The sequence below is a fragment of the Diadema antillarum genome, unplaced genomic scaffold (genome assembly GCF_040938485.1).
Source record: "Diadema antillarum isolate AM-2024a unplaced genomic scaffold, OU_Dant_1.0 seq00001085_RagTag, whole genome shotgun sequence".
Lineage (NCBI taxonomy): Eukaryota > Metazoa > Echinodermata > Echinoidea > Diadematoida > Diadematidae > Diadema > Diadema antillarum.
In genome coordinates, this window is record NW_027271905.1 from 228,346 (window position 1) to 282,148 (window position 53,803).

Below are 53,803 nucleotides of genomic sequence, written 5' to 3' on the forward strand. Positions count from 1 at the left end.
GTACAATTTTGTACCATGTAATGACAAACAGTGAAGGCAGTAACTCTTGAATGCAACATACAGGGCTAATCTTTTTATACAATGTACATCGGGCTTGTAACATGTTAAAACAACTGTGCATGCTGATCGACAATACATAGAAAATAGAAAAAAATCACAAACATCCATGCATCATGCAAATGTGGCACTCAAAGATGAAGTTAAGACCTGTGCACCTTAATGGTGCCATTTTTGGTCCAGTTGCTGCATGCGAGGAGGTTATGACAAAACCCCAGCACAGGCGAAAATAGTAATTGTGCCCTGCAAATGTGGTCACATTTCAAATGTGGTTTTTGAATATGTCAAGGTCAGACCAGTGCAGAGAAATGTTACAATAGCCATCCTTTTTAGATTAAAAGAAAAAAAAAAAGAAAAAAAGAAAAACTGACTAATACAAATAAGATGTACCGGTCATTTGCAAAGCTAATTCTGTGAGACTGTACACAATTCAGAGAAATTGTCAACCTAGAAAACTGACTTTTTCCACCCATTGAGGTGAATTTTTTAAAAGACTTTCTTTTTAAAACCAAATTGTTTTAGAGAACGTCAAGCCCACAAATAGTTATTTATGTATTTTGTCATTTTTAGAAGTCCTATTACCAGGCATGTCACAATTACAAGTGTGTTAATCTTTTCAGTTAATCTTAAGCAGAGATGTTGTGCAGGGAAGGAAAATACCACTTCACCTCCTATGAAGAGCTTAAATATATGGTTTTATTAAACAAGGAAAATGCCAGACAATTTATTCTAAAAAGATACATGTAACAAAACCCAAGTCAGTGTTAAAACTCCTGTATTAGCCAGCGTAAAGTATCATTGTATGGTTGAGAAACACAGCAGATACAACAGACAAATGTATATATGGCAAACTTAACTAATATTTTGCAATATTACAGAGAAGAATTTTTATAACCAGGTTACCAGTTAGATCTGGGGAAAGAAGCTGCATATTTAAGACCAACAGTTCGACAATTGAATACTGACATGAATGATTTTCAACTGAAAGCAAAATACACTTTCACGACCTGATATCTCTGTATTTCGGTTTTTACGTTTTTCTTTATTTTTTTTTTCCTGCGGGAATTCTCCCAACACAATATTAAAGGCATAATACAATGTTGTGAACTTAGAAAGGAAAGCGAAAAACTAAAGTAAGAATACAAGTTCATCATCAGGTGAGCTATTCCCGTCATTTTGTTCACCGACAATAACAGTCAACGTGGTGGCAGGTTCGTTATTGTATTTCTGGGAATACTTTCATGTGACGTCAGACCTAAAAGTGCTTGGATGTACCGATTCATCAACTCCAGTAAGAGTAAACAAGGGCACAAAATTCATCTGGGAAATATGTCAAAGACTGTCCCCGACATTTGAGTAGCGACAGACTTTGTGGAATGCTGGGCGGAGCTTTCTTTGTCAAGGAGAATAGTTCAACCTGTTTTTGCTGCTGTCACATCATCACTGATCAGAATCATACGAATCAAATCTGAAGTGACCGATGGTCCCATTGTTTTCAGCTAAGCCCACCTGTACTCGGGACATCCTGAAAGCCTGGTACAAAATGGTACGTGATTGAAAGTGATTGTGTGACAAAATGTTTCCATGTTTCTGCAACTCACAAGATGCAAAAGGTATCATTCTTTGTTTGTTTGTTTGTTTTTCTGGGGGGGGGGGGGGGGTCTTCCAGACCACAGTGTTTGATCTTTATTTGTGATTTTTTTTTCCATTCATGATTGCACCATTACCATAAGGTTGAATGACAGAGAAACGATTGTAAGCAACCCTTCCAACATTGTTCATCTCTCTCCCACGGAGCTGCTCTTGTTACATAGGACCATTGGTTTAGTGTCCCTTTTTAGACTGTTCCGCTCAAGTGGCTCCACCATTTGTACTCATGATTCGTCCCATTTGGTGTTGTCTTAGTCATGAATAAAAGGTAGGGTACCAGCCATGGCGAATCACAAGTTTACGATGTGCAGGGATTTATACGAAAAAAAAAAAAAAGGAGTCATTCATTGTATCAGTAATTATGGATGTCTTGTGACACCAAATTCATCTCACGCTGATTCTGTTTAGAATCGGTCTGATGCATAAGCCTTCCCTTCGGTGACCATCAATCAATCAATCAAAATGCATGACAAGCGATTTCTCAGTGTGGCAGTCGTAAGACGAGTTATCTGTCAGTGTATGCGTGGGTATATGGATTGTGTCAATCACATGTGGTTAGTAGTTGGTTATCATTACAAAGACCTGTAATTTAGCAAGGTTTGGGTATACGATTAAGACATGGCTTGGGTGCGGCACTCATGGTGTTAACTTGAATGAATGTTAGAACAGACCGTAGACTCATAGAACTTAACACTCACCTCTTTCATGTTTTTATGTTTATTTGTAGAGAAATATGCAGAATCTTCTGTCTTAAAGAAGTGATTTTTGTACAAATCTATGCTACTCAGATGACATCCATTCACACAGTGGGACATGTATGGCCATGGTATGTGAGTTGCAGTAAGGAATGTACACCGTGTACACATGAATTTAAGATATTGCTATGTAGACCTAGTGCGTACCTGTACATAGAAATTTCTTTGAAGAAGAAAATGAAATGATCTGAATTTGAACTGAACACAGATATTCTTTCACAATTGACATGGAAAGTAAATTATTGGCCCTCATAGAATTTCCCTGTATAGTCACCAAATTCTTCTGAGATTTATTCTTGACTATTGAATGTGTGTGTAGATATGAGTTGATATTGTACATATTGTATAATAGCACTTAACTGTATATTTACTTGTTCACTCATTACAAAAGTTGCTAGGGCCAATTTTTATGTACAGCAAAGGTTATGATTCCAATGCCTTACAAAAGAAAAAAGGAAAGTACAGTTATGTTCAGTTGCATGCAGAATTTGTGTTTTTGACAAAAGATATGTATCGTTATTGTAAGGACTCTGAAATGTTCGATTGTTACTGTTGTTTCCAACCAATAAATTGTTAGTAAATGCCAATGAAATGACCTGGTGCATGATATGTCATTTTTTGAAAGTTTGGCTGGAGAAAGAAAATGGAATAGAGGTGAACATTTAATTAAAAGTGATTCCAGTCTATTCCAATTAGAATGCAAAGAATCTAATAGAGAATTAGTTGTATATTGGATGGCAGTGAATGGTAAATCAGGGAATATTGCACGAGTTAGGGCCAATATCGCACGAATCGAAGATGACTGCAATATTGGTCCTAATGAGTGCAATATTCCCTTGTATTCCATGAATTAAAGTCATCCAATATTATTACTATCATCTATAATCTTTATCTAGAGAAGGCATAAACTATTTTACAAAGTTAACATACTTCTACCAGACTTTGAAGTTGGCTCTGCACTGAAAAAAAGGAGGAACTTGCATTTGAGTAGGTATGATGTTTGTGTGCTTGTGACTTGTGGCAAGAGTTCACACACTAGTACTAGCAAATGTTTGTGCAACAGACAAGACCAAATATGGTGTATTGTTGCCCGGCCCCTAACTATGGTAGCCTATTGGGAATATTGATACATACAGGTGTAAGCCTATGCGTTCCGTTCCTTACACTCTCATATTGCTCAGTGAAAATTGAGCAAATGAGAATACACATTTTTAATGCACGGCTATTCACACATCCTGTATAGACGATTCAATGCAAATACATGTACACACACACACAGACAAACAGAAAGAAAACTGGCTACAAGTGGTAATAACCGGAAGAAATATCTGACAAATGTGTCCCGAGACAGCCAATGACATTAATATGTTATATGAGCATCTCAAACTGTCATTCGCTACCTGACTGTAAGGACACTACTCTTTTTTTTCTTTTTTTTAAAGATCAGTTTGAGTGTGATTGCTCTTTTTCTGCAATAATGTATTTTATTATTTTTTTATTTAACTTTTTTTGTCCTGATGTTTTGTATCTCCCTTTTCTTTAATGATTTTAAGATGTTTGGAATGTGTGTGAGTATATCTAGCAGTGTGTGTAAGTGTAATAACCATACTGTTCTCGCCTTCAACTTCTGATTGTCATTTATCAGCAGAAACAGAAGCTTGTCTCAGATGATATGAATTTATTACTGTACTGCAGCAAAGACATATATGCTGACAAAATGCAAACACATGCATTAAATTCAGTAGTGTCCATATCAGATAATTCATCAAATACTGCTTAGAATATTCTAATGCAGGACTATGCTTTGAAATTACTGAGTATACAATTTGTAAGCTCAGACATGGTTACAAGATAACGCATAGCATTTTACCTCTGAAATGACACATGTAAATCTATCAATACACATGATTCTTTTTAGTATGCATTGATAAAAAGGATACATAGATGATATATACAAAAATATAATCTTTCAAATATATACTAAAATATATAGTTTCACTTTTATTATTTGTATGGAATGATTCATTACTAAAAAGACATACATTTTTGTAAGTACTCAAAAGATTTTGTTCAGTACCTAATAAATTTTTAAAAAATGAGTAAAAAGATAAATCATTTGAAATTGCAAAACCACCTGACAGGGACGTCTTGCCATTTGGCCTGTACATCCATTATGTTCAAACCAAAAAGTATGTCTTGAACCAGTATAGTCAACTCTCTTTCCTGTTCTCCCACCACAAGAACTTACATATCATTGACATAGACAATATTGTATACCTGCATTATGAGATAATTGCATAAATTTTAGTAGCACAGAGAAAGACGCTTCAACCTTTTAAACAACAAAAATACAAACTGCACCATTAAAATACTCAATGGTGGGCTAGAAAATAGCAAAATGTACATCAGTTTCAGCACAACAAAGACGTAACTGCTCATTCATATACAAAGCAATGTAAAATATAAGAGCGATAGAGCATCTCTAAGGAGGTACAGATATTGCAGACGTTGTAAAAGCTGCAAGCACTTGCAATTATTCCTATCTACACCTGTACAAGTACAAATTGTCGCTGGGGCGACAAGACCTCGTATCTACAAAATGTAAAATGTTCAGGAGAGCCAAAAAATATGGCAGCCAAAGCACTATACCGAATGGGACAGCCGTTCCTTTGACATGCCATGGTGGCTTCATTTTTGGGGTAACCCAGCTAGGATTTGGACAGGACACGATTATTTGACCATAAATGCAAAAAAGTCATTTTCACCAACACTGCAGATACAAGGTCTTGTCACCCCAACGACGATATGCAAGTAGTGTGTTCAATTTTTTTTCCAATATTTTTAAATACTTTTCACGTTATCTTTTAAGGCAGAAGAGGCAAGAAATGCATTATCTATTCATAATTACAATGGAAGGAGCATAGACTCGGCCCTAGGTCACTCTGCAAGAGCCGTGTCTGACAAAATCCTATTCACTGGATGTGCAACTGTCATCAAGTCTTAAGGTACACCGAAAGTCCCAATGATGTTACGTAGCAAGTGATCTTGGCTTTGTGTTTCATCTTGGTGTTTTTTGAACGTGGAAATGTTCAAATCACTAGTCTTACAATACTTCACCAAAACTGCCACACAGTCGATCCCCATTAGTGAAAGTGTGCTGACCTCCTGATGCAGTTTGTGCATTCCTGAACATTTCAGTTTTGAGTCCAATTTCTGATATTTTATTTTGATATTGATTTCAATAAAAATGCTGGCAAGAGTTCTGGTGAGACAGGGCACCTATATTGCATTTTGCCGTGTACGAAGACGAGATGGTAGTACTATAAGTCGTGACCTTTCAGACATAGAAAGACAACGTACAAGGCACTCGGTGAACTTCCAGTAGCACTGCCATATGGGACACTACATTTTAACGTACCATACAGTGTACTGTAAAAGTGGAAATTTTCGCGCATTTCGTGCACCCAGAAGCTAGCGCGAAAATAAAACCATGCGGATATTTTTGCATGCCATATGTTCCGGTAATATTAGTAAATGTCCTGATTCTGCAGAATTACAAACACCCGAAATTCACCTTGCCAAGCCGTGCACAAAAAATTACTCACACGAAAATATCCACTTTTAAAGTACTTTATCAAATGGCACAAATTCCTCTTAACCATATTATAAAACAAAATTATGCACCTGATCAGATCAGCTGTCAGCATAGATTACCAACCCTTGGTAATTCTGCTATGATGTAAGAAAAAAAAAAAAATATATATATATACTGTATATATAACTTGACTAAGCCCTTGCAAAATTTCCAACTATTCCAGAGTTACATCATGTTTATACCAGGTAATTTCAATCAATGCCCTCCTTGACAATTACTACTTGCTTTAATACTACCATGCACATAGTGAAGCATTGGCATTTCTATTTCTGTACATCACAGCATGGTACAGCATGTACCAGACTATATTCTGCTTCGCCATCAGTGTTATATCACTTCCCCTTGACTGGTTACTAAATGTAATTGTGCATGTAATATGTGTGCAAAAGAGACCAGGGCCCCCATTTCATAAAAGATGTTAGGATGGCAACTCTTGCTGGAATGGCAACTTCCAATACCAACAGCCAATCAGGAAGCTGGATTCTTGTCATTGTCATGACAATTGCCATTCCAGCAGGAGTTGCTATCATATCAACTTTTTATGAAACGGGGCCCAGAAGTACTGATATTTACATGCATATATATATATATGAAATATATACAAATATACCACGCTAGTCAAGACTCCAGTTCCTAGACTCAACATGTGAGTGTGGGTGCACTATCATTATCTTTTCCTCCTACAAAATGTACCTACATGTATTTGGAGCAGAAATCAAGCGGTGGCCACCTGTTACATATTCAGACTGTGTCCAGCACGACTATGTGTGCGGCAATGTTGAGGCAAAGGTACAATTGTTCCTGCATGGATAGAAGGCAAACTTTCTCCAACTGTGCTGGAACATATGTCCATGAGAAACCATTAAAAAATATAGAGAGAGATATATAATAATTACAAAACTTTGCTTTCCTGCAGCAACCATGCATTCTCTGCTGATTAAAAAGTGCATCCATGAAAAGGACTGTAGATCTAACAGCTAATCATATATAACTCCTGAAAATATAATCATGTTAGTCCATGATACATAATTCATATCCCTCCTGGTACTGCTTATTTGTAATCAGAGGAGATCTACATGTATTCCTCAACAAACAATTTTACCTCAATTTTGCAAGTCCACATAATTATCTAAAGAATGTACAATGTATGGGACTGTGCATAGCCAACTTTTCAAACTAAATTCAGTCTGTCACAAAAAATACAAAAATACAAAAATACAAAAATAAAAACTTTCAATACTGCAACCATAGTGAGGCTTTGATGTTGACGATTAAGGTTTTTCATGGTTCAAATTACTTTCAAACACAAATACCATAAAACATCTGTGTGTGTGTGCTGATGAAAATGTCCTGGACAGTTTTCTGGAGTATCAGACACATTTGAGACTGAAAAAAACAACACCACCAAATCATTTATATGGGGCCCTATACGTCACAAATTCTGATTGAAGCAGAATGCAATTAACAGGGCAGTAATCCTCATTTGTGGCTTTCATGGGTTACGTAGGAGTTTAGAAAATGTTAGCAGACATCCTAAAAGGCCCTGTGATGAGGCATGTGACATTAACTGCACTCACAACTACTGTTACTATGATCAACGGCTAGGCTATATGTTAAGAGCGGCCATCACAAGCAAAACACCGGAATCACTGCCGGAGACAAAAACAGACAAATTTCCCTAACGGTTACACCTGGTGGCAGTGCCTGAGGTCAGGTCAAGTCAAGTCAAGCCTTCTTTTATTTTTCCTCCTCCTTTTGTTCGTTTTTTTTTTTTTTATGTACGTAGTGGTAGGTAGTAGTATACGAAATCAGCTTGTCAGAACTCGGTTGTTCAAATCACCACCTACATTCATAGGCACTTATAGGGAGGCCACTGCACACATCTAATTCAGAAAGTTGTCGAGACAGTTTCTTTTCAATACGCAGGGCTTCAACTGAGCATTGAGGCATAAACACCTTCTTAAGACTGCTAATGAAGGTAGTTCACAGGAAGACAATAAGCAGACAGCTGGTCCCATCAGGGTGGGGCCTACAATCTCCCATGCCGGTGTCGAGACGAGAAGAAGCTATGACGACGAGGCGCCTGACGTGCCGGGGACATTGACGTAGGTGTCGCTCTGCTCGCGTTCGACTGGATTCTTGCTCTTGACCGTGAGTATTTCATCCAGTTTGTCCACCAAGAGAGTGAAGCTGGGTCGGTCCACTGGACTCACTGACCAGCAGGACATCATTACCTCGTACCTGGATGTTAGGAACCAAAGTCACAAAGAGTACCATGTGGTAAAAAAAATATATAAATTCTCTCAGCATCACCATTACACAAATGTATCTCACAGGTTGCAATGGCCAAGGCACATTTACAAACCACTGGTGGAGCAGTATGAATGGTATCTCATAGTTTGAAGAGAATGATAACTCGCATTGCAATATGCTTACAGCATTTGATATGGAGAGATATATCTTTATCTCACCCGGGTGGTTATCAACAAGATTCTATGGATACACTCAAGCATTAAGAAAGGTCCGAGCATTGGTGAATGAGTATTTTTATTACAGGTGAGTGGAAAGAAAAAAAAGATGAAACTAGAAAAGCGCTCTGAGAGCGCAGACCGCCACCAAGCAGCTACTTTCCAATGATGATCTTGCTCTTCCATAGAGATCAGTGATTTCCACCCATACGTATGCGTGCTGAAAAATCGTCCGATTTCCCAATATAGAAGCCTTTGTTACGTCATAAACCCTCAGCTGCGCGGCGCACCTTGCCCTAGCAGAAACTAGAGCACGCACTTTAGTGCACGTATGAAAACCTCAAAAATGCGCAGCTTGAACTCCCAAGTTCATTGACCCTTCCTGCCAAAATATCGAAAATCCTTCATAAAATCCATAAAAATTTCCAGATCACTACCAAAATTAAATCATCTGTTCCTTGTGTCATTCTCAACCTTTCCTGCAAGTTTCATCTAAATCCGTGCACAACTTTTTGAGTTATTTTGCACACGGACAAACAAACAAACTAATAACTAACTAACAAACAAACCAACGGTAATGAAAACATAACCTCCTCCCTTGGCGAAGGTAATTACTCACATATCACTTGTACATTTTTCTGCTTCAATGCAGATACATTGTATAAAAAATGCATCATAGATACTGTTTGTTTTTTTCTTTTGCAGGTTTTAGTGGGTCACTGCAGAGAATCAATGAAATGAAGGAGAAGTTATGCCTGTCTGCTTTGTGATGTGTCTACCAGTGCACTTTAGCTGTCCAGTACTCCACACTTTACTTACACGTGATCTGGACAGTGGTCAGGCTGGTATAATCGATTTCCAGAGTGCAGGAATTTTAGGATGTCAATGTTGTCCACAGTCGGATACGGGACAATTCCTCGGGTGAGTAGCTCCCACATCACCACACCAAATGACCACTGAGGACATTGAAAATATGAGAGTAGTTTCCTTGTGATTTTATCACTCTATGATCTATCTAAGACTGTACATGTATATCCCATACAAACTTCATAAAAGTTTATTAACCTGTTAAATATATGAACGGAGTGTTACATGTACAACACATACAGATGGCAATGGCAAATTCAGTTTCTCACAGGCAGTGGGGTAAACAGAAAAAAAAATAAAGGAAATTGTAATGTCATGTATTTTGGCTACCATACTTTCCCCATGTTTGCTACCAATATTATTCATACACACAGTTACTCAGTGCCATTATGTCTGCAATGAGATCACAAGCTATTTTTGTACTGAAGTCATGCTTATATATACCATAAAATGCATGCACAGTGCCATTAAGAATGCGCAGTACTCAAGCCAGCTTATTGACTTTTATGTTGTCACTTATTTTGGTCATGTTTGATATCACATAAAGTACCAAAGTGTGATGTCATAGCCATTCATCGCCATGGAAACTGCTTCTTAACAACCTCACCTGGCCTGAGTATTTATGCACGCACCTGGTTCCAACCCAACCTATAACAAAAAGACTGTGACATCATCACTTTGGTACTTGGTGAGAGAAAGTTAGCTACAAGACAGAGGGTCTCTCATATCTCACCACATCCGTCTTTGTGTTGTAGATGTTCCTCTCGAGACACTCCATAGCCATCCACCTGACTGGCAGCTTGGCCGAGCGGTCCTTGGCGCTGTAGTAGTCCCTCTCATAGATGTCCCTGGATAGGCCAAAGTCGGCCACCTTGACCACCAGGTCTTCGTCCAGCATGCAGTTGCGGGCGGCCAGGTCGCGGTGGACAAACTTGAGGCTGGAGAGGTACTGCATGCCCTCCGAGATCTGACGGCAGAACTCCAAGAGTTGCCTGGCAGTGAGCTCCTGAAGGAGAGTGCAAAGGTCAAAGGTGAAGGTTCATGTTCCTCATTTCTCTTTTAGCCTTTTGTCCATCCTTCCTGACTATCCTCTCACATCTGGTTATGGTGTACAGTGGAAAAACCACACTGTCATTTATACCATTTCCACTTCCCGTGAGGTTTTTCCTTCCTGCTCTTTTATCAGGGTCAAGATTGTAAGGTTTACAGTATCTGAGATCTTTCACTCCCTCTTATCTAGCAACCATTTGTACACCTTGGACAAGAACATAGTACATTTGTATATATTTTTTAAAGTCGTTTCATGGCACTGGTTAATGGCCAGGCTTTAAGCCAGGACAAGCATAATACTATTTATCTCATTTGCTGAGTCCTCGATTCTGATTGGTTGTTGAAATTGGGGGCATAATTTCAGCAACTGCCTTCAGTTGTTCAAAATAGAACTAAACTGCCCCATAGTACCCAAACTGTCACAGAGTACTAAACTGCCCCCTTTGGTCCTTGCGGTTGATATGTACATGTACTGTTCTTGCTTGGCTTCCGTAATGTGAGAGGTAGCCCTGGTCTGAAGTGATTGCGATGCAGCGCCTTTGGCAGAACAGATGACAGTTTGTTTACGATATATCAGTGGGTGAAGTGGCCAGTGCGATTGAGATCAATATTCAAAAATTTCATATGGACTGCTTCTACTCCATACTATGACCCTCGCGGCACAAGCTCCTCAGGTGATAGCATGCAGGTGAGATCTTAAGGGGCAATGATATTAACAATGCCCCGAAAGTAGTCCATATCTGAAAATGTAGAAATCATACTGCTATACATACTGGATCTCTATATTTATGTTTCTATTTCTACATTGTATCTATCTCTTTCTACATAAATGAAGCTGTAAAACTTCTGTGATTTTGAAACGAGGAAACCACCATAAGCATTGTTGATGGACTCACGTTGGAGGGGTCGCGCACGTAGGTGAGGATGTCACCATTCTGCATGAAGGGTAGGATGACGTAGGGCATGTTGGTGTCGCTGCTGATGCAGACGCCGATGAGGGCGAGGACGTTGCGGTGCTTGAAGTCCTTCATCATGATCCCTTCCCTCAGGAAGCAGGAGATCTCGTGGAGGCTACCTTGGTGCAGCGACTTGACCGCCACCTTGTTCTCCTTGCCGTCCTGGGTCAGCTTGCCCGCATAGACACACCCAAAGTGACCTGTGGTGAGAGAGAGATAATGATGTCATTGGTCAGAGGGGGCAAAGTTACCACCACCGTAATGTTTAATCTAACAGTGATAAATGAATTGTGATGTCATTCCCCCCAAAATTATACTTGAAATACATGACAAACATATCAATATAGATTTCACAAATATGATATCGATATCTATATCACAAATGTAATACCAATATCAATATCACAAATCAAAATATATTTTTTACCCATAGTGGCCTCTTAATTTTAAACACTGCTCTCTGAAGTGCCCTGCACTGCTGGACAGCCCTACTTCATCTTTATTTTTTTATTTTTTTTTAGCATTTCTGTAGGGACTCTTGTGTCAAGTTCTATAAAATCTTGAACCATTTTCCAGACATGAAATAGAGGGTATATATTTCAACAATCACTGTTTCAGTTCTGATCCTCCTGCTTCTTAAAAGATTTTTGAAGTATTATATATATATGCTTCAAACAGGAAAAAGAATGACCAAGCCAAGTCTTGTCAGTTGTCATCAAGGAAAATCTTATAAAAATGGAATCACCTACACCGTATGTAATGAAATTAATTTCTTCCATACACTTTCTATTTCTTTACTTCCCATATGTAGGTCCTGACCTTAAGATCTTCCAATAAATCGTAACACAACTGACATGTAATGACAAAAAGTCAAAGCCTGCAGAGGTAATGTTTGCAATTGAGATACCATTATTACCATTTTTTCTTATCTTTTAAAGACACTGTCAGAAGAAACAAAGCAAAAAAACAAAAAAAAATCTTACCTGACTGTAAACTTAGATTAAAAGTGGAAACAACTGTGACAAGAATTTATGTGAAAATTGCCAGTGCATATCTTAACAGATTTTCATGCAAACCCTTTATCAGAGGGGAAATGATACACACCAGAGCCTAGCACTTTGCCCAGTCCGATACTCTCCTCGTGGACAAGAACTTGGCTGATTTCGGCAGCCAGCTCGTTGTTGATTTGCTCCAGTAGAGGGCGCTGCATAATCGGCATTGCTCCGTCTATCGGTGAGCCTGGATTGGTGAGGTAGGCTGTTGAAAAGAAGACAAGAACTCCACTACATCATTCGGTTTGTCCAATCTCAAGACTAAAACATGATCTTTATTTCAACATAATATGCGATTGCACCCGCACATATACAATCATCTCCCGTTATAATGAAGGCCTCGGGACCAGCAGTTTTCTTACATCAAAATTTCATTATAATTGAACAAATAAACAATTAAAAAACATATAAGAGCGGATTAAGCAGCAGTCTGAATTTTTACTTTGTTGTAACCGGAATTTTGTTATAACCATGTTCATGATAATGGGAGTGCACTAGCTGTACGTATAAAAGCAGAGCCATCAAGTGTAATAACAGTGGAAGTTTATTTTACTAGTTTTAAGAGAATTACCGGGTAATATAAAGTATTAAAAAAATGAGTCATCACTCAGAAACAAGCAGGATTGCTCAAAACAATAGATGACAATTTTTCCCTTACTGTTTACCCTTGGACCCTGCGTTGCTAGGTGTACTTCCCCTGCTGTCTCCATGGCATTAAAGGCAGCATGAGTGTTGTCGATTGGCATGCTGGCCCGTCGCTTGGACTTGTACCGGCAGCGCACCACAACCACAATGATGATGAGCACCACGGCCACCAGGGCCACTATGGCAATGATGGTGCCCGCCACATGGGCCGGGGGCCCCGGTTTTTTGGGCACCTGCAACATGCCAACGTTGTATTCCTGCACACCTCCAATGGTGACCTGTGAGAAGAATAATTGTATGATACACAACTTAATTCCACCCAGCTACCCTCTTCAATAGCTTTTAATAGCTTCACCAATACTAATAGGGGCCCACATGAAAGCTACTGATTGGAATGCTGAAAATTTAGTCTCTTTCAAACATACTGGAAAGCTATCAAATCAGAATGATCAGTATATATAATGTGTAACGTTACCTGAAGCAGAATTATCTACCAAAAAAGACCACTTGGTGAGCTCGAAGTTTGTCAAATCAATGGTGTTGCCTGAACAGATTTACCACAAATAGGATCTGCCATGATAAACTTATCCACAGATTATTTAGACAGATACATGTATGTTGGGTATGACAGTACCGGTACCAAACATAAATCCAAGTAGTTCCATTAGACATGCAAAGTAATACGACACTTGTGTTACCAAGGAGAATTAACAAGGCCTTTATCATGGTAAGTATAAGCCTATAATCCAAGCGAAGGATGCAGCTATGGTCTTTACTGTTACGCTAAACATCTCATGCGGCGAAACTATTATCTTTGGTAAGTGATACGTCTGACGTGGCAAGGCTACGAACAGTGGATGCACACACCGATATCCTCTCATTGTTTTCTTATTATCAACTATGAATAATTGGTGGCAGTTTTTTATTTTCTTATTATCGACTATAAATCAGAGGCAGTTTTTCATTTTCTTATTATCAACTATGAATTGGTCAATCGGTTGAAATCTGTCTCAGGCCTTAAGAGGTTACTCTCAAGATAAAGCAAGTACTATCCTGGTGTCTGACTTATTCATAGTAGATAATAAGAAAAAAATGACTAAAGCAAGACCATTGGATATAGGCAGTGGATGCTTCCACTGTTCGTAGTCTCACCGCATCAGACGTTTAGCGTAACAGCAAAGACAATAGCTGCATCCTCTGCCTATATCATAGGCTAGGTAATGATTCTAAAGGCTAACTATGGGAGAAAGAAACAACAAACCTTGCATATTATATTACCTGGACTTCGTAGAAATTCGAGTCATCTGTGGATGCCTGCAGTTCAGCGGGAACGTCACATCTGATGTAGGTTGACTGAAGTTCTTGAATGGCACATTGCTGGTTACCTACAGTGACTAAGACCTGGTCCTTGTTGCTCACAAGATCCAGGTATTCTCCCTAGAAAGGGCATATTTGACCAACAATATAAAAAAAATGCAGTCAAAGTCTGTCCTAGGCCTTAGCGGTCACTCTCAGGATAAAGCATGTACTATCCTGGTGTCTGTGAGATGATGCCAATAAATATTCGCATGCAGGGCTTGACACCAGTGATGGCTCAGTGGCCCAGGGCCACTAAAAAATTGATAATGGGCCTCCCGGGCCATTTACCAAAATGGTTAAAACTTTCACAAAGGTTAACTTCTGGCGGCAAGATTGGGCAACTAAAGTTTAAGATAGACTTTTAAGTTTCCTACATTTTGGGCCACTGCTTTTTTTCAGGCCACCAACATGTCAAATTAAACAATTTCAATGGCCAAAATGGGCCACCAGATTAAACAGAGAATATAGTTCGGAGCCCTAAATTAGTTGTGGTTTATCTCTAAAGATTCAAAGGACTCTTTAACAAATGCTCTTGTTTTAAGTGCTGTGATAGATTACACATTAATTGTTTAAATGATGTGCAATAATGAACATGAAAGTTAACAGTAAATGTCACATCCACAACCCAGTTTGCAACATTTTAAAGCTTTTGATATGAGGATAATTATGTCATGGTGCAGTAACATTTCCTTCAAACTATGGACATCATATGTCAAGGCTGAAATGTATTAGAATCTTAAGAGAGAGTTTGATCGTATATTAGCACACTATCAAAATGTTGTATGTTTATCACACTGACAAAATTTGCATTAATATTTCATTTCTTTGTTGTATGTCTCACTGACAAATATGAAACATATCACTTTCCATAAGGCCAAGGTGAGTATGCTAATCATATTCATGTAAAAACTCTTATCTCAAAGCAGGAGTTATCCAAAGTGCCTTTAAGCTTTTGGATCATCGTATGTATACCAGACCATGTCATATATTCAACAAGAGGTTCATCTAGTACTCACATGGATAATGATGGACGGAGAGTCTGGGTCCAAAACCAAGATCTTCTCTTCAAACTCGTCGAGGATGGGGTCTGGGTAGTACAAGAGCTCCCATTGCGGCAACGCTATCTGGCCATCCTTGGACATAGGCTGGAGGACGCGCTTGTGGAACATGACAGTAAGGTTGGCTACTATGGGCTGGTCAGGGGTGGTGACAAGCCCGGAGTCGCTGAGGTCTGGGGCGGGGCATGTCAGTGCCCCCTTGACTAAATCTGGTATGGCATTTGAATCAGGGATGGTAGGCAGTGTGCAATCCTGGGTAAAAAGGGAGATAAAAGTGCATATGGTGATCAGTTTGACATAGAGGTGTAAAGTGCCATGTTAATAAGATGATGATGACCTAATTTTGGAGAGTCAATATTAAAAAGGAGGAGTTTGTTCACAGGAAAGATGTTTTTGAGTGAAAATAGCAATCATTTGGAATGACAATCGAACACCTTGTGTTTTATGACTGACATTCTGGTACTGTAAAAGTGGACATTTTCTCACAAATAATTTTTTATGCCCGGCCTGGTAAATTTAATTTTGTGTATCTTTAATTCAAAGGAGTCAAAGAGATGAAATATCTCTACATATCACAAGCAAACATATTTGTGCACTTTTATTTCTGAGCTATAGTTTCATATTGCATGAAATGTGTGAAAATTGTCACTTTTACAGTAGTCATCTAGTCTTCTGTATTGTCCTGTGACATGTTCCTTGTCATCATTGTTGTTCTAATACACCGCTTTCATTTAAACTGACTTTCTCAAATCTGTTAATAAAAGCAGAGCAACAAAAAACAAACAAACAAACAAATGAAACAACTCTGGAGCTGTGTGGTAGATGTGGACATTACCTTGCTGGCCCTGACCCTGTGGCCAGATTCACTGATCGCCTCTACCTCTATACGCACAGACTGGCCGAGGTGGAGATTGAAGCCCGAAATCTCCAGCGGAATGTCACCACTGGAAGGAGTCCCAAAAAGATGCAGGCAAAGTTTGGATGGGATCAAAAGAGGAGAAGGTGTACATAAAGACATTGAAGGACAAGTTCACCTTCATAGACATGAGGGTTGAGTGAATGCAGCAATATTAGTAGAACACATCAGTGAGAGTTTGAGGAAAATCGGACAATGAGTTCAAATGTTCCAATTTTTTTAAGTTTCTGCTCAGTCACGGCTGGATGAGAAGACTACCATAGCTTGTGATGTCACATGTGTACAATGATATAAAGAAAGTATAAGGGAAATTCAATATATTTTCACTTTTCTCGCATAACAATAGGTCACTCGACTTCTCTCTTTTAGAAGGCAGTGGTAATAATATTACCCTTAATATACATTAGTAACAAGTTGGAGAAATGTGCACTTTCTTCAAAAAGTAAAGTTTTGTGAAATTCTCTTTTTATTTTCCTTATATCGTTGTACGCATGCATCTGACATCATACGCTGTAGTAGTCTTCTCATCCAGCAGTGATTGCGCAGACACTTTAAAAATTCATAACTTTTGAACAGATTGTTGGATTTTCCCCAAACTTTCACTGATGTGTTCTACTAATATTGCCGCATTCACTCAACCCAGATGTCTATGAAGATGAACTTGTCCTTTAATGAACACTTCTGCTGGAACACACGTACAATGGACAGTCAGCCATGTACAGGCAACATCGAGTTGCACTCATACAACTGAGGAAGATTTATGCATATTATGCAGGAAATTTATAGATGTATAAGTCATAGATTATCCACTCTATGTTAAATTCCTGACAGCCTCAAACTACTTTTCTAGAATTGAGGATGAGGAGAAGTACACGACTTTCAAACAAGCATTCCTATACTACCATCAAATTTTATTATGTTAAGATAGGAGGTATGTTAAGATAGGAGGTCTGTAAATGAGGTTGGTGATACAGCATTAGCAAATCCAAAACTTCAACAATTTTGCTTTTGTGAGAGGGCACCGAGAGTACTGGCTGTGCCTAAAACTTCTAACGTCAAAGTATGTCCAGGGAAAATGGCAATATTTCAAGAGAGAAGTACCACTGTACCTTTGTGTTTGCTCTTAACCGTTGAGGAGGAGTCCCGAGTATACTCGGGCAGGCGTCTATGGGAAATATGTGTTGTGGCAAAGTCAGTCCATCCTCAATGGGTTACCTTTGCTAACTGTTGGACATGTGAGGAACATGAAACTGCTTTGTGTGCCATGAAGAAAAGTACTGAATTGAATTTTGTGTGCACTAGCCAGTAGCTTGTCATCTTAATTCAGCCGTTTTTGGTCATTTTGTTCAGTAATCTTGGTTGTTATAAAGTTATTGTTCATTTATTGAGCTCAACTGTGGTATGATAATATAATCTGTGCGGTTCATATACCAGCTAGTACTCACCTGAAAAAGGACTTCTTTGGAGAGAAGTCAGTGACATAGGGATTCTCTTTGTACTCAAAGGCCAGTGCGTGGGGCAACTCCAGACTGTCCAAAGACAACAACACTGGACCAGATGTCGGCTGGCTGGTGTTCTGGGTGGTGCAGTGGAGCTTGGTGGCAGTCACTCTAATGGGATAAGAACAAAGTGGGCATCGATCGTGACATTCGTGATGTGATGCCTGCTATGGTTCCATGACATTTGCTCCTATGACAATTGCTCCCATGAAATATCTGCATGCTATGAGCCATAATCAAACATGAATTTATTCTATAACCACAAACATAACCCTAACCCTAATGCTGATCCTCACATCAAACTAAACCTACAACCCTATCACAGCCCTATCTCCCAACTATAAGTCCTTGGAGCGAATAAAACTGGAGGAACTGTCAAAGGAGCAAATGTCGTGTCACCGACTGCTACACAGGATATTGAGTCAAATTGTGGTAACTGATCTCTAGCTGAACATGGTTGTTATTGTGTGTTGAGGTGGTTTTGCAATGATTTAACAATCATATTTCTGGCAATTTTGTTTTATTAGCTTTACACTCCAGTATGTTGAGATAGACTCAATCTACTACTCTTGTCTCGGGACTGTTTTACTTGCTATATCAAACCTGTAGACTAAAGCTACTTTGACCTGGTACTTACAAAAATGAGACATTTCACTCACTAGGCCACATATGGAGCTATTTAGTACTCAGTGGGGGATCCAGAGGGGGGCGCACCTGGCGCGTGCCCCCTCTTTATTTTTTTGCAAAAACAAAAGAAATAAAAAGAAAAAAATGGGGCGTGCGCCTCCTTTAATTTTGTAAAGGCGCCTCCCCTTTACGGAATTCCTGGATCCACTCCTGCTACTGACCTGTGCACGTGGCAGGGCACCCCGGCCACTGTCACCCGCCTCGTGTTCCCTGCCAGCAGCCCACTCCCGTGAATGATGAGGTTCGTTCCACCAAACAATGGCCCAGCCATTGGACTGAAGTGGGTGAACACCGGCTCCTACAAAACATAGGACCAAAAAGACCTTGGTGATGATGACGAGACAGTCATGTACCTATTAGGCATGTACCTCATAAAACAATAACTTACTAATTGCAATAACAGTAATTTTCATGGCAGCAAACAATCAGCTGTGCTTATTGTTTAAGTTGCTGTCATAGCAACACAAGTGATGTTGTCATGATTGCAATGTCTTAGTGAAACAGAACCTTAGTCTGGTACCCTGGTGGAGCAAATGGGTTATGAGTGTCAGCCACATTAAAGGCCTCTGCATACCGAGCACGGTAACAGCAACGGTCCAGTTTTTCGCCATGGTGTGCCAAAAGGAACCAAGTCTGGTTCTGTTACAATATCACTTCCCCACTAATAATTTTGTTACAAAATAAATCTTCAACTGGTGATTTTGCTGCTCTTGATTTTGACATAAGATAAAGTTTTTGGTGATTTTTTACCAAAATTATTGATTTTTTTGCAGAACCAGACATACAATGTATGGTTCCTTTTGGTGCGACATAGCAAAACAACGGACCATTGACGTTACAATAACGGACTGCTGCTTGGTGTGCAGATTGAGGCCTTAAAAGCTGTTGCAAGCACATGCAATGCAAGAGTTTGATCAGTATCACACTACTGTACATCTTGAAACTTGCTACATGTACATGTGTCACCACAGAGAGTTCTTGACAAATTTCCGGTTGGAATTGGTTGATATGCTGGAGGTCAGGAGAGGTCAACCCGTGTGCACTTCTGGTAAACAATAGTGGCAAACATGCAACACAATGACACCACAATGACGTCTGCAGCATGTAACTGGCATTACAACTAAGACTAGCCTTGAGCAACTATCATCCTCTACCATGCCAGATCATGGAGGGGACACTTTCTGTAGCAATTAGGGTAACCCTAGGATTTGAAGGGTCAAGAGCCTCATATGAAGCACCTACCACATAGGAGTAGATGTAGTTTGGCTCAGAGGAAGCTGTCCCTCCAATGGCAAAGGTTTGGTCCAGGTTCATGTCCACCAGCACGTCTACCACTGCCGGGCCTTGGACGGGATCTTCCACCGGCGGCATCACGCACACGATGCTGAAAAGGAAATAAACAGCAGGAAACAAATTGTTATGATCACACACAGTCAGTGCTTGAATCAAACTGGCTTTGACTGTTTCATATCAGGGAAAGTAACATTTATAACATTGGCAGTCTCTCTTTTCATTTCTTGATCACTAGAAAATAAATAAAGTTCATTCACATTCATCAGCTAGCATTTCAGATATAGAATAATTTGATTAAATTATGCAACGGAAAGAGATGTGGCTAACTTTCATGTGCACAGTTTGATAGTATGGAACTCAACCTCAACCCCTTGGCTTAATAATCTCTTGCTTTCATTTAATGTCGAATTTGTTCTTCATTCATGATTGTTGATCTCTTATGTTATTCCTTTTCATCATCATTATGATCATAATTACAATCACTGTTATAGTAACTTTGTATCTTTCCATGACTCCTAGCTGGAAGGTCATGTGAGAGGTGTAAGAGAAATAAAAAATGTCCTCAAAAATTCAGGAGCGCATAACCCACAAAGCACTGACAGTTCTGACACAGTTGCTGTAAAATATCTGGTGTCTCTTTCGTGAAGAAGACCGTTGTATCTGACTCACTGTGTGATGTTGCTGACATTCATAATGACATCACAAAGCTGGCCAGCAACGGTGACATTGAGCGTGATGTTCACATTGGGGCTGTCGGAGGCAAGACTGTCACCAATGATGTGGACCACGGTGTCTCCCTGAAGGGGGCCAAAGACCGGTGACACCTACCACAGGTGATGGGAGAAACACATCATGAGACACACTTTATTGTCGGTTTATGTAAACTTATATAATGCACTACCCATTTTTTCTACTGGTCCAACCTGTCTGTAAGACCAGTAGGTGCCCAGATTTTCCATCTTTTAATAGTCCATTCCTGAAAAAGTTACTGGTGCGACAGTGATTTTTACCGGTCAGGGACAGTCGGACCAGTGCCAGTGTGTAGCATTGCATATACATACCAGTGTGGACTCACAAACATATGAATGAATGTCACACCTGTGTTTGCTCATCTGCTATACTCACATGTAAAACACACTTGATGTGTAAAATTGCATGTTCATAGATATACACCTAATAACACACATGAATCGGGCTCATGTTGCATGAGCCTATGGAACTCACTCCCATCTTTTCTCTGTGAAATTGACAAACTGGATGACTTCAAAGCCTCACTCAAGACTCACATTTTTCACCAGGCATTCAATTGCTAACTCTTTTGGAGGAGTCTGCGCCTTTGTAATGTTTCTACAACATATGGCGCTATACAAATGCTGTGGATCATCATCATCCCCATCATCACATATTACATCGATCATTGCCTGCCTGGCAGAAGGGCCCTTGCATGAAATTCCACTCCAAAATCAAATTTTTGTTCCTGACATGATTTGACAGATTTCTGAAAGCCCTTTCATTTGAAGCGATCTCACAATTTTTTGTGATTTTTCTAGACCGCAAGCCTTAGGGCCCTTCTGCCAGTCAGGTGACAATTCTAGATGGAATTAAAAATACCAACATGCCTTTGTAAATTCAATTCATCCACTCAGAGACACAACTGTACAAGCTCATTTACATTGCATCAATTGGCACTTAAGTGTGCATATCATCTGAACACATGTGACAAGGTATGACAGAAGATAAGTGAATAATGCAAAAGAAAAGTAATGCACCCTACCGGTACATCAAACATATGCACCACCAAGACACACAAGCAAGACATGGGGTGGCATATAATGATCCTCACCTCATAGATAACCGGTGCACACGCATCTGTGACCCACTCGGGACCATCTTCTGAGTCCACCTCTTCCTCTGGTATATCGCCCGACGCACCGTCCATGTTCTCGCACTCCGCCTGCGTGGTGCAGACCCCGCCGCACCAGCCGCACCTGTTGGGGTCGTTGGAGGTGACGCAGTCTGAGCAGTGGGTGTAGTGGTCGCATGTCCTCAGGCCAATCTTGTACACCTGTGAGATGGAGATGATGATGGACCACATTGCAATGCCATTGTCTATATCCCAATCTCTAACTGTCTCTGATTGCCAATGCTATCTATCATCTTTGTTGTACTTCTCACAAACACAAAAATAAATTGTCATGCAGCATTCCCGCCACTATAACATACGGCAGACGGTCTCGTGACCTTTACACAAGTGAGTCTTCATGATTACTAAACTGCTTTTAAAGCAATGTAAACTTGCAAGGGGTCAAAGAAACTTTGGCCCTGTGTATGAGGGTGTTAAGGCTGAACAGATCAAAATACACGTTCTGCCATTTAGACAAGTCTGTATGATGCCAAACTGTATGTTCCATATGAGCTGTTTGAGTACATTTCATAAGATATTTAATTCATGTTGAGTTTCACATTCTAACATATATATCGATCCTAACCCAGAATACACCCTGCTCCTGTTCTTTCACAACCATCACTTCTTCATGAAAGACAAAGATCTCTTAATGTGAGTAATTAGCCGTAAGTGCACCCATTGCATTTTACATACCTTGTTGGGTGTCATCGCAAAGACATGACTCTTGTCAAGGTCAAAGGGCATATCTCGGAGGACTGGTCCATCAGAATCCAGCTTTATCTTCTTGTAGGGAAGGAGTGGGGGCTCTCCTGCAGGTCCTGGGGTGAAGGACAACGGCTCTAGGATGAACTGTCAATGTGGAGATATAATATGAGACCAATATTAGCCCGCTGAGGACGAGCCCCGAGTATACTCGGGCAGGTGTCTATGGGAAAGGGGTGTACTTTGTAGCAAAATCAAACCGTCCTCAATGGGACAAAATTCAAATCAATCATTACCGTAGTAAATATCGGATTCAATCATAGAGCTGTAATAAAACATTTAAATGTTAAAGGGACTGTACAGTTCTGGTTGGGGTGGAGATTCATGTTTTGAATATTCCTAAGTAAGATAATGAGAAACCTCATATGAAATATGAAAAAGCATGTAATTTTAAGAAGGATTCAACATTCATTTGATGAAAATTGGTTTTCAAATGGCCGAGATATCCAAAAGTGTGATAATAATAAAAGGCGACATGCCCCACTTTTATCAGGATCTCTTTGTTTCACCTTGTTTTTAGATATCTCAGCCATTTCAAAACTTTTGATACCCCTTAGAATTGCATGCTCTTTGACATCTCATAGAGTGGTTTCTGATTGCAAAATATTAAAGCCTAAATTTTCACCTCGACCAGAACTGTACACACCCTTTAACCATGTTTGGGTTTTTTTTGTAATTCAATTCCAACATAATCTGTTCCTTTTACATTTGACACCTTAGAATAATGATCGCAATAGATTAAATGTCACTCAAAATACTGCCACAATCTGTTAATGCATATCAACCAGGAAAACAAGTGTGTGAGCTTATACTTTGTGACACGTACATGCCTGCATGCAACAGTGGTAAAAATAATGAAATTTTTGTGTGAACATTGTATCCACTATACTCAACACTATGGTTATGTTCAGTTGCTTACAGAAGTTCCCAAAGTGTATTTTGATATAATTAATGATATGACTAGCATCTAGAGCTAGAGGCATTTTCTGTCATCAACTGAATGAAATATCTACACAAATACACACCCATACACACTGTACAATCATTTACTAGTACACATACTTCTCGATTGGAAGTACATTATATGCTTATAAAATAGCTACACATGACTGCAAGATAGAATCCAAAGCAGCAAATAGAAAGACAAATTATATGACACAATGGACTTCTAAATAAAATGTAAAAAGTTCAAGTTGCCTTCAGAATTATCCACAGATCAACTGACTTGGAATTTCAGTGAGTCACTTCCCAGAACTATGCTCAAAGCTTTTCTAATCTCAGTGACCTGTTTGTCACACAGGCTGTTATTTCCTGGATCCTGGACGGCAAGATTAAATGACATTTTGCCCTCTCCCTTCCTAATGATCAGATGGAAAAGGGAAAGAACAACAACGATGGCACTTCAGAAGCCAAGTTGTGGTAGGAAGATCTGAAATTTGACATCAGAGCATCTAGAGTTAGTCTGTTTCTGTGTTAATATATCAGAAAGCACACAAGGAATACTTGAACAGTTCCAATATACTCAGATGGGAAAAGTTCACTTTCTTTTCATTTCTTTTTTACATAAAGCAAAGACAGCCATATATGTAAGTTTACATGCAAATCCCACGTCAAATATTCAATCTATCTCATTGAAAAAAAAACCCACAAACAAACAGACAATTCTTCCTTAAAGGTCCTGGGATGTTTACCTTTGGGAGCAGTGATTAAAAAAAATATTCAAGATATCACATCTGATGCTGAGGACCACGCATAGGTCAGTTGTATCACAAAATATCCTCCCATATAAAATTTTTGCAATAAAGCCTAAAATATAAGGGGATATCTCTGTTTTTCTCAATAAACCATAACTGTAGATGGTTTAATCTGCAAACATTTTTATTATAACTTTTGTTCACATTTTGTATATTTGACAATGCTTAACATCGGTTATACTAATTCAAATTTTTACATTGGTTGTTTCTATCCCCAACTCATATTTTAGAACTATTTTGAAGCACTAATGCTGGGTTTTTGTTTTATCTGCAAATTAAATTATGCCTTCATTGCATTTTCATCCTGATACCCCATATATCTGACACGGTTTGATGTCAAAGTTTACTCACTGTCTTCAAACTCTCATTTAAAGTTCATCATAAGAGAAAATTAATGTCTTAGTAGTAAATAGATATGGTAGTAAAATCGAATTCCAAGTATGATGATAATGTATAACGATACATAAGAGAAAATTAATGTCTTAGTAGTAAATAGATATGGTAGTAAAATCGAATGCCAAGTATGATGACAATGTATAACGATACATATTGAACAGGCCTATATATATCGCCCTGTTGCATGGCAGTGGAACATGAATGGGTGGAGGTCTGCTAAGTCAAGTAATGATTATCCATGGTGAACTGACAGAGAGTTAACCATTGAAGACTAGTCCCGAGTATATACTGTAAAAGTTGTTTCTTTCGCGTACAGAAACTTTCGCGGTTTCCATTAGTGGCAACTTTTTCTCGTGTGTTTAAATTCGCGGTCGGTAATGATAGCGTTGTAACAAGCGACGAGTTCAAAACATTTTCGCGTGATGTTAAATTCACGGTTCAACCTCAAAGCGCGAAAAGCGCGAAAATAAAACCACCGCAAAAGACACCACTTTTACAGTACTCGGGCAGGTGTCTATGGGAAATGGGTGTTGTAGCAAAATCATACCATCCTCAACGGGTTAAGGGTGTACACAAAATATTATAGGTACTGTATACGGCACATATTTTGAAAGGTTTTTATTTTCACAAATTTGCTATTTGTGTGCTTTTCACAAATTTAACAAGGAAAAGTAGAAATTACGCGGTGCGTAATATATGTCCCCGCCGGAAGTAGCATTTAGTAGCAAAATGTACAATATAGGTAAAAAGATCAAGGTCAAAGGTCAAAGAAGTCAAAGGTCAAAATTCTATGTAGAAGTTTTGAAGCCCTCACCTAGTGCCATCACATAAAGCAAACGGAATCAAAATCGGGTTAGAAATGGCGAAGGAGTAGCATTTTGTAGCCAATGTACAATATAGGTCAAAATCAAGGTCAAAGGTCAAAGAAGTCAAAGGTCAAAATTCTGTGTAGAAGTTTTGAAGCCCTCACCTAGTGCCATCACATAAAGCAAACGGAATCGAAATCGGGTTAGAAATGGCGAAGGAGCAGCATTTGGTAGCAAAATGTACAATACAGGTCAAAAATCAAGGTCAGAGGTCAAAGAAGTCAAAGGTCAAAATTCTGAGTAGAAGTTTTGAAGCCCTCACCTAGTGCCATCACTTAAAGCAAACAGAATTGAAATCGGGTTACAAATGGCGAAGGAGAAGCATTTTGTAGCAAAATGTACAATATAGGTCAATGTTCAAGGTCAAAGGTCAAAGAAGTCAAAGGTCAAAATTCTGTGTAGAAGTTTTGAAGCCCTCACCTAGTGCCATCATATAAAGCAAACGGAATCAAAATCGGGTTAGAAATGGCGAAGGAGTAGCATTTTGTAGGCAATGTACAATATAGGTCAAAAATCAAGGTCAAAGGTCAAAGAAGTCAAAGGTCAAAATTCTGTGTAGAAGTTTTGAAGCCCTCACCTAGTGCCATCATATAAAGCAAACGGAATCAAAATCGGGTTAGAAATGGCGAAGGAGTAGCATTTTGAAGCAAAATGTACAATATAGGTCAAAGGTCAAGGTCAAAGGTCACAACTGAAATTCTGTATAGAAGTTTCAAAGCTCCCATGTAGCGCTATCATATAAAGCAAACAGAATCAAAATCGGGCTAGAAATGGTGAAGGAGTAGCATTTTGAACATTTTGATCACACACGGACGCACGGACGGACAGACGGACACACGGACACACGGACACACGGACACACAGACACACACACGTACGGAGCCCGTTTCATAGTCCCCTGCTCGAACTCGTTCGGCGGGGACAACAACACATGAATATAGGAACTCTGGTCAAGATACGAGTGTGACATACATGTACATGCGTACATTTTCTCCATCCATTACTGTACTTCACTCGATCGCAAATTTAACCACTTGCAAAAGTGGTGGGAAGTCTCGATTCACAAAGAATTACTAGGCTTGCTAAATACACTCAGCAAAAAAAAAAAAAAGAAAGTACACTTTTGCAAGTTTATATTCCTCATAGAATTTTCGGCTAAATATTAATGTATTATATACCATATGAAAGGTAATTTAATTGGCTATCAACATGGTAAGTCAATAAAAAGTGAAACTTTACACATGAGTGAACACTTTTGTTTTTCTCTTCCAAGGCGCAAAAGTGAAAATTACAAAAATGAACAAGTTGTTATTCATGCGTAAATGCTCTTCCATATTACAATCAGAACAAAAGATAAATTTAACACAATAAAAAACATGAATTGGTAAAAATGTACCTGTATATGATCTCTGTAATGTCTTTGATGCTCAAAATGTCAATAAAGGCTAAAAACAATGGAGGAAAATGAAGAATTTTCTGTCAAATCTAAATTCAAATGAAATGAAAGAAGAAGCAATACTAACAAAAATGGTAGGGTTTTGAATTGATTTCTCAATGTAGGAAAATTGTAAATTACATTTGGTTCTTCAATTTGTCCCATGAATTCTTAAATTACAGTGTACTAAAGTGAATGAATGAAATAAAGATATATTGTTCATTTAATCATCATTGGGCTTCCTCCCTAAGTCATTTGAAGTTCGAGTCGACAGAAAACTCTTATTTTCCCCCTTAAGTTTCCCACTTTGATTTCATTTGAGGTTGTAAAGAGATAAAGAGAACAAAAACTTACATATATGCTATTTCAGTCATGTCTCTCATTGTGTTAAACTGGTATTTTGTTATCATTGTTATCGTAAAGGACATATTATGCAATAATTTATGTCAATTTTTGCAATTTTTCTTTTGTGCCTTGGAAGACAAAAACAAATGTGTTCATTCATGTGTAAAGTTTCCTTTTATATTTACCTATCAGGTTGATAGCAAATTGAATTACCCTTTAATATGGTATATAATACATTGATTTTTCATCAAAATCTTCTATGAAAATTATGAACTCAAAAAAGTGTTTACTTTCTATTTTTGCTGAGTGTACATGGTGTATAAAGTCTAAGGATGACTGCAGCAACAGGGCAATATGCATCAGTCCTGTTCAAGATGTATCACTGCAATAATTAGAAGGCAGCAATTCTATGCAATCCTATTTGATCTCATAGGAAGTGAGATAAAAGGAAGACAAGACATTTGATATATGCCTTTTCCATCAACCTATCTCACAAATTTAACAGAATGTAGCATCTAATGATAAGATGATTTCACAATCTGTCTGATACAATATTGCATTATTTTAAAACTGTATGGTGTTTCAAAAAAAGAAAGAAGCACACTCATATACACACACAGTATTTCAGCCAAATTACATTTGTTTTCAATAAATTGAATACTCTTAATAAAACCTCAAGCTCTCTTTAAAACAACTAACATTTGCTCTTCCTGTCTATTCCTTTTGTCCAAAGCTACTATTACCAATGCAATTTTGTGTGTCATCATTTTACAGCTGATTTGAATCCTATATAACAGATGTATGTTGCTCTTATTACACCCACATTGTGATTCATGGAAACCTAAACTAGGAAAGAATGACAGAACGTCGGTCTACCTTTATGGATGGGAAAAGGCAAAATACATCGCATGACAGACTGTGAAATGTGAGCAATATTTTGATAACAGACTTGTCCATATATATGAGAAAAACATGTCATATTTCATAAAACAAAATTAATCATGGTCCGCCGACACATTTCATAGTGAACAGCTGAGAGACCTTAATTCTACAAATATGTAGAGAGAGAGATAAGTAGAGAGAGAGAAAGAGAGAGAGAGATAATGAGAGCGACAGACAGGTGGACAGATGTACCATGGGATGTATAAACACTCAAGAAGATATTTTGTGTGATTACAATAGTAATGTACACCATTTGTCAAATAAACTTAAATAATACCTCCCTGCAAGCTCATAATTAGAAATGGTTGTTCACGCAGCTTGCAGGAATATGTCTGTTACAGGTGATTTTGTCTATCCGAAAATGCAATGAGGTTCGATCATTTTTTTCAGAACAAACACATTTGTACACCTAGGTCCTAGTAGATATTCGTTATGCGAACATGAAATAGGCCTTTTCGTTAATCCGAATATTCTCACATTAATTTTTCCGAAGCGGGATTAGAAACCCGGGCCCGTTTCTAGAAACTTTGTGTTTCATTAAATGCAACTTAAAAATGCAGGTGTATCAAATCAAACGCAACTTTGCAACTAAACGCAAGTGTGTTGCTGACAAAACTTGCATTTGATAATCATATGAACCTAGAAATTGTACAAAACTGAAACTCAATTGCATGAAAAAGCAAATATAAAAATCAAATGCAAGTCCTTCAAATCACACGCTTAAATGCAAGAGCATTGCAGAAAAGACTTGTGGTTTTTGTATAAAACTAGAAACTGCACTTAAAGGGGAACGCTAGTAACTGATCAGCAGGAATCAGTGGTAATGCTGGGGGATAGTTGTTCCAATTCTTGTGGGATTCATTTAAGAGTACATTATATATCTATTGTTGTGAGAAAATTATTTGCTTCAGAACGATCTCACATTCAAGTAATGTGAAGTTTAATGTTTCCAGGTTAGCATGCCTGTACAGTGACGGGGCACTATAAACTGCACATTACTTGAATATGACCATTCTGAAGCAAATAATTTTCACACAACAATAGATATATAATGTACTCTTAAAGCCCAAACAAAGTTCTAGTACACCTGCAAAAGTTGTCAAATTTCGCTCCCAAATGTGAACGTATGCCTAGGAAATGTGCGGAATAACGCTGTAATAACAAGATATTCGATGGGTAACGACGAAAATGCGAAATATTAACCAAAAACGTTCAGTCTCAGAACTTACCCGAACGGGGTCAGGCTAAACTCAGACTCGGGGATAACTCGGCCTCGCTTTGACGGCGGGCTGAGTTGTCTTGGTTGTCCCTCTGGATTGTACAGTGTTGTACTATGGGAGTGGCCTGTATAGCGCTTCGCGTTCTGGCTACTCGCATGCCAGTAATGGTCCGAGTTGTTACAACGCGCGCATCAAAAAACTTCTTTGGCGTGCATGCAAAATTAGTGTGCGCCTATCAAGCACCTCTAAAAACAATCAAAGACGCTTGATAAACAACAGCAAAAACTTCAATGACAGCGCGTCTCAGCAACTGAGGTGATGTGCATATACGCTTGAGGACCGCGCGCTGTCCATTTGTTTTGTACAGGATTAGCACGCACTTTACCTGTCTGTTCAGTTAGGCCTCGTTTGGTATTGGGTATTATAGGCCTACAGTAGAATATGGCGATCACGAACTGCGTGTAAATTGTCTGAAATAGGGTCGAGTTTTCCCTGAGACCGAGTTTGTCTGGATCCTTCTGGAATAAAAGTTGGTTTTCCGACTTTTATTATTTTTCTCAAAATACTCCAAAACGATTCATCATCCCGGCAAATCGCGTTAGCCAGGTAAGTTTCTTTGTAGACTCTTTCGATATATTGCAAGCAAATATGAAATGGTGACAGACGGGTTTTCAAACCCTTACCAAAACTTTGTTTTCACTTTAAATGAATCCCACAAGGATTGGAACAATCATCCCCCAGCATTCCCACTGATTCCTACTGATCAGTTACTAGCCGGCCATCCCCTTTAAATGCATCTCTAAAAATCAATGCAAGTACGTTATTGTTGATAAGACTTGCATCATTTTTATTTTGTACACGAAATCAAAATATCACACGGAGCTTTCACCATGACCAAACTTAGTAGCAGGGGAAAGACATCGCAACATTTACACGTTTCAACTAGAGCACTTCTTTCCAGGTTTCCGATCCTGTACTGTTCTCTCAAATTCTCTCTAGAGATCTGACAATTGTGCGTTGTCGTTATACTTTTCCATACTAAATTTATGCATAAACTAAAATAGGATCATTGCTAAGATGAAGTAGGCATGTTTCGATGCCAAGAGGAGTGAAATTTGGATAAACATCTTGACTTACGCTTATGTCGACATTTGTGTAAATGACATATTTTTCTCAGTCTTGATTATGTCGTCTTATGCGAGGTTGACTGTACTATGTGTATAGTGTGATCCTGCTCTGCTATCAAATCCTACAGCCCTAATGTGATACATTATACCTCCTTTTATGTCTCAAGGATTTTGCAGGTTTTATATTCCAGTCCGGTAGTCTGTAGTCAGATCAGTGCAAAGGACACACCCCTTTCATAGAAACCTACCGGAAGAAGGATTTTGGTGTGTTAAAACGGTACCCCTTACTCTCTCCCGCAGTTTTATTGCCTGCATGAGGCGAGGAACTTTGTTCTTGCCTGACGTTGTCACAACATTGTCACGATAGGGTCTGTTAAAATGGAACTGACATTATCATAACTCTTATACTGATGCACCCCATTATATCATCTGCAGATTTCCATCCATTGTTGTATTAATCACTGAGATGCTCTTTTACTTAATATATAATCTGTGATATAGCAGCTTGTGAAGGGAACAAACTTCAATAAGCCAGTTTACAGTTAGCTCATGGGCACATTGGTACAAATGACCTCCTTTTTTTTTCTTATTTGGTTAGGCACTTCACTCATTTTCATAGTAGCGTAGGGTCAATGAACTTGGGAGTTAAAGCTTCGCATTTTTGAAGCTTGCATGCACTAAAGCGCGTGCTCTAGTTTCTGCTGGGACAAGGTGCCGCGCATCTAAAGGTTTATGACGTAACAAATGCTCCTATATTGGGAAAGGCGATTTTTCAGTGGGTGGAAATCACTGATCTCTATATATATGGAAGAGCAAGATCATAGGTCGAAAGTAACTGCTTGGTGGAGGTCTGTGCTCTCAGAGTGCTTTTCTAGTTATTATTATTATCATTCTCATCACTATCACAACTATAATGATCACAGCTATAACTAGAGAAGCACTCTGAGAGCGCAGACCTCAGCCAAGCATGCCGCTCATTTCCACCACTGATCTTGTTCTTCCATAGAGATATCAGTGATTTCCACCCATACGTACTTATAGCATTTTATTGTGTGATGAAAGTCGCCCGATTTTCCCAATATAGAAGTCTTTGTTATGTCATAAACCCTCAACTGCACGGCGCACCTCGACCTAGCAGAAACTAGAGCACGCACTTTAGTGCGCGCATGCAAACCTCAAATACGCGCAGCCTGAACCCCCAAGTTCATTGACCCTACCTGCCAAAATATCAAAAATCCTTCATAAATTCCCCCAAAATTCTCGGATCACTACCAAAAGTTAATCGTTTGTTACTTGTGTCATTCTCAACCTTTCCTGCAAGTTTCAGTCAAATCCGTTCACTACTTTTTGAGTTATTTTGCACACGGACAAACGAACTAATGAACTAACCAACAAACCAACGGTAACGAAAACATAACCTCCTCCCTTGGCAGAGGTAATTATAGTAGCAGTGATAGTGATAACAGTAGTGGTGATAACAATGAATATAATGTCAATACTAATGATGTCAGTATGGTACCATACAGATGTTTATACTACTACTCATGATGATAACAACTTTTGTAATAATCACAATACCATCAGTAATAGTACTACATACTGATAGTTATGATTCATTTTGTTGTTTGATAATGAATTTATCCATTTCTGAACCTGACTCTTGCATAAGTATGATGGACAGGCTTCTTTTTATCTTACAGTTATCACAATGATAGGTAACCTTAGCAAGATACGACACCTACCACCTGATCAATTGGAATGATCTTGCACAACTGCCAGAATGATATTAAAAAGCCAATGTTATAAAAGCGTACATCTACAATGATAAACACTGCATACGGTACACTGACAAACTGCTAATAGCACACATTAGAAAGACTACAGTTTGATTTCCTTATATAGTTCTAGCCCTAGCACGGCAGGCCTACTCCCATACCTCTCTCTTGCTGTCACCTACACGTTTCTACTATCTAAGATTAAGAAATTAGCATTATATTATATCATATATATATATATATATATATATATATATATATATATATATATACATATATATATATATATATATTGCAAGAGATAGTTCCCTTCCCAAACGTGCGCAGTGCCTCATTGTGGGTAGCATATGCTGAAAGAATAAGTCTAATCACCCTAATTTCTTTCAGTATATATATATAGATAGATATATATTGATAGATGGATATTCATGCTTATATAGAGCAATGAGAAACTGTGAATTATACAATGTACCCTAAATATGCAAGTGTATATATTACATTATACAGTGTATTATGATACATTTATATATTTCATGTACATCTGCAATATGTTTGTAATCAATTTTTTAATTTTATCTAACTTTTATCTACTAGTATTTTATCTATTTGTATCTTTGTATTTGTCTATTTATCTATTGAATGATATCTCACGTATCTACATCTCTCCCTCTTTCTCACTTTATCTCTCTCTCTTCTGTCTGTCATCTGTCTGTCTATATCTTTCTCTCTCTCTCTCCAATGATGAGAATGATATCATAGAGAGATATAAATGCTCCAAGGCTTATACACAACCCCTGAGCAATGTTTGACAAAGATTCTGCTATGTAGATTCTGACTACTCCAAGCCACAAGTCGAACGATCTCCTGGCAAGCTGGTATTGTATATGAGACTGTAGAGTGACTGCTGGGTTATATGATCGAACACTATCTCATGAGGAAGTGAATGGGACAGAAGCCCATGGACAGGAAGTCACCTGTGAAATTTACAACCTGTCACTTTCTGGTTTGTGATCACTCCCCTCATTCATTTCTTCCTGTTGTGCCCATATATGTTTATACAGATTTCATGCCACTGGTTGACTAAGTGTGGCCGATATGTGGATTAAGAAATACCCTAGCTGTTGAAAGCTGTCATTCTGCCACTTTGTTCAATTAACTCCAATGTCAATGAATTTATTTTGGCAATTTAAAGGGCATGTAATTCAATTCACAAGGGGGTCATTTGAATCATTACAACCAGTTTGTTTCTGTTATGCCATCCCCAAATGGCAATTTGATGGGTCCCTGGACATATAAGGATAATTATGTTCCCTTTGCCTCACATTGCCACTGCCCTTGTTATGAGTTAAAGTTAATTGCCTATTTGGTTGACTCAATGACAGTCTGAATAGGAAATAGGCTAATTGAGGCAGGAGATCTAGATGGAGTTGCGAGGACACTATTTTGTTTGTCACCTAATTTCATACCAGCAAGTGCTGGGTAAGACGAGAAAGCAGCTCACAATACAAAATGAAAGGACTGAGCTCATTCAGAGTGTAATACTATTCCTCATAATGGATGAATTGGCTTGAGTTGTTGAATATATGCACTTACATGGTAAAGTGCATGGACTATGTAAAGTGAGCTTTGTGGTGTCCATGCGACAGTTCTTAGAAATACTGTTTGTATTCTATCTGAGTAGCTGGTGCAAGAGCTGATTTTTAGCGACTGCAAAGTCCCGGTTCCCCAAAGTTCCCCAGATGCTGCTCAGATTCCTTAATTGAGCTGCCACTCGATCTGAAACTCTTTCACTCTTTATGTGCCACGTTCGCAAGTCTGACTCGGCCGATGGCATGCCAATTAAGTTTGCATATTCCGCTCAAACGCACAAACCCGCCCAAACCGACTGATTAATCACAAAATGCCACAGTACATTTAAAGCCTTTCTCGCGATTCCATTCCTGCTGCATGTAGCTTGCATTTTATGTGGTGATTGACTATCAATCGGTGTTCCTTACTGGATTTGCGAGTAAATTCTAAGTTTCTGTCATTGTTTTGTGTGCAAAAGTCATGTCTCTACAATAATGTAGCTACAGGCCATTTGAAAGAAAAACAATCATAGACTTGATAGATTTGTCATACAAGTCATATCAAAGCAAAGCTTGGCATTTTCTCTACAACTTTGCACATTACAATGTCCAGGGTAACAAAAATCTTTACAAGTTAAATAGATTTGAAAAACAGAATGTTTTCCCGAAGCATGTTTACATTGCTGTCTCAGAATAATGTGGCACACAGGGGGTTTGCACCATGGCAAATAAAGAGTTCAGGAATATAGCTCCGCTCTTATCAGAAAGAATACAAGCAGTACTAGGGAATATCACGAGGTCACACCGCAAAACTCACTTTACATAATTACCACTATAACTTGCCCCAAATATTGGTAACTTGAACCGTACCTAAAGTCTATTTCATTAATGAATAAATGATATCGACACACAACACATAATTTATAAATACTAAACAAATTTTACAGGACTGTTATTTGCAACTTTGTAGACAAAAGACACAACCACACAACCACACACACACACACACACACACACACAAACACACAAGCAAAATGTCTTTTGGGTTTAGAGTGAAGTTACAAGATCAATTGTATTAGAAAAAAAGACTTTTTTAACTGAATGTAATTATTTTTATCATTTATTTATTTATGTATTTTATACTGAAGGGTTGGCCTGTTCAGTTTTGTAAAACTGCTTTCCAAAGGCACTCTGAAGTAGTAACAAACATCATTCTACATGAAAATACACAATACAGATACATTTAACCTTGTAAATGACAAACATTGAGAGTGGATTAATGATAAGTATATATCTAAAAATAAAAATAAATATGTAGATAAGTGGATATCACAATATTCAGGGACCACTCAAAATGAAATAGGCACCAGGAAATGTGCATCCCTTAAAGGGGAAAGCCAGTCCAAATATAAGTTAGTCTGATAATAAAAGAGTGAAATCTTCCGAGTTCAACAGTAAAAAAAAAGAGTGAAATCTTCCGAGTTCAACAGTAAAACTTTGACTAGGGGTGCGTTTATAAGATTTCTCTTCTGGCCAGAAACAGTGTTTTGAAACACTGTTTCTGGCCAAACAGTGATTCTAGCTCGAAAAAAATTCTTATAAACGCTCGCCGTGATTTGAAACAGTGTTTTGAAACACTGTTTGTAAACGCACAAAATAGTGCGTTTACAAACAGTGTTTCTGTAGAATCAGTGTTTCAAAAATCTTATAAACGCAACCGCGATCGCAAACACTGTTTATGTGACGTCACAATGCCTTGCGCGCACCCTGTTTGACCTTTTGCCGAGGAAAAACTACGCAGAGTGAGTTGCGCAATGGCACAGTCTGAGCAAGAGCCCAAACACGCTCGGAGAAAAAAATCTTATAAACGCTCTCCTGACGAAAGTGTGATTTGAAACAGTGTTTCAAAACAGTGATTCTAGGCACGCAAAATCTTATAAACGCACCCTAACATGGGATGAAAAAGTAAGGAAGTTGTGACATTTTGAAGTTTTGCTTATTTCTGCAAAATTTTTCTTGTACGGTGAAGATGAATATGCAGATGAGTGAGCTAACCATGTCATAACCTCACATTTTTTCACTGATCGTGTCCAAAGAGATGATGAAAATTCAAAATTCAACTTCAGAATAGTGAAAAGTTAGATATACTGGGATTTGGACCTCGCGCTTAATTGTGTTTGAATGAAAAACTGGACATTTCAAAACTTTATGTACAAACTATATGGCAAGTAGTGAGAGGATGACATGCTCACTTTGTCATTTGCATATTTATATTGACCGTTCAAGAACAGTTTCCTAAAAATTCTTGGAACTTCAAATATCATAACTTCCTTATTTTTCACCCAATTTTGATCAAAATTTTACCGTTGAACTCGTAATATTTTTGCTCTTTCTTATCAGAATAACTTATATTTGGACTGGATTTTTCCTCTAACGTACACCTCCTTGTTGATGTTTTCATTTAGAGACGGTAAACAGAATGTATATAATGCTTCTCTTCCTTGCTGCTAAATGCAGTTTGAGATGAAATTCACCACACTGAGTGGAGCTAAAAGAGAGCTAATTCCTTTTGCTCCATACTGTGTTGATATAATCTTTATAATTAAATCACAATTAGTATAATCACGCATTAAAAACTTTCAATTCAAATTGGCAGAATTCAAATGATTGAAAAAGACTGCTCTGATGTTGACAAAATCCCCACAAAATCTCCAAAATCACATCATTTGCCTTGCTTGATAACAACTCGCATTAGACAAAATCATGTAAAAAGATGTAAATTTGGCACTATCGATGTACTTTTTGAGTAAAGCAGTCAAAATCCTATGTATCTGACAAAAAGTTTTAAAGATTCATCTTGCACAGCTTCGGGTTTCAAAGAAAGTTCACCATCCACTGAACAGTGGTGATAGAATATTTTTGTCCTGCAACAAATGTTCAAAATTAGTACGCCAGTATATTTACCAATGTGGTTATCTCGTTGAGAAGTTAGGAAGAGCTACTAGTATACAAACAGCTTTACCATGCAGGTTCACTTCCAATGACCAAATCACTGTGTGGGTGATCATCACAATGTTGATGAGTTTTCAGCGATTGGCACAAGCACTGTATAGGTTGGCTTATTCAGATCTCTAAGTTACTGACCTCTTTTACGTACATGGAGTTCATTATACACAAGTGTGAATACATTTTATGGATGGAGATGGAAACAATATATGGACGGATAGATAGATACATTGATAGATTGATAGATATGAATATATATATATATATATATATATATATATATATATATATAGGAGAGAGAAAGAGAAGGAAAAGAAATGAAAATATGAACATTTTGCTTTCATTTACTTTCTTTCTTTCCCTTTCTTTTCTTTCACTTTCGTGATTTTTCTTTCTCCCTTGTGATCCTTTTTTTTGCTAGCACTTAGCCATCCAATGTGATAACGTGCCACATAAGTATTGCAAATTATCATTATGCTTCGAAATGCTGTACTCTTCTGAACATATGATATAATCATATCATTGTGTTTGTTTATATATGTATACATATATATATATATATATATGTATATATGTATACATATATATATATATTTATATATAAACACAATGATATGATTATATCATATGTACGTACAAACAGATCAGATTTTGCTTCTATGTATTCAAATATCTTTGCAGTACTTTGCAGAAAAAAGACTAATTGTAACAGTCTTTGGGCTGTCTTCAACAATCCTTTGATCAGTTTCCAACATACTTCATCACAGCATAGGGGAAAATAAGATAGAATCAAGTGAGTTCCTCAAGGGCTTGATACAAAATGTCCAAACTCCTCCAAATACTTTTTTCTCTATTTATCAGCCATGTGGAAATCAGCGGCCAACTGGATACCAGCCTAGTGGTACAGGTGACTAGATTGACAAACCACTTGTGTAAATGTTTTTGTAATTTCTTAGCCAGTGTCAAAAACACCTGTCTGCAGCTATCTGTATCTTCCTGTCTTCTACTTACACTGTACCCAGGCCAGAAGGTGAACAAAGATTTCTGTTCATGAAAAACTGACTATTCACTGTGTATTGCTAATCTGATTTTTTTTTTTGTTTCCTTTACCCTTATTTTCTAATTTTTTTTTGTTTTGTTTTTATTGTGTTAGATTATCAGAAAATAATAGTACAACAAATTCTGGTCTCATTTCAGCTGTGCATTTACTGAATACTTTCTTTTAACCCATTGAGGACAGTTTGATTTTGCTACAGCACAAATTTCCAATAGATGCCTGCCTGAATATACTCGGGACTCGTCCTCAACTAGTTAACGGGGTTAATGCATAGATCAGATTATCACTGAACAGATAATTCCGCTTTTGGTATGTATCTCTACAATATATGTATGCTGCCACTAGAACTGTCTGTCCAAATAAGCACTTTGCTACAATAAACACTATACATTTTCCCAAACATACCTTTGCTATGAAAACAAACAAACAACTGACAGTTGCTGAAAGGTGATATTCAATTAACACATCCATTGTTCAAAGAAATGACTTCATCTATTTTGTATATCAATGCAAAATTTCATTCACTGGAGTTATGGCATTGCGTTACACACAAAACCAATACCAACAATCCCATGACACCCGATATGAAAATTTCTGATGAAATTATCATGGAAAGATACAAACAAGCCACACCATTCATCATCAAATAGTTATACAAAAACCATAGACACTATATGAATATATATTCTCATTTATGATATTAATAATACAATATATCTTGTTTCCCCCTCCCCATTTTTAGAAGACTGTCCCCTAAGCTACCCCAATCCTATCTACCCCCCCCCCCCCAAAAAAAAAAAGTTCATGCTAAGTATTCTTGGGCAGAGTTGAGTGCTCTTCACTGTTCTCAAGCTTTGTTCAGCAAGTCACTGTAGCAAAGTAAAATGAAACCTATTAAAGGTACAGTTTACCTTTGGGAACAGTGATTTAAAAAAATTTCAAGATATGACATTTAATGCATATGTTTCGGTCTGTTGTACCACAAAACATCCTATCATATAAAATTTTCGCAATAAAGCCTAAAATATAAGGAGATATCTGTATTTTTCTCAATAAACCGTAACTGTAGACGGTTTACTCTGGAAACATTTGTATCATAACTATTGTTCTTATTTTGTATACTTAACAATACTTTACATCGATTTTACCGACTCAAATTTTACAGTGGTTCTTTCTATCCCTAACTCACATTTAAGATCTATTTTACAGCATTAATGCTGGGTTTTTGTGTCATCTGCAAATGGTAAATTATGCCTTTAAGATATGCACTGACCTTGTGTATCATGCCAGACCTTGTTCCCAAGACCGTGATGGTATCCCTACCCATGGGCATGACAGTGATGGAGGTGTAGTGGTGACCGTGGCCGCCACCCCTCAGGTAGTCATAGGAGCGGAGGCTAGCATCCGCTTCGATAGGATGCAGGTCTCCTGTCCCACAAAAGCTTTCATCAACCAACCTGTACTGTTGAGAGTGTGTGAAAATAAGTGTGCCTACATTAGCAATTACTTATATCTTTTTCAAAACTCACTGTTCAGGTTACTACCTTTTGCATTGTACATAGAAGATTCATATTATTCAACTCTGTATTCATTGTGGTCTTTATCTGTTTAATATTGACACTGCTCTGTTCATATATTCAGTCAGTTATCATATCTCTTTATTTATTCATTTATCATTTCTTTCATTCATTAAGTCTGTCATTTCTGTACTTGTTTTTAACTTTAACCATTATCTTCTTTGACCTAGACCTGGTAGTATGGAGGTGTATAAATCATGATGGCAAGGCACAGAATGCTACTCACTGTGGCATATGCACAGGGTTTATTTGGAGAGAAGTGTCTCAGGCCTTGGTATCCATAACCGTTGAAACATCCTTGGAGTCCCTCGCGAATTTTCCTAGACACTTTCTTCATGGTGAAAATGCAAAGAGCCGAGTGTCCCGTTGGCTTGTTGGGAGAACTCTCTGAGCTCTCGGCAAAGATGCCGTAGAGGGCGTACTCATCGGGAGCAGTTCTTAGTCTCTTTGCCATGTCAGATCCTACGGGCCCGAAATGTGCAGCCTGGAGCAAGTTGTAAGTACGTGTGCGATCACGACTGATGCACTGCAGTGGGATTTCAGTGTAAGAGTAGTAACCTGTAGAACGACCAAATTTTTAATAGTTAGCACACAGAAGTTCAGTTAACAGATGCAAAAGGTACCTGATTAATCAAGATATGATGTTGGCTTTGGCTCATATGATAGGAAAAACATTTTGGAATGCCCAAATGTTTGATTGATGATTTTGTATTTTACAATGAAAAAAAAAAAAAAAACTTGACATTGTGTTGTTTTCTGGTAGAGGGCCCTAAGGTGTGCGGGCTTACAAAAACTCACATAAACTGATGAAAGAACATATCAAAGAGCTTTCAAAACTCTGGTCAAATCATGTCATGAACAAAAATTTGATTTGGGGTAAAATTTAATGCCACGGTTCTTCTGTTGAGCTGGCTGAGATTAGTTATATTTGTGCCTTTGTTGTTGCTGGTAGATACACTACTACAGCTAAAGTCTGTGTTGTTGTTGTTGTTGTTGTTGTTGTTGTTGTTGTTGTTGTTGTTGTTGTTGTTGTTGTTCTTGTTCTTGATGATTTTTTTTTAAACATTTATTGCCACAAGGTTTCTCATTATAATGAAGCTATGCTGAACGTACAATATCTCATATGAGTTGTCATTTTTGATAAACATGCAATTTCTTGGTAGTCTCCTTTGAAACCTGCTGGAATGAAGTTTTGGTTGAGGTCTGCATAACTTTCTGGCATAAAACACTCCCACAAACACACAAGGTCACAAAGCACAATTTAATGTGGTTTATGAAAAGATGTGAAGATAACTTTGTCAGTTGCATTCATCTCCACACAAAGCACTGATCAAAGAGAAGCTCCAAGGCTCAGGCTACTTCTCTTACTACATCACAACCATAGCAGAACTATCCCAATATCATTTCCCACATGTATGAGAGTAATTATTAAACTTGATGTGAGTAAAAAAAAAAAAAAAGCACCCTTCCCCACTGGCTATCAGCCCCCCCCCCCCCAAAAAAAAAGCTTTCAATATCTTGTGATCACACTCCCATTTTCTACACCAGCTGCAATTGGTTTTGTTGTTCAATTGCATTTGACACTTGTGATGACTCATGTACTCCAAGGCTCTGTCCACAAGATCTGTTGCTTTTGCATATCATACCAAATTTGATGGGACTATCTAACTTCAGATGAACTCAAAAGGGAATCTTGTTGAGTTTTTACATGTACTGTACCATCACCCTGTGACTTGATTTACGATTGAAACAATGTTTTTTTGCAATGAAATTCTGTCTCTTTCTCTCTCATTTATATCTTACGCTTACATTCTCAACAAACCTAAAATATGCATAAGATGGCAATAAACCTTCCTCAATTCCCTATTTTTACCAAATTTGTTTATCTTTTTTCATTGTAATCAAGTGTCTGTCATCACCCACCTATGTCATGTGAACAAATGCGCACCAGTCTACTTTCATAGGCCTCTTGATCAACATCTACCCTCTGCACCGTAGTGAAGTACTTGAACTCATCCCATGAGAATCCGCTGACGTATTCAATGGGGTAAGTATGTGCATACTCCTCCCTCAGGTCAATAAAGGTGTACCGCCCGAATTCAAGCTCTTGATACGCGAGGTCGAGAGTCCAGCGGTTGTTGTGCTTCCGCAAACACTTTGTAGAGACAGCGTGCTGGCGAATCAGGGTGCCGTTGTAGAGCGGGTTGAAACTCATGGCAGTGTAGATGCCCTGGACGTTGTCCGTCCTACCTCGGTAGTTGGACGTGGTGGTCCCGAAGAAGGCGACGACAGATTTGCCGATCCCGAGGGAGGATTCCTCGTAGTGGTCGACGTCGTGCACCCTGGCTTCCACGGTCTGGATGTCCGCCAGGTGATGGAGCACGCACGTTCCATTGAAGGCAGTGCCGCAGGCCATCAGGAAGTCGTTCTCGCGATCGATCAGGAGGACCCTGTTCTCATTCTCTCCGGACCCATCTGGTAGGGCGCAGCCATCTTCTCCTCTCACACAGAAGTTGGAGATGTCAGCTGTGATGGAGCTCTGTGCAGCAATCAACGATAGATTTGAGTTGAGGTGGTAGACAAAGTTTGTGCCCCCAAGGTACAGGTTTCCTGTCATTTCGTCCATCATGGCGTGCTGAACAGGAAGTTCGGGTTCAAAGGCCATCAAATTGTCAATGCTCAGTTGGCCTGCAGTATGTCTAATAATCAGCTGGCATATCAGCAAAAGAACCCAAAGTCTGCAGTGAATGTTGAAGGCTATTGGTAGCTGTGCCATGGTGGTGAAACGGTTGCGTGCTGGTCTTGAAACAGAAGTTCACATTCACTGTTGAGTTTGTCAATTCTACATGGTCTGTAAAGAAAAGAAAGAAAATAAAACATCTATGAAGACTAATTGCACACAGAGATTTCATTTACGAGCTTCAATCGGAAATGCTGACGTTTCGGTGTTAAAAATCAGAATAATGATGTATTGCTTATTCTGCACAGGAAGTATGGATTAATCACAATCACATGATTGATATTGAAAGTGAGCTGTGAAAACCACATGATAGGCTATTCTCTTCCAATCTTTAGTCCTTCTCTTGTAAAAAAACTCAACACTCCTGCATAGTTCCATTACATCATTTATGAGCGGAAGTGGTTATGAAGTATATATGTATATGTTCATTACTTTTGTACTTGAAATGGATGTTGTAGTTTTGGTTGTGGTCATAATGGAAGGTGGGTCCCACTTTTAATTAGGACTACTTTGTTTTGAATCTCAGCCATTTCAAAACTAATTTTCAACAAATAAACTTTGAATTCCTATTAAAATTGTACCAGTATGTGCTTCCACATTTCACAAGTATAGTGTCTCATTATCTCATTACTCAGCAGTTTAAAAGTATGGCTCTGATCTCTGTTTGTACTCTCCCAATGTTCTGTATAGATTTCTCTTAACATTTCTTTTCTATTTCTGCACTCTGAATCTATTGTGCCGAGTTTCTACTCTTAAATTGTATGCACGGACTTGCAGAATAAGAGCCACTGTCTGAGCAAGTTCCTTTTTAATATTACCATGTTGAAATGAAATAAAAATGAATGAATGAAAATGCTATGGCTTGGGTCTCTTTAAGATGCCACCAGGCATTCGGCATCTCTCACCCCAGAGGGCTGCCTGGGACTTCCTCCTTCCGGCCTTTCAAACTTACAACGAGAATTCCCCGGGCAAACTTTCAGTCCCCCTGAGCTCTGACTATAGTAAACAAACAGGGCAGAGAGCTGTTTGAGAAGTGTGGACGGTTGGACATATGAATAAAAAAAGTTTTCATATTGATTTAAAGCCTGAATATAGTTTTGGCACTGCAAAAACATGTATACATGTATATACACATTTATTTGTTTGGGGGGTTTTTTGAGGGAGGGCTTGGAGAGACACACAAACACACACACACACACACACACACACACACACACACACACACACAGCTTAATCTGCAACTTGTTCCTCATTTAATTCAATTTGCCCAATACTGTACATCACAATGTGTTGACAAGTAGAATTGAAATAAATCACATCAAAATGTGTCCAACCAATGAAGATATACAGAAAAAGAGACAGAGAGAGCGAAAAAAATATATACAATAAACAAACTTTGCTCAGTATAGTTTCCACAAGTCCTGCAAAATATTATAATAATGACTTTGACTACACCAAGTTTCATCATGCAAAAGTTTCGCTACATTCCTTCCTGCACCTAATGCTTTGTCTTCATTAATGTGGTTTTGAAAGGAAGTCACAGTTTATATCTAACCATCATTGGTAAGTATTCTTAAAACAATGCTAGACCAAGATGTGAGATTGAGAGTCATCTAATTAGCTTTAATGCCAGCAGAATGTTGAAAATTGAAAGTTCCTTTTCAGAATGTTGAAAATTGAAAGTGATTGAAAGTTCCTTTTGATGTTATGTATTCATGTAAGCATTATGTATATTACTTTGTATTACTTTATTAGCTCCGACAAGGGAGGAGGTTATGTTTTCGTTACCATTGGTTTGTTTGTTAGTAAGTTAGTTAGTTTGTTAGTGTGTCCGTATGCAAAATAACTCAAAAAGTAGTTAACAGATTGAGATGAAACTTGCAGGAAAGGTTTAGAATGACACAAGTAACAAATGATTAACTTTTGGTAGTGATCTGAGAATTTTGGGGGAATTTATGAAGAATTTTTGATATTTTGGCAGGTAGGGTCAATGAACTTGGGAGTTCAGGTTGCGCGTATTTGAGGTTTGCATGCGCGCACTAAAGTGCGTGCTCTAGTTTCTGCTAGGGCGAGGCGCGCCGTGCAGCTGAGGGTTTATGACGTAACAAAGGCATCTATATTGGGAAATCGGGCGACTTTCAGCACACAATGCAGTATGTATGGGTGGAAATCACTGATCTCTGTGGAAGAACAAGATCGGTGGTGTAAATGAGCTGCATGCTTGGCGGAGGTCTGCGCTCTCAGAGTGTTTTTCTAGTATGGAAATAAAATCATTTTGAATTGAAAAAAAAATAGCTTTCATATTAACTCCTCGGGTCAGTTTGCTATTGTTGCATATCCTGAACGAATTTGAATACACATGTACATTTGTATATCATGTACGGCAAAGATCTTTCACCATTACTATATATATTTATGATAAGGATATAGAATATCTTCCACAAATGTGCCCATGCATCACAAAACCAACAAAAAATCACACACTTATTTTGTGTGAGGACTGAAAATAGGTAAAATGGGTCAGCCCAGCCAATCTTGATTATTAAATATTTTCTGAAAGAGCAAGTCTTAATTCTTCTACATCATACTGAAGTTGTGATCATATAACAAACAGGAAATTCTGGTTTAAGCAGTTTTTCTCTAATACTTTTTTTTTGGTAAAATGTGATTAGGTGAGTCTTATAGAGTTCCCTTTTCATTTCTTAAAAACCCTGTCCATACCCTCACTTTTAACTCTAAAAACTTTGGAAAGGATGATGCTACAGCTTTGAAAGTTGGCATTAATCATCTACAGAATGTGTTGATAAAGATGTTCAACTTCAGCTTAATCCAATGATTCCTTCATTATTGATGCTTCAGTGGTTTACTCTCTTAAAAAATCGAGTGAAAATTTTCACTCTTGAAGGAGTGAATACAAAAAAGAGTGAATTTAGAGTGAAATTGGAGTGAATTTCGAGTGAAAATGTTCGTTTTCACTCGTTTTAGAGTGACGTCAGGGATCACTCCAAAACTCCAAAATGAGTGAAAATGAACATTTTCACTCGAAATTCATTCCACTTTCACTCAAAATTCATTCCACTTTCACTCAAAATTCACTCTTTTTTGTATTCAGTCCTTTAAGAGTGAAAATTTTCACTCGATTTTTTTTTAGAGAGTACATCCTGTTTTTTGTTCCATTCATCACACAGCTAGCACAGCTTGGTAAAGATTAAACACCTAGTAAGACCCTAAATTCAAGAGCCTCTTTTCTCTGTTCACGCTTTCTAGAGTGTGTGCTTTCTGTCTAAAATTAGGAAAGGTTAGGAGAGTCCATTTGAATTGAGTTATACATCATTTTAAAGCTTTAAGTCTACACTTTAAGAATCTGCTCTTAACTAAAAATCCATATCTAGCGACTTTTTGTTGGTTTTATGATGAAGGGTCACATATATAACAATTGGGGAATTATCCTCTTACTCACTCAGCAGCAGTACATAAACTTGACAAGCCTTGCTACCGGTTACAAATGCGATAAGGAAACGGGAATGTGTGTGCACAAGTTTTCGACCTTGACTCGTCAAAACCGTAACATTTGCATTCTATATTGACTATAATTTGCTATAGCAGGAAGTGTCTGAGTATATGTGTGTTGTAACTGTCATTCCATGAGGCTATAAAAAAATGTGTGCGAGTGTGCTTCATGTGCTGAAAGAGTGCATTTAGGATGCTCATGAAAGCGCTGGTTTAAATTGCATGCATGCACTGCATACTACAGTGCAATGAAATGGAGTTAGAAAAGCATTAACAGTGGCGGATCCAGGGGGAGTGCACCAGGCGCCCCCTTATTCTTTTTTTAAACAAAAGAAAAAAATGGGGGGGTACATGCGCCATCCCCCCCCCCCCTTTAATTTTGTAAAGGCGCCCCCTCTTTACGGAATTCCTGGATCCGCCCCTGATTAACATTAAACATTCTTACTTTTTAGAAGGTGCATGTCTTTGGTGGAAAATGTCTCCCCATCATGTTGCATAAAGACTTAATTTTAGAAGTTTAACTTACAATGACACTATAGCCACAGAATAACTAAGCAACTTTCAGAGTTGTTTTTACATTTGCTCTGATTGTTTGGTGAATTATTATTATCTCTGCCAAGGGAGAGGTTATGTTTTCATTACCGTTATTTTGTTTGTTCTAGTTTGTCCGTGTGCAAAATAACTCAAAAAGTAGTCAACGGATTTGGATGAAACTTACAGAAAAGGTTGAGAATGACACAAGTAACAAATGATAAAATTTTAGTAGTGATCCGAGAATTTTGGGGAATTTAGGATGGATTTTTGATATTTTGACAAGTAGGGTCAATGAACTTGGGAGTTCAAGCTGCGCATTTTTGAGGTTTTCAAACGCGCACTAAAGTGCATGCTCTAATTTCCGCCAGGGTGAGGCGCCCCTTGCAGCTGAGGGTTTATGACATAACAAAGGCTTCTATATTAGGAAATTGGGCAATTTTTCAGCATTATGGCCATGGGTGGAAATCACTGATCTCTATGGAAGAGCCAAAGGAGCTTTTCCCCAGTGGTGGAGAGGAGAAAAATGTCTTTGGGAAGGGCAAGATCATCGGTGGAAAGTAGCTGCTTGGTGGAGGTCTGCGCTCTCAGAGTGCTTTTCTAGTTGTAACTGGTTTTTTAACATCAAAGTGGGCCAGAATGATTCAAACAAAATGGCAAGGTGGGTCTCATTTAGAAAGAGTCACAGTTTCATGTGAAAGAACGACACAGAAATTGGAAAATTTAAAACTTGATTAAATATCATCATTGCACATGTTTTCTAAAAACCAACAACAAATCATTCATGCATGTGTATTCATTAGCATACACAGTCAATAAAAGGGTGTTGAGCTGTAGTAACAGAAATACAACTGGCGATGCAGCTTTTACGATGAGAGAGATAGAAATAATGAGGCTATGACAGAGACATGTCACGTACACAGTATACAGATTGACAGAGAGAGAGGAGTGTACGCAGACATATTAAAGTGGGGGAAAACTGATAAACATTACCACTTTCACTCGTAATCTTTTCCCAGTAGGTGCAGCGACGCCAGATGACAGTCACGGTATAAATCTCCTCTGTGGAATCCAACTACCAGTAAGTGACATGCGGTCATGCCGTCTCCAAGTTTAAAAGATAGTTGTTCGGCCAGAACGAACTCTCTCCCTATCGCTGGCAGTAAAATGCTATATTTTGTAAACGAACAGCACAGCTACTGTCTGCTTCGCTGTATAATAATTCAGCTGTGATAACAAGCCTGCTTCACATCCTCTGTGCGAGCTTCCACCACCGACCAACTATCACTGCCTGCCTGTGCGGGCTCAGTAACCCGAGGGGAAACGCTCAACCCGCAAAACTTCCTGCTCTAACTGCCACTCATTCCTGAACGCCTTTCGCGTCTCCTGCGTCCCATCAAACTTATATCTTTTGTGGTTTTAGTCGAGCTCATAACCGGGAAATGGGCGCAACACAATCAGAACACAGAGATAGGGCCGCTGGGGATGCCCAGAAAACAGTTCGAAACGTATAACGATATTGAAAGAAGCTTGTTTCCGAAGTCACTCGTTGAGACGATACCGTCTCCTTTCTTTGCGTTCTCCTTTTATCGCAAATTGCTGCAGACGACCCTGTACCCGCGCGTTCATCACTTGAAATCCATCTGATTTGTCAATGACATTGTCTAGATACATAAATGTTCAGATTATGTCACATAAAATGTCAATCCCGATATTTTTCTTTAAACTTTGGTTTCCATTTTCATCACCACCTGGGGCTCGCTGCCAAAATTGAGAACATTCTGGAGAAAGTTTAACATCTACAGAAGATTTCAATGCATTTCTTCGTATGTTAAACGAGTTTGTCCATGGGGAAGCGAATAAAGCATTACAAAGTTTAGGTAACAGAGTAACATTAAAAATGGGAATCCTTACATCTCTCTATTTTACTTTTGCTATCATGTTATTTTGATACAAAGAAGCAGAGGAAGTATCGCAGATGTGCACGCGAAGGAAGTGGCGAAAATCTACGAATGCAGTCAGGTTACTATGAATTCACATAAGACTATAAAGAGCATATACTCGGTATACGAAATACTTTCTGTATACTAGTAGCCGTCACTCGAGTGTGCACGTCTGTGATTCAGAGCCATTGAGTTTTGATTACAGTTGAGGGGAAATTGTGCAATGTTTAAAACAAGGAATAAAGTAAGATATATAAGCATGTAAAGCATGGCCTATTTATGAATAATTCAATTCAACGGATCCAAATGTTCTGTTACTGTTATGATTAATTAGTTAATTTATTATTATTCATTTACTTAGGTGTCTAATCAGCTACATCAGGTTCTCTAAAGGGCCGGCGGACCCCCCCCCCCTTTTTTTTTGCACCATACAAAGGAATACATCAGTGTTACCACTATAACTATACACTGCGCTATAATTTAAGCTGTAAAGACTTTTTTGTTTTGTTTTGTTTTGTTTGTTTGTTTTTTGTTTGTTTGTTTGTTTGTTGTTGTTGGGTTTTTTTTTTTTGTTGTTGTTGTTGGTTTTTTTTTGTTGTTGTTGTTGTTGTTTTGTGTTTTTTTTTTTTTTTGCTTGCTTGCTTGCTTGTCAGCTGAAGAAACCCGGAAGTGGCACCCTACAGAACTACAGAAGTTGTGCTGGAGACCTTTTTTTTTTCTTCTTCTTTTTTTTTTTTTCTTGTTAGCTGATGAAACCCGGAAGTGGCACCAGAAGTCCGAGTGCCTCCCCCCCCCCCAAAAAAAAAAACCCCAAAACAACAAGGCATCATAATGCATGTGATATCAAATTCATTCCAGAATCCTCCTGAAACACACGCAAGCAACTTCAACAGCAGAAACATTGTACCGTAACAGTAGGCCTATTACTTTCTTAGGAAGACAACATTCAGTGCAGTTCCATAATTATGCTCCACCGACAATTCCTCCGAAAATTGCAGCAACTGCAATGCTCCGCGACGATAAGTTTTCTACCGACATTTCCCCCGTCGACATTGATTTGCTCCGCTGACAATGCTCCGCTGACAATGTTCTGCTGACAATGTTCCGCCGACATTGATTTGCTCTCCTCGACAATATTGCTCCGGCTACATTTCTTTTTTTTTTTCAAACAGGCATTTTCTCCCTTCGAAATAATAGTGCTTCTCTGACTCTTGGGCACTGAAGACTATATTCTCAATTAAATTCTCTATAGCTATTTTGATGTAGGCCTATATATTGATGTTCGCTTTTATGAATTATGCGTGAAACTGTATGGTCTGGCGACATTTGACTATTATTCAGAAATTATTTTGAACAGCCCGACTTTTCGAGGCTGGCCGTGTTGACCAACCAAGACAAACTATTGTCCCCTAAAGACCCCATCAATACACGTACATCTTGGAGTACGATCTCTCTCATTTTGACCTCACTTCATCCTCTCCTTTTACATTTTGAAGTAAAGTCGTTCTTTCAAGTGATGAGTTGAATCTATTTTCATATCAGCAATCCACAGTTTTACCACAAATATATGCCTAATGTAAGAGGAAGCTAGTTTTGCTATTTTAAGGCGCTTTGCACTAAAATTGTTGGGTGTAAACAGGTGGAAAGTCCAACCTCCCTGGTTAAAACATATGCGTTTCGTATAACCACTTGAGTGTCGGTACTTGGTGATCTGTGTGCTGAGTTGTTCAGCTCGATGGTGACGACAGTAATTGTGAATGTTTTTGTCAAAAGGATGCAATGATTTGATTAGCGATATATTTGATAATTACTGTAATGTTGATGTCAAAGACTTTGGCAAAATTTATATACCGAGAAAAGAGGCTTTGAAGTTTAGGGTTTAGACAGGTGCGTAATTTTATTCAGCTGTGCTTTCTGCAATGAGTGAAGAAGAAAAGGACATAAAATCCATGGCAACCACATTGAAAGGAATATCAAACTAAAGTGAATATTTGCACATCATTAATACATCCTATCAACTATGACCGATACTAACTTCCAACGCAACCCTTTCAAAAGTTATCCGATTTGAAAGTGAAGAGTGTTTGAAGGGTTTCTAGCGCTCCAGGTCCGTGATAACGTGAGAATTAAGGCCTATGGAGTCAGACCGAAAGAAAGTGTTAAAAACAACCGACAAAAAGACAATTCATATATGCGGGGACTGAAAAAAAAAATCAATGAGTTCTATCAGGAAACAGCTGCTTGCAGGAGGAAGGACAAGCATAGCCGTAGGTGGCGTACTAAAGAAAATCCATTAGGAAATATTGAACCTCAAATGTTGTTTACGTGAGAATATGTAGCTAACTTGCTCTGTACCATTACCAGGATCTAGTCACGAGTTATTGAATTTACCATTTTAACCAATACACATTATAAATATGTCCATAGTAAAATTTGTTCCTGAAAATCAGGAAACTTGCAGCATTTAATGCATGTCAGCCCGGCATGTCACTCGGATTCCTTTACTGAAATGCTTTTACAGGATTTGGAGCAGTAGAAGAAAAAGTTAATCGCTAGTCACGTGATCGTCGGGAATACAATGCATTCATAGATTTGAATACACTGGTAGAGCATAGCTTATTCATCCACCCATCAACTGAATGCATTTTGATACTTAAATATCTCGTTAGTATGCATTCATTTGTCAGAGATAGAATATGGTGTTTTTTTTTTGATAGAATGTTGTTTTTTATATTATTTTTTTTGTTTTCTTGTGTTTTGTTTGTCTTTTTGTTTGTTTATATCATAAAGGTAATGATAATGTACTTTTTCTTGCACATTGTTGCCCAAGGATGAGGCTCTTTCTTTGGTAAAAACCTATGTAGGCCTATTTTCTTGCTGTTGTTCTTGTTGCTGGTGTGTTGTTGTTGTTGTTGTCATTGCTGTTGTTGTTGTTGTTGTTGTTGTGGGTTGTTGTTGTTCACACTAGTTTTGCCCATTAATAACATCCTATTCTGCAACATCTTCTCAATAAGATGAAAAAAAATCTCTTGAACAGTGTATTGCCTACGTGAGATCAAGTGTAATTTCGGTAAAATTGTCAATTCAACTTTAAACTTAGAGGAATGTAATTGACTGCCATGTTGGCTTATGGTTTGCAACTTCTGTTAAGGCTTGAAACCCACAGGTAGCTCATACTTTGTTCATTATTTTACAATGATTTTTACAATGCTATAATGAACATTTTTTTTAATTAGAAAGAGGTTTTTACCATGTCTCTGCAATGCTATAATGTAGAAATTATTGTATTTGTCTTTTTTTGTGTGTGTGTATTAAGTTAACTTATTTTCTTATTTGTAATAACTTCCCCCAGTGAGATCAATATGTATAAATTTCCTGACCAGTTTATTATTTGCCTACCTGTGGTGAATTTGGGTAAATCGTTGACATAAAATCTAACTTTATTGCATGTAAATGAACTCTCATGTTCAAGTATTTTGTTAGTTTGTTTGCTGATCCTCAATGAGTTTGTGTGTAAATGTGTGTTTTGTGTGTAAATACATATATATATTATGTATATATATATATATATATATATATATACAAATATATTATATATATTCATATCTATGTTTTATTATATATAAAACATGAAGTGGGCCTCGTACGTGATGGGTGCTGCATTTAAAGTATAGTTGTGACGAAGGAAGAAGGGCTGCTAGCAGACGTTGCAGAAGTTCACTTTGTCTCTTATTGCTTTTATTATATATATATATATAAAAGAGTTTCATCGCAAAAATGGTCTAAGCGCCAATTCAAAGTGAGTCCATCATCAGATAGAGCAAAATTTAACCTTTCCAGTAATATCTCACTTGTAACATAACAAGGAATATTCTAGAAGATATACCCTGTAAAGATTATATCCTGCATTTTCTTATCATTTTCTTTGTTTTTTAGCAGCTTTAATCACAAATACTATCTCAACTTAACAAGAATGGATTTAGCTTGTTCTGTCAAAAAAACTCTTCGTATATAGATATACAATATATATATATATATATATATATATATATATATATATATATATATATTATTGTCAATTTGAAAATGAAGATGGTGCCATGTGCATGTATATGTACATTAAGTGTGACATCCATGCCTGTATGTTTTGGTGATGCAAATAGGTATTTTATGAGTTCCAATTTGTGGACTATTTCATAATCTTATCTGTTCTGTTATACAAGTTCCACAGATTGTTTATCCAAAAGTGAAATGAGGTCCGGTATTCCAAAGGTTTAATATTCCAAAACACACAAATTCTGTGCACCTATAGTTGTTTGTTAATCCAAAAAAGAAATAGGGTTCACTAATTCAAACATTTTGTGGCATTTTTCCAAAGGGTTTATCTTTATTTTAAAAAATACATAAGGTATGTAAAAGGTTTGTTGATCCGAAAATGACATGAAGTTCTTTATTCTGAAGATTCAGAAATCTGAAAATGAAAAATGAAAAAGGTTCATTATACCAAGGTTCGTTTATACAAAAATGAAATAAGGTTGTTAATTTGAAAATGTAAAGATGGTGCGCACTAATGACTTTTCAGAATTATATATATATCTATCTATCTATTTATATATATATATATATATATATATATATATATATATATATATATATATATATATACATATACACATATATATATAAATGAGCCTTCAGAATGACAGATTAAATAATAAATGTAAATGGATATACTAATGAACCTTTGGAATTACAAAATTGTATCTTGTTTTTGGATTAAGGCACCTTCAGAATTACAAGCCTTCTTTCATTTTCAGATTAACAAACCTTATTGCATTGTCGGATTAACATGCCTTCAGAATTACAAATCAAAAGCGGATAAGCAGCCATTGCACATACGCTATGCTGAACGTTTGTTTTTTGCAGGGAGGTCTGTGGCGATTGTTGGCTGGTGACCATTCAACACAGGTGTACACAAAATACATTTGGTGGACAGTGTGGGCAAGATTATTGCTGTCAAATGCAAATATCTTTATTCGTGTTACAAATGTAGGTCAGTGCACTTAATGATTTTCTTTTAGGCATCAGTTTGATCCAAATTCTGTTCTGAAAGCTTACAGATCTAAATGAATAAAAACAGAATAAACTGACCAGAAAGAATATAAATTATTAGTGGAAAAATGAGCAAAGAAAATGGGATTCCATCGGGATTCGAACCCGAGACCTCCGGATGCTAGCCCAGTGCTCTACCGACTGAGCTATAGAAAGCCCTAGTTCAGTGTCCTAGTTCAGTGTTCTAGGGCTTTCTATAGCTCAGTCGGTAGAGCACCGGGCTAGCATCCGGAGGTCTCGGGTTCGAATCCCGATGGAATCCCA

General features: G+C 38.0%; 1 protein-coding gene across 1 annotated transcript; it reads right to left on the bottom strand.

The window, feature by feature from the left end:
• Positions 1–8,183: 8,183 nt before the first annotated feature.
• On the bottom strand, positions 8,184–47,724 carry LOC139743479 (hepatocyte growth factor receptor-like). Its single transcript, XM_071653961.1, has 19 exons — positions 47,478–47,724; positions 41,627–42,554; positions 39,930–40,261; positions 39,400–39,588; positions 22,567–22,722; positions 21,811–22,032; positions 20,637–20,791; positions 19,917–20,058; positions 18,836–18,972; positions 17,934–18,098; positions 16,408–16,516; positions 15,531–15,824; positions 14,434–14,592; positions 13,169–13,433; positions 12,563–12,715; positions 11,399–11,658; positions 10,186–10,458; positions 9,405–9,541; positions 8,184–8,358 (listed from the first exon to the last, which is right to left on the bottom strand). Exons 2-19 carry the CDS (start codon positions 42,477–42,479, stop codon positions 8,184–8,186), a joined length of 4,176 nt encoding a protein of 1,391 aa, XP_071510062.1. The 5' UTR covers positions 42,480–42,554; positions 47,478–47,724.
• Between the last annotated feature and the right edge of the window lie 6,079 nt (positions 47,725–53,803).

What these genes read in the sequence shown, in the direction of transcription:
- LOC139743479 (XM_071653961.1), bottom strand. Translation starts at nt 42,479, where the DNA reads ATGGCACAGCTACCAATAGCCTTCAACATTCACTGCAGACTTTGGGTT. An exon ending in ACTACATCTACTCCTATGTG is followed by an intron (nt 18,973 to 19,916) that starts GTAGGTGCTTCA and finishes TATGTTTTGTAG; the next exon opens with GAGCCGGTGTTCACCCACTT. An exon ending in CTCCGTCCATCATTATCCAT is followed by an intron (nt 14,593 to 15,530) that starts GTGAGTACTAGA and finishes TGCCCTTTCTAG; the next exon opens with GGAGAATACCTGGATCTTGT.